This window comes from Oreochromis aureus, linkage group 7, assembly GCF_013358895.1.
Source record: "Oreochromis aureus strain Israel breed Guangdong linkage group 7, ZZ_aureus, whole genome shotgun sequence".
NCBI classification, from domain to species: Eukaryota; Metazoa; Chordata; class Actinopteri; order Cichliformes; family Cichlidae; genus Oreochromis; species Oreochromis aureus.
Window position 1 is genome coordinate 55,920,730 of NC_052948.1, and position 60,948 is coordinate 55,981,677.

The 60,948-nt window shown below is 40.2% G+C and overlaps 2 protein-coding genes across 4 annotated transcripts; one reads left to right on the top strand and one right to left on the bottom strand.

Annotated features, from left to right (window-relative positions):
* The first annotated feature begins 19,801 nt into the window (after positions 1-19,801).
* On the top strand, positions 19,802-43,786 carry aebp1a (AE binding protein 1a). Of its 3 annotated transcripts, none has more exons than XM_039615501.1 (21): positions 19,802-20,487; positions 26,481-26,729; positions 27,603-27,662; positions 28,153-28,227; positions 29,883-29,957; positions 33,395-33,454; positions 33,564-33,623; positions 34,489-34,566; positions 34,789-34,898; positions 36,245-36,384; positions 36,483-36,567; positions 36,664-36,808; positions 39,416-39,516; positions 39,666-39,789; positions 40,103-40,299; positions 41,004-41,177; positions 41,273-41,398; positions 41,491-41,737; positions 42,249-42,388; positions 42,604-42,703; positions 42,798-43,786. In XM_039615501.1, exons 1-21 carry the CDS (start codon positions 20,241-20,243, stop codon positions 43,364-43,366), a joined length of 3,162 nt encoding a protein of 1,053 aa, XP_039471435.1. In that variant the 5' UTR covers positions 19,802-20,240; the 3' UTR covers positions 43,367-43,786. The 3 variants fall into 3 exon arrangements, with proteins under 3 accessions (XP_039471435.1, XP_031588841.1, XP_039471436.1); XM_031732981.2 differs by having other exon boundaries at positions 39,437-39,516; XM_039615502.1 differs by having other exon boundaries at positions 29,886-29,957.
* A 2,666-nt stretch (positions 43,787-46,452) lies between these two features.
* Positions 46,453-59,844, bottom strand: ddx56 (DEAD (Asp-Glu-Ala-Asp) box helicase 56). Its single transcript, XM_031732980.2, has 14 exons — positions 59,732-59,844; positions 57,147-57,308; positions 56,723-56,877; positions 55,593-55,763; positions 54,999-55,089; positions 53,944-54,185; positions 52,889-53,029; positions 51,886-51,999; positions 51,711-51,805; positions 50,240-50,313; positions 49,042-49,131; positions 48,845-48,950; positions 47,416-47,516; positions 46,453-46,712 (listed from the first exon to the last, which is right to left on the bottom strand). The coding sequence occupies exons 1-14, from the start codon at positions 59,786-59,788 to the stop codon at positions 46,629-46,631; spliced, it is 1,683 nt and encodes a 560-aa protein (XP_031588840.1). The 5' UTR covers positions 59,789-59,844; the 3' UTR covers positions 46,453-46,628.
* Positions 59,845-60,948: the final 1,104 nt, after the last annotated feature.

The following is a 60,948-nucleotide window of genomic DNA, read 5'->3' on the forward strand; positions in this document are numbered from 1 at the left end:
GCAGACTGAATTTGAGGGTAATGATAAGTGTAACACCTGTCATGACATACAGGCATGGCATGAGATATTAGGTCATTGCAACTATGAAGATGTAGTAAGATTGCAAGGTGTGGTTAACGGTATGCAGATTAAGGGGAGAACTGATAGACCTGACCAGGAATGTGAAGTGTGTATCCAGGGAAAGTTTGCACAAACCCGAAACAGAGATCCTGATACAAGAGCAAAGGCTCCTTTACAAATGGTACACACAGATTTAGCAGGTCCGATAGCCACTGAATCTATTGATGGGTACAAATACGTACAGTCATTCACTGATGATTATTCAAACTCAGTGTTTGTATATTTCCTGAAGATGAAAACTGATACAGTGCAGGCAACAGAGAAATTTCTAGCGGATGTTGCACCATATGGCAATGTAAAATGCATTAGATCAGACAATGGCACAGAGTTCACATGCAGAGATTTCCAAACCCCGTTAAGAAAAAATGGCATTAAGCATGAGACATCTGCCCCGTACTCACCCCATCAGAACGGTACAGCCGAGAGGGGGTGGCGTACTCTTTTCGAGATGGGTAAGTGCATGCTAATTGAGAGTCAGCTACCGAAATACCTATGGAACTATGCCATTCAAACTGCTGCTGTAACACGGAACAGATGCTTTAATAAGCGAACAGGGAAAACACCCTACCAAATGCTGACAGGTAAAAAGCCAGACTTGTCAAAGATGCAGAAATTTGGGTCTGTGTGCTATGCATACAAACAGGACAAGGGGAAACTTGATTCAAAATGTGACCAAGGTTTCTTTGTAGGTTATGATAAGAACAGTCCCGCCTACTTAGTTTACCACCCCAAAACTGAGAAAGTTCAGAAACATAGACTTGTTAAGTTTGTGAGCAAAGTAAATGTAGAAAGACAAACACAGACAGATGAGGGAGAACTAAATGATGACTGTAGCAGAGTAAGACAGCCTATGGCTAAAAGACCTTCAGAGAAAGGTGACAAGGACAATGAGGAGGTTCCAGAACCTATTGTGACGGACAAAAGTCCACAAACTGGTATACCTGATGAGCGTGAACGAAAAGGGTCAAGTGTGACAAGTGATGGATTTGTCAACAAAAGGTATCCTATTAGGGAGAGAAGAAAACCGGGACATTTAAATGACTTTGTAGCTGCCAACAGTGGCAGCGATGAGATCCACACTACCATAGACTACTGCTACAGGGCAGTGTGTGGTGTCCCAAACACATTTAAGGAAGCTATAGAATCAGCTAACTCAAAGAACTGGATCAAAGCCATGGATGAAGAAATCCACTCGTTACGGGAAAATGACACTTTCACCCTAACCACTTTGCCAAAGGGAAAGAAAACAGTGGGGGGGAAGTGGGTTTATTCCGTTAAGAGTGACATTGAGGGAAACAACAAATACAAGGCAAGGTTCGTAGCCAAGGGTTACAGCCAACAGCTGGGGATAGATTATGGAGAGACATTCTCACCAACAGCTAACTTAACCAGCATAAGAGTTTTGTTACAGAAAGCAGCACAGGAGAACCTGTTACTCCATCAAATGGATGTGAAGACAGCGTATTTACACGCTCCCATTGATTATGAAATCTACATTGATCAGCCAGAAGGTTATGAAGAGGGAGAAGGGTTAGTGCGTAGATTTAAAAAATCCTTGTATGGGTTAAAGCAATCTGGTAGTAACTGGAATAGGATCTTGCATGAATACCTAACAGCAAACAGTTTCAGGCAAAACCCAGCAGACCACTGTGTTTATACCAAAGAGGCAAAACATGGCAAGGTGATTATGATCATCTGGGTGGACGACCTGATAATTGCAGCTGGCAATGAAAAGGTAATGAAGTATGTGAAAGAAATGTGTTATGAAGGAAGGACGGCTCAGGGTTTAAGTAATCAGCATCATGGGCTCATCCGATTAGAATGAGAATAAGCAGTCCTCTAATCATTCACAGGGTTCTCCTTTTATTCTCAAATCAATAAAGCAAAGAAGGAAAGACACACATGGACTGCCAATGCTCTGCTGTCGCCCCGTGTGGGAGTGAAGAAAGAGTGAGCCAAAAGTGAATGCAGTCCTTATATAACGTGTGACAGGTGAGTGCAATTAAGGACAAGCATCACACCCAATCAAAGGTGAGAGAACTAAACAAGGTGCATCTGCTGAAGTGAGTGGGTGTGCTGGGATGTGCTAAAAGGTGGCTCTTTACAACAGCCGCCCCCATATTTCTGATGAGAAATATGTTGATATGATCAGAATCAGTCTTCGTCAGGAAGCGGGGGCAGGGGGATCAGACAGGAGACAGGGCGGATATAGGTTTTATCCTGTGCTAAGACTTCCACGGTTCTGATGCGGTCATCTGGGCTTTTCAGGAGGCGTGTCACACTTCCTACAGGCCAGAGGGCACGTGGAAGGCGTGAATCCATGATCATTACGACAGAGTTCAGTGTGAGATCTGGGTTCTCCTTCTGCCATTTGTGTCTTCTTTGGAGGGATGGTAGATTATCTTTTATGAAGTGCCGCCAGAAGTGATCTGCCAATATTTGTGCATGTCGCCATGGTCTTCGACCTAGGAGGTCAGAATCAGAATAGGATACTAAGGGAAGTGACGAATCATGTCAGCCCAAGTTGAGAAGGTTTGGGGTTATGGGATCAATATCCACAGTGTCTGAGGATACATAGCCTAGGGGTTTTGAGTTAAGAATGCCTTCAATCTCAATTAGGACTGTTCTTAAGACCTCTTCAGTGACCATTTGTGCACCAACGGTTCTCTTCAGAGCATTCTTCACAGAACGTATCTCCCTCTCCCAGGCTCCACCGAAATGGGGTGCATGCGGGGGATTGAATTTGAAATGGATTCTTTTAGTCATCAGGACCGGCTGTAGAGTCGGAGCAAGGTTGTTAAAAGCGGCCCGTAGTTCCTTATCTCCGCCTTTGAAGTTAGTTCCTTGATCACATATAATTTCCAGGGGTGTTCCTCGTCGAAAAGTGAATCGTTGGAGGGCCATGAGGAAGGAGTCGGTATCCATGCTGTTTAGGAGGTCAAGATGTATACACCGAGTCGTGAGACATTTGAATATTATTCCCCACCTTTACTCCGATCTGCGGCCGGTCTTGACCACGTATGGTCCAAAGCAGTCTATTCCTGTGGAGTAGAAAGGTGGTTTGAATAACCTAAGACGAGCAGCAGGCAAGTCTGACATTTTTGGAATGATGGGCTGTGCTCTCCATTTCTGACATGCAGCGCAGCTATACTGATGCCTGCGTACTGCTTCCCTTCCTCTGAGAATCCAAAATTTCTAACGTAGTTCAGCAAAAAGTCTTTCTGAACCAGCATGATGCAGTTTGTCATCATAATCTTGTATGATCAGTTGGGTCACTGGATGAGCAGGATCAAGTACTATTGGGTGAATGACATTCAATTCCAAGTCTGGGCTTTGCCGTAGTCGGCCTCCTACATGGATAAGTCCAGAATTCCTGCACAACACTGGTGACAAACACAATAGACGGCTGTCGGATGAGAGGGGTTTGTCTGACTGTAAACGGGCTAAATCTTCACCGAAACTGTCCAGTTGTGCCTGACGAAGGATTTCTTGTTCTGCTGTTAGATAATCAGCTGCAGAAGGAATGTTACCCTTTTGGTTGGGGAGTGAACGAGCCGTGAAATCCAATAGCTCTTGATAGGTTCTGAAGCAGGGTGTGTATGTATGGGAGGGGGTACTGACAATACCAAAAAAGTAGGATTTCTTTAACTCAGTCTGATCATCATCAGGATGGAGATCTGTAACTGTGGGCCAGTTATTTGGAGGTTCATGCAGAAACGAGGGACCCTTGGTCCACCTGTTTGGGCTAAGGAACTCTTTCAGGGATTTACCTCTCGTAACATCATCAGCGGGATTTGTGGCTGAATTGATGTATCTCCAGTCTTGACTGTTTGTGAGGTTTTGAATTTCTGAGGCTCCTACGAATACCTTGAAACAGCAGGAATCTGACTGAAGCCAGTGAAGTACAGTTGTCAAGTCAGTCCAACTGGTGGTGGTCCTGACTGGTAAGGTGAGTTCTGTTTGTATAAGCTCACAGAGGCGTGCACCTAGTAGGGCTGCACATAGCTCCAGTCTGGGTATTGTTCAATTCCGTTTAGGAGCAACACGTGAGCGAGCTAACAAGAAACTCAGTTCCACATGACCTTCAAGATCATCTGATCTCAAATATGCGACAGCACCATATGCTCGCTCTGAAGCATCACAGAAGATATGAATGTCTCGAACTGTGGTAGAAACATCCATTTCCTTAGAAGTATAGCAACGTGGGATGGCAATTTGAGAAAGATAACAAAGTTCTTCTTCCCAGGACTTCCATGTCTCTAAGAGGTTGTGTTGTCCCAATCTCTCTCTCTTCTCCATAGCTCTTGCACCAAAGTTTTGGCGCGTGTTGTGAATGGCAGTAAGTAGCCTAATGGGTCATACAGATGAGCATGTACTGCATAGATACGACGCATTGTGGTGGGTTGTGAGGCTAGAGTTCTGTATTTATAGACAAACAAGTCAGTCTCACAATTCCACAATAATCCTAATGTGCATTCATGTGGGCCAGATGGCTTGTCTTCAGTCAGGCAAAGGTCATTACTTGCCATTCTTACCTCAGATGGTAGATGGCTAATCACAACAGGATTATTGCTGGCCCACTGGCGAAGGTCGAAGCCTCCTTCTGATAGATGGTTTCTTAATTTGTCTAGGAGTGTTCGAGCTGATTCTGCTGATGGAAAACTCTGCAAGCAGTTAGCAACATAGAAACACTGCATTACTGAAGACTGCACATCTTTGTCAGATTGATATTCCTTCACATGTTTCTGCAGTGCATAGATTGCACAACAAGGGCTGCAGGTCGTACCGAAGGGGAGTACCTGCCACTCATACACTGAAGGGGGAGCTGCTTTGTTCATGTCACGCCACAGGAATCGGAGGAGTGGTTTATCAGGAGGCAGGAGACAGACTTGGTGAAACATGCCTTTGATGTCACCACTTATTGCCACTGAATGTTGTCTAAAACGCAACAAAACACCGAGAAGTGTTGGCCCAAGGATTGGTCCTGGCAATAGGTACTTATTGAGACACTGACCTTGAAATGTGAAAGAGCAGTCAAAGACTATGCGATCTTTATTGTTGTGACTTGTCATATGATGAGGAATATACCAAGCTTCTTTGCTATTGTGCATCTCCTCTGGGCTAAGTTTAACTACATAGCCTGCTTGCTCCAATTTCAAAATCTGATCCTTGTAAGACATGGCTTTGTCAGGATCTTTAGCTAACCGAGCCTCAGTTTTGCGGAGTCTAGACATGACTACAGTTGGAGGGACATTCAAAGGAGGAAAGTTTGCCATCCGAAGAAGAGGAGTGGCGTAGCGATTAACACCATTGGTCTCAACCCTTTTTGTGGCCTGTTCAAGGAGTTCCAGTGCCAGCTTATCTTGCTTTGATCGGATCACAGATTTCTCACTGTATTCAGGTAAAGTGTCTAGTTGCCATAGCTTCTCAACATGATAACGCAGTACATCTGCAGGTGAACTGAGAGATGTGAACAAACACTGCACATGCTCTGTACTGCTCTGGGGCTGAAAGTCTGTGATCGGACCTTGAAGTGTCCATCCTAATTGGGTTTTAACTGCTGCAGGAGACCCATATGGTCCCTGTCTCAATGGAGCAGTAGGCGTGATGAGGTGAGTATGATCTGAGCCTATGAGCAGGAGTGGCGCTGCTTTATTGATAATGGGTAATGGGATACCTTGAAGATGCTTATATCTCCATTGGAGAGATGATACAGGGTAGGTGTGGTCTGAAAGTGCTAGGTGACTTGCAGTGAAGGCATTATTAATAGTGTAGGTTTTCTCTGGGTGTGTGATGGGTGAGATTTTGAAACTTACGGAAGAACCTTGAATAGTTTCAACTTCTTGACGGACAGTTCTAAGTGATAATCTCTCTGCTTCCCCAGTTAGGTTGAGATGCTGCGCAGCTGATGTTAGAAGAATGGTACGCTGGGAGCCATCGTCAAGTACTGCATAGTTTCAAGGGTTCTTTTGCCATTTCGCAGGAGCACTTTCACAACCTTTAATAGTACACTAGGACAATCACTAGGTCTATCAAAGTACAGTGTCCTCACTACAGGATTAGTTTCAGTTTTAGATCTCTTATTTAGATCACACAGGATCTGTAGATGTCATCCCATGCAGGTGGCACATGCTTTCCTCAGGTCACACTTTGCAGCCTGATGAGTCCTAGCACAACGCCAACACCATTTGTTTCCTTTTATCCAGTTTATTTTCTCATCCTTTGTCTTCTGAATGAACTCAGGACACTTACTAATGTGGTGTTCAGGTGAGCAGCAGTATGCACATGTTGCCTTAGTTTTTATGATCGGTTGTGCTGCCTGTACAGTATCATCAGATGTATTTGCCCCATGTAATATTGTTGTAAGTGGAGAGATGTGCTTACGGGCAGGTCGTGGCTGGTTGAAGGATGAAGCAGGACTGGCCTTTCTTGGTTGACACTTGCATTCCATTTGCAACCAGGATGAGAACAGAGGCAAGGTATACGTCATTTCTCCCTGTTCCCTGTGTTGTGGAAGTTTTCCACTTAAATAAAGCCTGCAGATGAGCAGTGAGCGGTAGCTAACATTCTTTAATCAAAACACAAAGAACAGACAACCAAGCTTGATGGAGAGCCTGCATGACCACGGGGCAGGTCAGCAGAGTCTCACTGAGCCTAGCATGGCTCTCAGTTAAATACCTTCTCCAGGAACAAAAGGCAGTACACAGCTGTTTCACACCTTAAGGTTCACACTCCCTTGCTACCTCCCAGAGTCCTTGAAGAGACAAAAGACTGGTCCTCTGGAGTTCCTGTTTCCCCCAACATCCTTACTACACCCCCTACCATTTGTCTTAAGTATGAGTGTCAGACATGTTAAAATCACCAAGGCATTACAATAACGTGATTAATACATAAGTGAAAGAAATTCCATTACACCTGTAAACGTGCCGTTTAAAGCGACTGAAATGCTCTGCAGGCAACTTTGCTAACAAGCGATCAACATGGGAGCCACAATCTAGTTCTGCACGTCCTTGTTCTCCCATAGTGCTAAGCAGCCCAACTAAAGCCTGTACACGAAGAGCAAAGTTATCAAGACTCTGACCATCACCTGCTCTGATAGGAGGCAGTTCCAGTATATTCTTTAGCTCTTTCAATGCTAGCTGTCTGGGTTGCCCATAACGCTCATCAAGGGCTTTGATGGCTTGAGTGTATGGGTCAGGAGCGTAGGAAAAGGCAAGAGCTAATCGTTTAGCTTGGTCTACTTTGAGGTGATCAAGAAGGACATGATATTTGAAGTGCTCTGTCTCATGAGGATCAAGAAGGTTTGTAAGGGCCATCCGTAACATCCTGTATTGCATTTCGTCTTCTCTACTAAGGTCTGGAAACGAAGGACCTTCAAGCTTATATACATGTGTTCTAATGCTAGAGGAGTGACCCAAGCTAGCAGTAACAGGTACCAAAGGTTTCTGTTCATGTAAGGCATTGGATGTAGCTGGTTGCTGCTCTAGAGAAGGGCGATGCTTGTGGTCAGATATGCAAATGAGAGGTTGAACAGGGTCTTCAGCTAAAGGAACAGCAGGTTGAACACATGAGATCTGGTGGGGATCCTGCCGTGATAAGGCCAGGAAATCAAAAGGAGTCTCATCTTGTGTAGCAAGGACTGGTCTAAGCAAACCACTTGAAGGGACTGCAGCATCTAATATTGTTGAATTAGGTAAAGGAGGGCTGGCAGCCGAAACCAAACCAGACTGACGGCTAATCTGTGGGGGCTGAAAGGGTGATTGACAGGTTGCTGTATCAATCACTGGGAACTGCTCATGTTGTTGATGTGTTTGAGGACTGGCTCGTAAACTGCATACAGAAGATTTGATTCCATCAGATGAGACAGTGCGAATTGAAGATCTGGAGCTACGAGAATGGGAAGGAGATGACTGAATCATAAATTGCCTAATGTCCCTCATCGTCGTCAGGAGTTCCCTCATGACCTCATCTTGGTTGGTGGGTAAAGGAGCAGGACGTGTCTCTGGTTGGCTTTCTGACTCTCCAACAAGATCCTGCAGCCCATGTGTGTCTGTGTCACTGTGCTGGCATTCGGTTTGACTCTCTGTATCACATCTAGCTCTTCTACTTCCAGGATACTGAACGTCATACTGCTGCAGGTGGGCAGGAGGTCGACTATCACGACTGGAACGTCTCAAACCTTCAGTCAATGGCTGCTGTGAATCCATGACGCTAACACTACTCCGGCTCGGAGGACCATGTTATGAAGGAAGGACGGCTCAGGGTTTAAGTAATCAGCATCATGGGCTCATCCGATTAGAATGAGAATAAGCAGTCCTCTAATCATTCACAGGGTTCTCCTTTTATTCTCAAATCAATAAAGCAAAGAATGAAAGACACACATGGACTGCCAATGCTCTGCTGCCGCCCCGTGTGGGAGTGAAGAAAGAGTGAGCCAAAAGTGAATGCCGTCCTTATATAATGTGTGACAGTGAGTGCAATTAAGGACAAGCACCACACCCAATCAGAGGTGAGAGAACTAAACAAGGTGCATCTGGTGAAGTGAGTGGGTGTGCTAGGATGTGCTAAAAGGTGGGTCTTTACAACAAAATGCTTTCAGTCAGATTTAAGATGAAAGACTTGGGCAGATTTAAGCATTTTCTGGGTATTGATTTCACTCAGTCTGATGGATGTGTAACAATGTCACAAGAAACATATGTCAACAAGATACTGATGAGGTTTAACATGCAGAACTGTAAACCCAGAGAAACTCTGTGTTACACAGAAGGTGCTACTATGATGAGAGATGTGAGGATGTATAGAGAGGCTGTGGGCAGTCTTATATACCTCGCATCAGGTACCCGTCCTGACCTGAGTTTTGTGGTAAGCAAGTTATCACAACATTTCCATGAGCCTACAGAAGAACAGTGGGGAACTGTGAAACGTGTTGAGATATCTCAAAGGGTCCAAAGATAAGAAGTTGTATTTTAGGAGAAACACAGATGAAAATTTGGGTCTAGTAGCCTACAGTGATGCTGACTGGGCAGGTGACACCGCCGACAGACGCAGCACTACTGGTTACTGTTCTTTAGTTTCATGGAAGACCAAGAAACAGCCCACTGTGGCGCTCTCTACCTGTGAAGCAGAGTATATGGCTCTGGCTTCCAGAATGCAAGAGTGTATATATTTAGAACAGCTTTTGAAAGGTATAGATGACTACAGATACACTCAAACAATAGTGTACGAGGACAACCAGGGAACAATTGCCCTGGCTAAAAATCCTGTGAGCCGACAGAGATGCAAACATGTGGACATTAAATATCATTTTGTAAGGTCCATTGTAAATGAAGGGAAAATGTGTCTGTTATATTGCACTACTGAAGAAATGGTTGCAGATGTTATGACCAAACCTGTTTCTAAGCTAAAACTTGGAAAGTTTGCTGACGTTATGTTTGGTGCTTAAAAGGAAAAAAAAGAGAAAAAGAAAAAAGGAAGGGTGGTAGTTATTGTACAACTTTTCTTTAGATTCCAGCAACCTGAGTACAAGAGGGGGTGTTAAGATATTTATTGTGTGTACTCATGTTGTACAGTGTGTTTAGCTGCATTATGGTTACTGTTGTTTAACAGAGAGAGAGTATTTTAGTTGTCACCACAAGGAGGCACTGTTTCATTGTAAGGGCACGTATGCTGCATCATCACGCCCCTAAGAAGAAAAACTATACCACAACAAAAATGGCATCCATGAGGAAAGTTCCCAAACTATTAAAGTCATTTTTGCCTCCGTCGTCATTTTCCTTCGAGTTGATCACTGTCGATGCTGCAATACTCAACATTTCTTAATTCTGGTTTCATTAATCACAGTGCTAATGTACTAAAACAATGCTTTAAAGGAAACTTAATATGGCTCCTTGTGCTCTGTGGTGAATGCAGCATAACGGATAGAGTACAGCAGGGAATGACCTAGTCTTCTGCTTTCTGACTGTCTGACCTCTACTCCTGGGCCCTTCACCCTTTCTACACGCATTGTGCCCTCACATCTTGAACTACAAATACAAATTACAATTCAAATTTACTGCAAGAAGAAAAGTCAACGTGATCAAATTTGATAAAAGCGATAAAAAATTTTAATTTGTGACTGAAGAGTGCACAATTGAGCAGTTGTATTCACTGATTTGAGAGGCTGTCATAACACTTGTGATGCTAACTATTAATACTCACATATTTGCCAGCCTGAGTAGTTGTGACACCAGAAGGGGCATGATTTTTGCAATGTCCCCATAGCTAGCCTGATAACAATGCAGTTAATATTGCATGTTTTCAGTCATTAAGCAAGTAAAGTTCAAGTAAATTTACATAGTGCCTTTAAAGATTAATATAATTTATATAGAACAAGCAACTAGTGTAATGGACAAATCATAGGTTTGACCATCTTAGACATTGCTAAACCGAATTCATTCTAACTAGAAGATGAATGTGTTTATCATAATTCATAGCAACAGTTGCTCAATCAAGAGCACAAATGACAACTTCACAGTAGAACCAGAGAAAAAAATAAATTTAGCACTTGCATGGCTAAAATGAGTCTACCCAGCAGTGTGGTGATCAAGTTAAACTCAGTTCCTAACTATGAACATATGAAACCAGGCCCAAATATGAATGAGAAGAATCCATCTGCTTTAATCTTTTTTCATTTTGCCTTACACACACACACACACACACACACACTTCAACACATCTGTATGCAATTTAACACATGCTCTTATACGCAGTTGTCACAGACTCCTGAATTCGCCAATAAGTTAAACCATTATGGGAAAAGAAACCATATTTAATTTAAATAAATCATATGGTTGACTTAGAAAAGCTAAAATACATAAAGGTAACTCAGTGTGAAAAAACTAATTTTGCTTGAAGCTACATATGTAAGTTATTCATAATTCTAACAGTTTTTAACACTATAACAAGAGATTTTCCAATTTCGGAAGATTAAATCAATACGTCTTAGTGCAACTTTTCAGGGAAGGACACTTGGAGTCCACTTCATCCATGAGGCACTGGAATAATGGAAGCAAATAAAAGAGATAAGAAGAGAAAGAGGAAACATTTGTTGCACATGCATGCACATGGTTCTGATTAGGGCAACGATTACACAGTTTGTAGAAATCTAATCCATGTGGTGTGCATGATATAACACAACTTGACTGTCTGAAAGGTTTTGAAATAATAAAATGTAACCATGACAATTGTCCCATTTTGCCTTCATACTAAAGGTATGTTTTGTAAATTAGTGCATTTAAAAACTGTTTTTAGCTTTTCAAAATTAACTAACGCTATCAAAATAATATAACGAAACAACCGCTTTGACTTTAGTCAAAAACATCAGTTTGGTGTTAATGAGATATCAAACAAAGTTGAACTAGGTTGTACTTTAGTGTAATATACCAATTCATACGACAAAATGGTGTCGTGATGGTGTAATGTAATGGTGTAAATTTGCTTCAACCACACAAGGCATTTAGAATAAATTCTTATTTAGACATGTGGGCTGCCATGAGCCAAAGTTTGTTTAAGGAACTGAAATAAGGCTAAAAAGAAGTTGAAAAAGTAAAATAATAGCAGTATACTGTCATAGTCTGCCACTGCTCTGTAAATGTTTTTGATTTCCTTGAGAGTTGGAGGTGCGCGGCAGAGATTCTCTGCCACTCTGGGATGGAGCTGAAGCCTTTCGATTTCCTGATCGAAGCACCTGTTATTCATCAACCTAATCAGCCACAGTACAAAGGGACTAGCCATCCAGACCTTGCCAGATTATCAGCATACTGAGTGTCTTAAACAGACCAGCTTTTATACTCTTCTTTTGCAAAATTGTCCTGTGCGTACTAACGAAATATTGCCTTGTCTTCAGTGTGTGCCCTGTCAGTCTCCAGAGCCGTTTCTTCACATGAACTCACCAATATACAAAGGGACATTTATGGTCTGGAAATTCTAAAGTACACATTTATTTTTTGTCAAAAGTGGCGCACAAGAAAAAACATAATTTGAGCAAATCATTTAATTTCAGAGGCGTGCACCGGTGCAGCAGGAATTACCTCCAAGCACAGATAGTTACCCATGAGAGTATGAAAGTGCAGAAAAATCAGGAGCACAAGAATCCAAATCAAAGCGCACAAGTCCAACACCTGCCACTCCACCTGTTTAGGTGGCCTGTTAGACAACAAGGTAAGACTTAGGGGCTTAGGCCTGCAGCAGGGACGGAGGTGATCTGGAGGTTGGCAGTAAGGTTGAAGACAAAGACAGAGCAGTTTGGAGGTCAACCGGGAGGCTGACAATGACGACTGAGCAGTTCTAGAGGTCAACCAGGAGGTCAAAAACGAAAAGCAGATCTGGAGGCCGATGGAGACCCTCAGGTGGCGTGGCAGGTTGCCAACGTCGGTGGCAACTGAGACGGAGACCTTCATTAGGCTTGGAAGAAGGCCGGAGAAGGAGGCTCTCTGGCTCGAGCGGAGCAGGACCAGATGGCGGAGCGCAGACCTCTGGCTCGGGTGGCACAGGAACAGAGGGTAGAGCACAGACTCTAGCTCTGCCTAGCAGGACTAGGTTCAAGACCAGGGGGTGCATATGATGGTTGGACACCACGTGTCCCCAACTGTCTGAGGAACTGGTATGGATGCATGGACCAGCGGTGCCCTAGATGCTCTAAGAACCAAATCAGGGAATGGCTGAGTCCTAGCCACCTTCACCTGAGGAACTGGAATGGGTGCAGGAGTGTGCTGGGTCTGATCTGACCTAGAAGCCAGACCAGGGACCAGACAGGCCCCAGCAACACTCACCGGGGGGACTGAAACAAGTGCAGGTGAAAGCTGGGTCCATTCCACCCTGGTAGCAGGAACAGTCCGAGGATGAGGCTCAGGGATGGTCCCAGGTGGAATGAACATCTTAGAACAAACAGGCTGGAGAGAAGAACAGTCTGTGGGAGAAGCCACAGACTTGACAGGTGCAGGCAAAGCGTAAATGGCAAATGGTAATTCATTTATTTCAGGCTCAAAAATTGAAAAATTTCAGAGTTGCCTGCACCATAGCACAAAACTCAGTACTGAACAGAGCAGATGCCTGGCAGCTAGATTGTGTCTTAGGTGGGACCATCTCAGGAACACAATCAGTCTTTTGAAATAGCCAACTGAACACAGTGAAGTGATCCAGAACACACACAGTTATCACCATTGGGGCAGTCTTTTGTCTGACAGCTTAACTTACGTTTTGGGAAAGTCACATTTCACAGGGGCACCAAAAGGGACTGTCCTCTCCCCTTTCCTCACCCTCTACACCACAGACTTCAGCCACTGCAAAGAGACCTACAAAGATTTGATAGTGGACCGATCAATTCTTTGGTTCAGGAGGACCAGAAAACCTGTGACCCCTGTTTCAATACAGGGCGCCGATGTGTTATCAGGTGTTATTGCAGCTGTAAGTTTATGTCAGATTCTATAATCTTAGCCATTCTAAATCTGAGGGGTCTCGATCTGTCATGGTCCTAGGTCTTTGACCCAGGTTTTTTTTTAGTTTTTTTGGACTTGTTATTCATTCTTTGGAAATTACAGGGAGTGCAGAATTATTAGGCAAATGAGTATTTTGTCCACATCATCCTCTTAATGCATGTTGTCTTACTCCAAGCTGTATAGGCTCGAAAGCCTACTACCAATTAAGCATATTAGGTGATGTGCATCTCTGTAATGAGAAGGGGTGTGGTCTAATGACATCAACACCCTATATCAGGTGTGCATAATTATTAGGCAACTTCCTTTCCTTTGGCAAAATGGGTCAAAAGGAGGACTTGACAGGCTCAGAAAAGTCAAAAATAGTGAGATATCTTGCAGAGGGATGTCTTAAAATTGCAAAGCTTCTGAAGCGTGATCATCGAACAATCAAGCGTTTCATTCAAAATAGTCAACAGGGTCGCAAGAAGCGTGTGGACAAACCAAGGCGCAAAATAACTGCCCATGAACTGAGAAAAGTCAAGCGTGCAGCTGCCAAGATGCCACTTGCCACCAGTTTGGCCATATTTCAGAGCTGCAACATCACTGGAGTGCCCAAAAGCACAAGGTGTGCAATACTCAGAGACATGGCCAAGGTAAGAAAGGCTGAAAGACGACCACCACTGAACAAGACACACAAGCTGAAACGTCAAGACTGGGCCAAGAAATATCTCAAGACTGATTTTTCTAAGGTTTTATGGACTGATGAAATGAGAGTGAGTCTTGATGGGCCAGATGGATGGGCCCGTGGCTGGATTGGTAAAGGGCAGAGAGCTCCAGTCCGACTCAGGCGCCAGCAAGGTGGAGGTGGAGTACTGGTTTGGGCTGGTATCATCAAAGATGAGCTTGTGGGGCCTTTTTCGGGTTGAGGATGGAGTCAAGCTCAACTCCCAGTCCTACTGCCAGTTTCTGGAAGACACCTTCTTCAAGCAGTGGTACAGGAAGAAGTCTGCATCCTTCAAGAAAAACATGATTTTCATGCAGGACAATGCTCCATCACACGCGTCCAAGTACTCCACAGCGTGGCTGGCAAGAAAGGGTATAAAAAGAAGAAAAACTAATGACATGGCCTCCTTGTTCACCTGATCTGAACCCCATTGAGAACCTGTGGTCCATCATCAAATGTGAGATTTACAAGGAGGGAAAACAGTACACCTCTCTGAACAGTGTCTGGGAGGCTGTGGTTGCTGCTGCACGCAATGTTGATGGTGAACAGATCAAAACACTGACAGAATCCATGGATGGCAGGCTTTTGAGTGTCCTTGCAAAGAAAGGTGGCTATATTGGTCGCTGATTTGTTTTTGTTTTGTTTTTGAATGTCAGAAATGTATATTTGTGAATGTGGAGATGTTATATTGGTTTCACTGGTAAAATAAATAATTGAAATGGGTATATATTTGTTTTTGTTAAGTTGCCTAATAATTATGCACAGTAATAGTCACCTGCACACACAGATATCCCCCTAAATAGCTAAAACTAAAACAAACTAAAAACTACTTCCAAAAACATTCAGCTTTGATATTAATGAGTTTTTGGGTTCATTGAGAACATGGTTGTTGTTCAATAATAAAATTATTCCTCAAAAATACAACTTGCCTAATAATTCTGCACTCCCTGTATGAGATAGTTATGTTCAGTTTTTGAGAGCCTCTAAGTTTTGATACTTATGTTTCAAGTTCTTGGTTCATTTTTTGCTTTCGTGTCTGTTCCCTTTCTCATATCCAGTTTGCGTAGTCCTTTTATCTCCCCAGTTCCCTGTGTCTTAGTCTATCTCAGTCTCATTGTGTGTTTTTTCCTGTGTTATTTTGCTAATCTCCCATCTTGTGTGTATTATTTCTGTTTTGCTTCCCTTTTGTCGTTAGTCAGATTCTGTTCACCTGTGTTCCCCAGGGGTGTCCACTTTGCCCATATCTCCTCTTGTGTGTATATTGTCTTTTTTCCTTCTGTTCTTTGTCATGTTGTCCCCTCTTCCTGTGTGTTCCTGTGTCTCCCATTTTTCCCTTCTAGCTTCAAAGTTTTCTAGTTCCCTATTTTTCAGTACCTAGTTTCTAGTTCCTAGTTTTTCCCTTGTGTAAATTTTGGTGTTATGTATTTCTTTGTGAGTATCTAAGTAACAGCAATACAGCTGCATCTCTTAGTTATTCTGAGTCCTACAATTGGTTCCTGCACTGCCTATCACAGCCGTACTGGACACTACCCTGACACTACTCAGATTTTTAAAAAAAAAACAAAACATGAGTAACAGACTTGGCAATAAATTTGGCTGCAAGCTTTAAAAGATAGGGATTTAGATTATAAGGTCCAGCTGACTTCTTTGGATCAATGACTTTCCAAGTTTTGCTGTAATAGAACTAGGCATGAAGAAAAATGGGCTCCTTAGAGCACAAGATGTAAAACAAGATGTTTCCAAAATTCTGGAAAAGAATTGTTGTTGTCTAAAATAGCTCTTAAGTACTATTATCACAGCCGCAGAGGCTGATCTGGGAAAGTGGACCCAAAGCAGATGCAAGTGAGGAGACAACAGGTAGATTTCTAATGAAGCTTTATTTACTAAGCCAGCAGGTAGCAGTGTGAATTTGGGAAACAAGTTATGTGAACCAAAATGTGATGTGGAGAAAGTCGTGGCTCGTGGAATGGGACTTGAGGTCACTGAAACAGAGGGAGAGAGACATCAGAGGAATACTGTGAGCGGTGTCAGGGAAGTAATACATTTTAATTTTCCAGGCTTACTTGCTTGCAGGTGGAGTGTGCCGTGAGGGAGAGGCAGAGAGGTCTGGGCTAGTTTCCAGAAGGGGAGTGCGGAGTTACACAAGTCCACCCTGAGTGATCCAGTGGTTCGAGGTAGTTGTGGCAGGAGGACAGGGAGCTGGAGCAAAACTAATTTTTAAGCAGTGTGACCAGCATCCAGTCAGGTGAGTGGGTTTACTAATGACACAAGGAGATATGTGATAAGCATAAGCAAGAATTGGCTATGGAATGCAACAACTTGGTGAAGCACTAATGTGGTTAGCAGACAATCTGGGAAAGACCGGTTGTGAGTGCTGGGCTTAAATAGTGTCGGTGGATCATCATCAGATGTGAACTGCAGGTGCACTTGATAAGAACTCCACCTGGAGGTGGAGCCACTGACACTGTGGAAAAACTGCACAACCACTCACCCAGACCATGACAACAATTGTAATTTGGGTTTTTAAGTTAACGTTGTATATTTATTTCTTAGAAGACTTTCTATAAGAAGTCTAATCAGCAGGGGAATTTGCAGACTGTAGAGAACATTATTTTGCCTGTAATATCAGTCAGCTTGAACAGATAGGTGGTGGGCCAGTGATGGTCTGGGGAGGTACAGCCATGGAGGGATGTACAGATATCTACAGACTAGGCCAGGGGTCTGCAACCTTTAACACCCAAAGAGCCACTTGGACCCGGTTTCCACGCAAAAGAAAACACTGGGAGCCGCAAATACTTCTTGAAATCTAAAATGAAGATAACACTGTATATATTGTTTTTTGTGCTTTGTACGGACAACTAAAGTAAGTAAGTAAAGTTTATTTATTAAGCACTTTTCACAGACAGGCAGTCACAAAGCGCTGTACACAAATATTAAAATAAACAATACAATCAATAGACATTATACACAATGTAAAAGATCAAATGTAAATAATGTAAAGAATATAAAATACGTAGATCAACAAAAGGCTTGTTTGAACAGAAAGGTTTTTAACTGCTTTTTAAAAGAATCTACAGAGCAACTAAGGTGTGTTGCTTATAAAATCCATGAAGTGCTACAGAGAAAATTACATTTTATTTATGTAATTAACACATTTTAAACTCTTAAAGAAATATAACAAAAGGAAAGACACCCAGCTGAACTAAAATGATCCGTGTAGCAAACAAAAACTGTTGTGAGCCGCCACCCTTATATCGCCTGTGGGCTTTTGGAGCCTTGACCTGACTTTTAAAAAGTAATTGGAAAAAAAGCACTATGCCGTTAAAAAAAAAAAGATATTTGCAAAATTCTGCCTAAATATCTGTTTTACCTTGTTAATGTGTGTGGCGGGGCGTGGTCTGCAGTGCCGCTGCATGGGAGTCGGACGCACCTGAGCGGCACCCGCAATCGCGCCTCGCCGCCTTAAAGCCTGTGCTCTCTCTGCTCTTGTGTTGTCGGGCTGTGAGCTGAAAAGCTACAGCCGGCTGTATGCATACAGCAACCGTGTATGAAAAGTGGTCAATAAAGAGATGCTGAAAAGCATGTCCATGCAAACATCGTCGGGTCTGCAGTGATATGTTTACAATGAGACTTCTGGTCCCAAACCTCGGCGCACAGCGTCTGCAAATCGGGGCTTTCATCTTTACGCAGGACTGTAAGCTGTCATCTGTGAGGCGGGAGCGGTGTTTGTTTTTTAACATAGTTCATGGTGGAGAACAGCTGCCGACATAATGTGGATCCGAAGATCCATAATCGGCCTATCTGGGGTTGAAAGTCTCGATACATGCACGGCGTTTCGGCGGGTACACCGGCTCCCGCGAGTGTGACGCTTATTTTGAGCGATGAAAAAAAATAATAAGATATCATTTTATTTTTATATTTCAAAATCACAATAATCTTCCAATTTAGAACTACAAGTTAAAAAAAAAAAGAACTAAACACAAATAAAATGCACTTCAGCTAAATACTTCTTCTATTTTCCCAAACCACCCGGAGCCGCAAAATAAGGACTAAAGAGCCGCATGCGGCTCCGGAGCCGCGGGTTGCCGACCCCTGGACTAGGCAATAGCATCCTGACCATTAGGTATCAGGAGAAAATCCTTGTACCCATGATAATGCCTGGCCTCATGTGACAAGAGTATGCAGGCAGGTCCTGGTTCACAAAGGAATTTATACCACTGGCTGGCTCCCATGCTCACCTGACCTGAATACTGTAAAACATCTCTGGGACATTATATTTTAGTCCATTTGACGTTACTAGGTTGCATCATAGACTGTCCAAAAGCTCAGTGATGGCCTGGTTCAGATCTGGAGGAGATCTCTCAAGACAGTGTAAGGAGGCTGGAAAGAAAGCGACTGGACTTCTTTCCTAGCTCCTTAGACTACCGTGACCAGGCTGACTAAAAACCTACAGACATTTCAGAGGACACCATTCGTTGTCTCATTTTTGACCTTGGGGTGGAGCAATTCTTTCAGAAACCAAATCCAGTTAGCAGTAATTGGCACCACATCCCATGCTTAAATTGGAATAACTATATTAGTAAATATGTACATTGATATCAGGACAAGTATATTTTGTCATTTATAGACAAATTTCGATTTTATATTTACTAAAATAGTGTGTTTTGCTTTGTTGCCTCAGCGAAACATTGTGCAGTTAGTCTACTTTTCTTACTGTTAAAGCAGTGCTTGTACATATTGTTCCTTGTGGCTGTTTGTTTTAGGTTTTTCCCTGCTCCAAAACATTTTATTCAAATCATGACCCTGTTATCAGATGGCTGTAGCGTTTAATACCTTGTTGATTATTTAAATAAGGTCTGTTGGAACAGAGATTAGGAGATTAGGGTTGCATCTTGATATAAGCAGGCAAAAATAATAATTACACTAACTTACAGGAAATGTGCACAAGAGTCTTTTATGGGAGGAAAGAATGTTATAGTCAGTTATAGTCATTCCTTCAGTGAGTACTGTGGACTCAATAAAAGGGACCCCAGAATCGTGTTTGAGCCAGGAGATCAGGGGTCACTTAAGCGTCTCATATAGGAGATGTGTGACAAGCAAGCAAATTTGTGTGTATTTAAATGATGACGTGTGTGCATTTCTTTGTGGGTGTGTCCCAGGAAAAAGCTTTATGAAGGAACATGTATGGTACCACGATGCAATTGTATTCCTAGTTAAAGTCAAATTTCAGAAATGTGATTTTCACCTTTGTTTCATAAAGTAAAACACATAACAGTAGTCTATAGCTTTCAGGCTTCTTTTTGTTCATAGAGGTGACAAATGAAAGTGAATTAGACTGAACTGAATTAAATTAATTGGGTTTAGTACTTTTTTATTCCCCTTGTCACTCTGAAAACAAATGCGAAGCACTTCTTTCTGACAATCCCCCCGCCTCCCAATAGGAATGTCACATGTGGCAGATGCTCCTCCCCTCTGCTCAGAAGTTGAGGGGAAAAAGGGGGTGAAGGGCCATGAAGGAGAAATGTGATTGAGTATGTGGGAGAGGAGTTAGAGGAGGAGAAAGCTGGGAGGTGTGTTGCTCTGCTGCTGCTGGTTAAATCTACTCCAAATAGATGCAGTTTCCTCAGTCCCGCACGGTCAGGAGACTGCTTTGAAACTTTCAGTATTCAACTTTTCTTCCTGTGTCCATGCTGACTCTCCATCAGGGAGGAGGAGACGCTCTAGTCCTCCCTCAGCTCATCCATTTGTTCTCTGCAGAACCGTATCCCTTTCATGTTTCCTTAAAGATCTCAAAGTCTGGTGACCCGAGATAGACGACTCCCTGCATCTGCAAGTCAGATGTTGCTCACTGTGAGTTTTCTCCACAGCTAAAAATTTGGGGCTGTTCCTGGAATACATCTGGTGTGTTTCATCCGAGTTAGCACTGTGCTGTCATTGAAAAAATGAAGGCTGAGGTGCTGATATTGTGGGTCAGCTTGACTTTGTGCTGCACCCTGATCTGCGGTCGGGAAGATGTAAAGGAGAACAAATTTGCTGGAGTTCAGGTGAGAGAACTTCAAACACTGACCAAGAATAGGAGACAAGCAGAAGAAGTGGATGCTGCAATGTTAGACAAGCTGACTGAAGTGGTGGAAGACGAAAAGACAAAACCGAAGAAGAAAAAGAAAACACCTGAGGAGATTGAAGCAGGTAAGTAAAAGCCCCTAAATACAGGCACTCAAAGAACAACATTCACATGATTTTTAACTATGACTGAATGGATACAATATACAAGATTATTCTTGACCTTTCCTTGCCTCTGTTTCCTTATCTCTATGTTTGAGTTTCCAATCATAGCTTGCAGCCAAAACACTGAGGATAAACAGACAGGAAAGGCTGCAATCAGCCTTTGAGGAAGGAACATTTAGTTTGGTTTTCCTGTACTTTCTTTATAAGCTAGGGAATCTGGATGAAAATATCTCTGTGACTAAGGAATGATGGGGCAGAAACTTGCAGTGATTCAGTTGGTGGTCTGACATTTTCTTGGCAGTGTGACCGCAATGTTGCTTACATGACCTGATTTTTCTGCCAGGATTACATAGTTAAACATAATTGTGTTTTGTTCAGCATAATGATCAGAAAATCAACCTTTATTATGAGAATGGCATCCCTGCTTAAATTATACCTATAAGAAAGGCACATCTGTGAAAAACAAAAAGCATGAGCAACTGCAGAAAAATTTCCACTATAATTTTCCACAAGTGAGCAGGCAGGATTTATGAGAGGACCCATTTTCAGTAGCATGGATGCATGTTAACTTTCTGCTGCATGAAACAAAACCACAAGCACAGCAGCAGAGTTGTTTTTTCATGTGTGGCTGATTTAGGTTAGATAAAAGGCCAACTAACCCAGAGATCCAAAGTGATTTTTCATTTCTAGAATTTTGTTTGACTTGAGACAGCTGTGCCGAGCATGCAAATCTGTATCAGCTGTGATTGACAGTAAAACCTCAACATTCACTCCCAGTTTGTAAGTGAATTGCTCAAGAGAATTTCAGATGCAACTAAGAATGGAGACACTACTACCATTTTTATTTGGGATGGTGGGGGAGGGTTGACTTTATTTCACAGTTTAGCAGTGAAGAGTAGACAGAAAGGAGGAGGGGAGAACAAAGGAAGACACACAGCAAAAGCCTGCGGGTTGGACTCAAACCTGGGCTAACGCATTTCGGCATTAAGAACAAAAACCAAACCAAATACCCAAGCACAAGAATTAGGAAGACTGAAGAATTTAAATAGGCTTCACCAGGGAACAGAAACTATACACGACATGAAGCTAAAAACACATTGGGGGCTAGGAGACACTATGACAAGGAGACCAGATCTTCTGGCAAAGACAAAGGGGAAGATGGCAACTATAAGTACACTAAGGGGTGATTGGGGCAGAGAGGATATGCTTGGGAACTGAACGTAATTAGAAAAACAAGACATATGGGAAGTAAAGGTAAACACTAAGTGCAAGAGACTAATGACTAACAAGGTAAAACATGAAGTAAAGACATAGACAACAGAATCTAACATATAAACTTGACAACAGGATCAAAGGAAAGTATGAGAGGTATCTAAACTGAAAACTCAAGGATTTAAATCTCAGCTGTAACAAAAGAATTCAAAAGCTATACTGAAAGTAAGCAGATCTAAGAATTAACTGAATTGTGAAAAGTATTTGTATATGGGTATATGGGTATTCAAATCACTGAATTCAGGTGTCCAGATCACTTCCATAACTTCGGGTGTATAAAATCAAGCACCTAGACAGGCAGGCTGCTTTTACAAACATTTCTAAAATAATCTCTGACAAGTTCTCAGGAGCTCAGTGAATTCCACAGTCAACTTTTAGTGGTAATATAACAAAAGGAAGTGATTGAGAAAGACAGCAACTCAGTCACGAAATGGTTGGCCACAAGATAAAAATCTTCTCTCACCCCAACCGGTCTCAGCAGATGGCCGCCCCTCCCTGAGCCTGGTTCTGCCGGAGGTTTCTTCCTGTTAAAAGGGAGTTTTTCCTTCCCACTGTCGCCAAAGTGCTTGCTCATAGGGGGTCATATGATTGTTGGGTTTTTCTCTGTATGTATTATTGTGCTATCTACTGTACAATATAAAGCGCCTTGAGGCGACTTTTGTTGTGATTTGGCGCTATATAAATAAAATTGAATTGAATTGAATTGAATTGAATAAAATCACAGAACAGAGTCAACAGATGCTGAGGCTTATAGTACATGGAGAACACCAACTTTCTGTAATGTCAGTCACTACAAACCTCCAAATTCCATGTAGCCTTCAGATGTGCTCAGCAACAGTGCAAATAGAGCTTCATGGGATGGATTTTCATGATTACGTAGCTGTATCTGAGCTTTGCATTACTAAGCACAATGCAAAGCATCAGATGTTTGGCCATTTGTCAATCTGACAGGCATGTTTGGGTATGGTGGTTGGCACGAGAACTATACCTGTCTGACAGCACAGTGCACAGAGGTCACCAACTTTCTGTAGTATCAATCACTACAGACCCCCAAACTCCATGGGGCCTTCAGATGAGCTCAAAAACCGTATGTAGAGAGCTTCATGGAATAGGTTTGTCATGGTCCTGGGCCACGTTGGCCCAGTATTCTTAGTTTTCATGTGTTTTGTACTTTGTTCTTTCATTATGCCGTGGTTCCTAGGTTCTGCCAAGATGTTCCTTATTTGATTACCCCCTGTGTGCCCCTCTGTGTATCTGTGAGCCCTCGTTTCCCCTCCTTGTGTTTCATTCAATGTCTTCCCCAGCCCGTTATGTCTGTCCTCTCTCTCTCCGCCTGTCTGAACCTCTGTGCACTTCCTGTTTTACTTTGACAGTCCCTCATCAGTATGCGTCATGTTGTGTTCACTCCTGCCCTGTCTCGTTATGATTATCAGTGTCACCTGTGTTCCCCGTGTGCGCCCACTCCCCTTGTTAACCCTCTGTGTATTTAGGTCCGCGTCTCCCTCAGTCCTGTGTCGCGTTCTCCCTCATGCTGTGTGTGATTCTCCCCGTGTCTCCTGGTATGCATTATGATTAGTTTTCCCAGTTTAGTTTTGTATTGTTTGTGATCTGTTTCCAGCAATAAAGCTGTGCTTTTGAGTTCAAGTTCAGTCCCCGTGAGTTTGCGTTTGGGTCCAATCCCTGCCTGCCACACAGCGAAACATGACAAGGTTACCAAAGCTGAGCAGCTGCATCCAAGCCCAAAGCAGAGCATTGGATGCAGTAGTGTAAAGCACACCACCACTGGAAACTAGAGTAGTGGACATGTGTTTTCCATCTGGCAAGCCGATGAATGAGTCTGGATTTGGTAGTTATGTAATTGTGCGGTAGTTATGTATAGTAATTACGTTTGGCCTTTTAGTTCCAGTGAAACAAACTCTTAATGTTTCACCATACACTCAAGTTCATATGTGTGTGCAGGCAGATGAGCAAATAGGCAATATAGCATATAAAGATAATTAAACAACCAGGAATAAGACCTAAAAGTAAAATAATACAAAACTCAAAATATTACAACAAAAGAATCCAAAATCCAAACAGTGAAATTAACAGCAACAACATTACTACTTTTTACTATTAGTTTAAGTAGTATGAATAGCAATGGAAGAGGTCTTTATTTTGATTAAAAGCTGGTAATACTTTAAAATACAGTTAAAAATCTAAGATGCATGTTCTCCTTCATGTTTTCCAAAGCTTTCCAGTGGGCCAGACCGGAGTTTTTGCCATGGAGATTCTGGCATCTGAGTTCAATCAACCAGGGGTGTAAGAAAAATGTCTGAAAAAAGTTGGGACTGAATCTGAACTTCCTTTGGAATTAAGGCTGTAACAGGTGACATTTTCAGAGAGACTGCAAACACAAGAAAAGATTTAAACTACAAGAGAGAACAGAGAGTTTGGACACAAGTTAATAACATGCAATAGTGGCATGCACATGTAGAAATCACTGTAGATGTAAAACAAAGGACAAACAGACAGCAACAACAGAAAAGTAGCCTGACTCTCAATATAATAGAGGCACTGATGGTGGGAAAATGTTTTTACAAGGATCAAAAAGTGGTGGCCATGTTGTCTGAGGATGAGTAATGGGTTGGCTGTTTGTAAGTACTAGTGGAACTTCAGGAAACATGTCTAGCTGCAGAAACAAGCCACCCTGTGTGTCGGTGTTGGAGTTTGATGATGCTTATGTAATGACAGAAAATTAAAAACACTCAGCCTTGATGTCTCTTTAAAACCCTGTCATCAAAGGACTTCATGTACCTCAACTTCAAAACATCCATTTTATACCTTCAAGTTTATAAGCAGTTTGTCATCAGAAACTAGAGGGTGGAACTCAACACCTCTGCATGATAGAGGTGAAGTAAAGATCAACATAGTTTGAGTCTGGTGGTTCTCACATAATCGTAGCCATCAAGTTACACAACACGTTGTCCTTAGAAGTGAACATCATTTTTTGTTTCGAATTAAATATGCACCCATCTTCCCTAAAAAATTCATTAAATTTACCCAATATTTTCATTTAAAAAACATTTATCAGAAAATATGTTGCCAGTTTGCCTTCACATAAAGACTCAGCATGAAACTCTACACAAGTTATATTCAAATAGACATCTACTAACACCTCAAACACTCACTAATTAACATGTTACTTCTACTTATAACTATTACTATTACTACTATAACTATTTGTTCTCGCCAATTTAATTTAAAACACTTCAAATTCGAATAACTTATGACTTTAGGTTAAGTTGATAAAAAATAACAACACTTTAAATAAACATTCAGAATTCATATTTAGCAAACAGGTATTTTATTGTTAGCACTGAAAATATTGTTTACCAATTATTTGTAATATAATTTATTTTGTTTTGTCTTCAGTTTGTGATGTATAAAATTATAACTTTATAAATCCCACATTGCGTTGTATGTGTTTTTATCACTAAAAGATCCAATAATGATTACATTTTGTTTAAAAAACACATACTATATTTTAGAAGCATATCACTAAATGGGTAGAAACCTCACCCGCTGCTTAAGTGTTTTTCATTGTGCAAGGTAAATATTGTGTATGGCTGTGTTTTAAACCACACCGTGTTCTCTTCCTAGCCAAGTAGTTCTGGTCTTTAAACCACTGAAACTACTACTTCATTTTTGTTTTAATGAAATAGTTCAAACAACAATAGACAGTAAGTCAAACAGGAAATGAATTGGATCTATATATTGCAAAAAGATTTTCTAATATTAGTTCCTTTGTCATTTTGTCATTTGATTCGCATACACACCTCTTCTCGTAACTAAAACCTTTTAGTGGTCCCACACACTCGTTTCAGAACTCGAGGGGACCGATCTTTCCAAGCTGTTGCATCCAGACTGTGGAATGCACTTCCTCTATTTCTACGGTGTCCGGACTCGGTGGAGACATTCAAAAAGCAGCTAAAGACATTTTTATTTCAAAAAGCTTGTAATTAGACCCGGGTTTTTATGATGCATTTATGACTGTATTGTGTTCTTCTTACCTCTCTTGTGAAGCACTTTGTGACCTCTGTCTGTGAAAAGTGCTATATAAATAAACTTTTATTTACTTACTTTACGTTTACTCTTTCTACTGTCTCTCGATCCCTCTGCAGAGTGCATTTATGTATCTGTTCTGTTATGCACACTGAACCGTGGTAACTTTCAGAGGAGACGTAGAAGACAATGTTTTTAGCCCCCAGCCAAGGCCTCAAGTCTGAGTGCTTTCTTTTTATTTAATCTGCAGCCCTAAGAAACTAATGAGCTCAACAGATTCTGTTTCCAAACTAGCCCAGGATTATGAAACAACCTACCCCTGTCCACAGATATGTAAAAGCTCTCATGTTGTGTGTGTTTGAGTTTTAGCTTGAACATGTTTTACTGTTTTACTAGGAGACGGTTAAAATAAAATGATCTGTGCTGTCGACTAGTATGAGCAGACTATAAAGACAAACTAAAGAGAATCATAAGCAAATAAAAGTTCACTTAACACTGCAATAAAATTGTGCAGAAGAAATAGCATCACTGCTTTATGTCTCTATGCTGCATGTAAAGTAGCCTACATGTAAGGCTATATATTGGTTTGAAAAATAATGTTAACTGTTGAGTAATAATGTTAACTCATCTTTCTGAAGCCAGGGCAAAGAAGGCAGCAGAGAGGGAGGCCAAAGCAAAGAAGCAGAAAGCCCCTAAACCCACCAAAAAACCCAAACCCCCCAAACCCACGAAGAAACCCAAACCACCCAAACCCACAAAGAAGCCAAAGGTGCCCAAACCCACTAAGAAACCAAAGACGACAACCACAGTGCAGCCAGACATCAAGCAGCCTTATCCAGACAAGGAAGAGGAGAAGAAACTGCTGACTGAGCTGGGCTTGGACACATGTATGTACATTTTAAATATAAAAAAAGGAAATTAAAAATGTAACATCACATGTAATGGTGTTTGGGTTTTTTTACAATTACTGTTAAATATTATACAAATATAATATAATACTGAGGCATTTCAAAGGCCAGCAGAGACATAATCTCTCTATTCAATTCAATTCAATTTTAATTATATAGCGCCAAATCACATCAAATGTCACATCAAGGCTCTAGTGTACATTGGGCTAACCCAGTAGTACATAAATGGAACACCTCATTCCAGAGGCACCCAGGAGGCATCAGATGTCCAAACCACTTTACCTAGATCTTTTCAATGTAGAGGAGTGGTAGGTCTGCTGAGTCCATCCCAAATGAATGAACTTCTCATCCTATTCCTAAATGATCCCAGCCACCCTTTGAGGAAAACTAATTTCTATTGTAATCTCATTCTTTCAGTCATTACCCAAACGTAGTGATCATAGGTGACCATACAAGGAATGTATATCAACCGGTAAATTGTCAGCTTTGCATTTGTCCTGATCTCTCTTTAACACAATAGACCAGTGGTGGCTCATCAATAGGGGATGCTAGGGCACCCCACAGCAAAAATAAAAAAATATATATGTGTAGATATTTGTGTTTTTAAAGGTCTGCAAATAATTAATTAAATTCTTCTTTAAGAATATGGCAATGGATGATGTTGCAGATCATCTTTAATAAATGCACATAACAAATTACTTATTATGTGCATTTTAGGTACCTGTTATGAATATCAGTCGTTTTAGGTCTGTAAAGTTTATATTAGAGCAAGTTCTTTACTTGGGACTTTCACTGATTGGAGATTATTTGTTAAGATTGCAGCTTTTTAACCCTTTATTTTCATGTTTTTAGCGATTCAACCTGTGACCCCAAAGGAGCGTAGGGGGGAAGAGCCTGTTGAGCCAGACCTGGGTAAGACTTTCAAAGGTTATGAACTGGTCCTGGTGCTTGCTCGCTATGTAACGTGATAGTTATACATCCAAAAGGGGGGAAAAAATAACGATTTTAAAACCTTCACCTGTTTAAGTATATGAAGTAAAAGCCAGATTTAAATGTTTACACTAATTTATATAAAATACATATATTGAGTTTTAAAGTTTCTTATACAGTAAATTGATCTCTAATTGTGGTCAGAAGTTAACATACAATCTCTTTTTGTATTGATGAGTTGCCAAAGACCTGTATTATTTGTAACATAAGTCAATTATACTAGTTAGGCACACAGTTCTAATATACTGGACATCTTGACACTAGTTTTCAACTGCCTGATCAGAAGCAACTGGAGTCATTATTAAGTTTATAGCTGGATAACTTATGTAAGCAACTCTTACATAAGCTGCCTTATTACTTGAAGTTACAATTATACTACTAATAGTCCTTCCTCTTTGTCTTTTCTATACAGATGACATGTTCAGGAAGCCAACATCTCCAACAAAAACCCACAGTGAGCTTGATGTTGACTACTGGCATCCCAGACGTATGTTCCATTAATATTATCTCATTGAGAGTTAGAACTTTCAATCAACCCTTGTATGACCAAGCTTAGAAGGTCCAGTGGGAATACAATGACTGTGAAGATGAAAGATTTTAAAAAAGGCAGCAAAGGTTTTTGTCACAAATTAATTACTCAATCAAACATGAACCTTTATCATAGATTATAAACAATGCTGTGCCTGTTAAGTTGTTTTGTTTATTTGAACTTCTGGATAGGGAACGACTGCAGACTATATACAAATATACAAAGGATGGCTGTGGCTGTAACCTTTGTGACATCACACATTCATTGACATCTCAACATTTATATTTTGGCCTGAGCCGCGTTGTTTTGCGGAACTAGAAGTGACCATATTTGGACATGAGGTAGAAGGTGCATCCATAAACAGCAATACTTCAATGCACAGACAGGTACCTGCTTATTAACCTGCTAATTAGCTAAGTAGAATAAATAGTGCATAAAATACAGGCACAGCAAGCCATATTATTTGATACTTAATGCCATTAAAATGTTCTGAAAAGTTCAATGAATCAAATTACCAGAGGAAAGGCCTAGCAGACAACTGTCAGCTATAGCTACCTGTATTTACCTGTACTTATTAAACAAAGCCCCATAACTCTAAGTTTGAGTCTCAAAAACATCCAGATGGGTGAGTTGGTTGGTTTTTTTTGTTTGTTTGTTTTTTAATTACCTGTACTACAATTGTTGTGAAGGTGGAATATAATAATTATATAATAATTATATAATATTATAATAATTAAAATGAGCACTACCCCCCATAGAGCAAGGGCTATGCTAAAATGTTGATGCTTTATGATGTTTTTATTACAATAGCCAGTTATGGCATCATTATGATGTTGCAGGGCATTGTACTGAAAAAATGAAAGGTGTGTTGTACAGCTCTATCAGGGCTGAATTAGGACAACAAAATTGGGCGCCTCGGATTTTTGGTGCAGGCAGCCCACAATGATCAGTCAAAACAGCCTAGATGGTCCTGTTATATGTGTGCATATATGTGTGCAATAATGCTGAAAGGTACTATCATCTCACCGAAAATAGATCATGGGTTTGAAGGTTAGGTTAATTTGTAATTCTAAATTGGCTATAGATGTGAATATGACAACAAATGGTTGTGGTCTATGTTTAGCCCTGCAACAGACTTGTGACATGTCTTCTTGCTCTATGAGAGCTGGGATAGGCACCAGCTGTCCAAATAAGCAGAAGAGAAAGGATGGATGGAATATAAAACACAGCTTATTTTTACGTCCAGGTGATAATGGATGAATACATGCGATTGCCCCTCTTGACTGAACGACATTTAAGATATATTTCATATTTCAAGTACAGATATAAAAAAGAATGGTTGTTTAAGAAGGGAACTTAGAGATAACCCACAAAAGTTGATTCTGTCCGTCCAGTTGAACAGAATGACACATGCTCAATCAGTCCTTTGCATGATTGAGCATGCATCAAGACAACTTAGAGTTAAGTTCAAATTCATTCTACTGGGAGTTTTTCTTCATTAATATTTCCACAGTAACATGGGCCTTTTGTTCTAATTAAGATGTTTTCATTTTGTTTTAAAGTTTTTATCGTCTTTCAGCTCAAACAATAATGTCTGATTGGTATGTTCATAGCAGATGAGGTGCCTGGCAGATATCCTGATACGAAGAAAGAAGTCACTACTCCTGAGGTCATCATGTACATACCAGGTATACAATGTCATACAGTGTAGGGCTGTGTTAATGGCAATGCGTAATTGTTTTGATTTGTTTTGGGTGGTTTTGGTAGAATTCAGACTATACAGTCAAACTCTGAGCACCAATGATATTTCTGTTTCTCATATGATTCAGATTTGATTTTGAAATTTTATTACAACTGATAAAAGCTTAAAAGGTAGTCTCACTTAAGCCCTGTCCATATGTAAAAAGATGCCCTCGTTGCTATTGGCCACTCAAGGCTCCAGATTAATCAGTTACTGTCTGATGTATTACCGAATGTCCTATTTCTATCATGTCAAGTTAAGTATTCAAGTACAGTTTTATGATGATATTTACAAAATATCGTCCTCCTGGATCAAAGGTGCAAACTGTAAAAATAAAATGAAAAGATACAAATGAAAAAATTCAAATATAGATATATACAACTTTACAGAAATAAGATAAACTAAGAATAAGTACAACAGTATTGTACTTGAATAGAAATAGAGTAAGAATAGAAAAGAATGAGAATAAATAAATACAATAGTACACAGAATAATTACAATACACAATCTCACCGACCTGCTCCTCATGCTGCAGAGTTGTCTTCTAGATGGAAGTGGAGTAAACAGTTGGTGGGAGGGGTCATGCGAGTCAGCCATGATGCTAGTGGCTTTCTGAATGCAACGTGAGGTGTAAATATCCAGTAGACTGGGTAGAGAGCTGCCAATAATGCGCTCAGTGGTCCGCACAATCCTTTGGAGGGCCCTGTGGTAGGACGTGTGGCAGTTTCCATACCAGACTGCGATGCAGCTGGTTAGGATGCTCTCTATGGTACTTCTGTAGAAGGTGTTAAGGATGGGTTTGGGGAGGCACACCTTCTTCAGTCGTCCTTATTGTCCTCGCACCAAAGCGCCAGCCAGTACACCTCCTCTCTGTATGCCGCATCATCACCCTGATGAGTCCCACCCTGATGAGTCCCACCACTGTGGTGTCATCTGCAAACTTGATATAGGACTGCTAGGAGATCAGTCAGCTGGTCAGCACAGGCTCTGAGCACACTACATATTTACTTTTTTTTTTCACCCATCTCGCCCCTGCAGGTGGTTTATCCTTCAAGCTCGGGTCCTCTACCAGAGGCCTGGGAGCTTGAGGGTCCTGCGCAGTATCTTAGCTATTCCCAGCACTGCGCTCTTCTGGACAGAGATCTCCAATGTTGTTCCTGGGATCTGCTGGAGCCACTCGCCTAGCTTGGGAGTCACCGCACCTAGTGCTCCGATTACCACTGGGACCACCGTTAACTTCACCCTCCACACCCTCTCGAGCTCTTCTCTGAGCCCTTGGTATTTCTCGAGCTTCTCGTGTTCCTTCGTTCTGATGTTGCTGTCATTCAGGACCGCTACATTGATCACTACGGCCGTCTTCTTCTGTTTGTCTACCACCACTATGTCCGGTTGGTTAGCCACCACCATTTTGTCCGTCTGTATCTGGAAGTCCCACAGGATCTTAGCTCGGTCATTCTCCACCACCCTTGAGGGCGTCTCCCATTTTGACCTCGGAACTTCCAGGCCATACTCAGCACAGATGTTTCTGTATACTATGCCGGCCACTTGGTTATGGCGTCCCATGTATGCCCTGCCTGCTAGCATCTTGCACCCTGCTGTTATGTGCTGGATTGTCTCAGGAGCATCTTTACACAGCCTGCACCTGGGGTCTTGCCTGGTGTGATAGACCCCGGCCTCTATGGATCTTGTACTCAGAGCTTGTTCCTGTGCTGCCATGATTAGTGCCTCTGTGCTGTCTTTCAGTCCAGCCACTGGTAGGATTTCTGGATATCAGCCACCTCCTCTATCTGCCGGTGGTACATACCATGCAGGGGCCTGTCCTTCCATGATGGTTCCTCGTCTCCCTCCTCTTTCTTGGGTTTCTGCTGCCTGAGGTATTCACTGAGCACTCGGTCAGTTGGGCCCATCTTCCCAATGTATTCGTGGATGTTCGTTGTCTCATCCTGGACTGTGGTGCTGACACTCACCAGTCCCTGGCCTCCTTCCTTCCGCTTAGCGTACAGCCTCAGGGTGCTGGACTTGGGGTGAAACCCTCAATGCATGGTAAGGAGCTTTCTTGTCTTTATGTCAGTGGCTTCTATCTCCTCCTTTGGCCAACTTATTATACCAGCTGGGTACCTGATCACGGGCAGATCCCCTCAGTTCTGACTACCTTCCCTCTCTTTGTTATCATCCGACTACACTTCTCCAGTCCGAATGACATCCCGATGTCATTGCTGTATATCCTGGTAGTGTGGATCAGTGAATCGATGTCGATGTACATATATATATATATATATATATATATATATATATATATATATATATATATATATATATATGTACATATATATACATATATATGTATTTATATATGTATATATATTAACTCAGTTAAGTGCATCTGGCAGAGAGGTGTCGGTAACACACATACAAACATGGGGCCTTGTAATCGGTATGGTTTGGATACCCTGCCACATTCACGAAGCATCTGTTGAACAGGCAAAGTGATTTCTTTGAATTATCGTGCTTTGCTAGTTTGATGCCCTGGGACAGATTGTTTCTTGCCAGTCTGAGCACCACCTTGTTGTTGGCTTTGAAGGCAGCATTCCACATTTTCAGCAGTTGTGAATGTCTGCTGTAAACCATGGGTTCTGGTTAGCACATGTTGTGGCAGTTTTGATGATGGTGACATCTCCAATGCATTTGTCAATGTATCCCATCACTGCCTCTGCATACTCATTTATGTCTATGTGATAGTCAGTGGTCTCCACTTCTCCGAAGATGCTCCATCCTGTCTGCTCAAAACAGTCCTGCAGGGCTTCAGTAGCTCCTTCTGGCCATATTCTGACCTTCTTTGTCACAGGCTTTGGTCTCCTCAGCAGTGGTATGTATGTTGGCATGAGCATTACTGTAATGTGGTTAGACAATCCAATATGGGGGGTGAGGGGTTGCTCTGTATGCAGACCTAGTGTTAGTGTATACCAAGTCCAGTATATTTGGCATCGCACAGCTCCTGTAGCGCCTCCTTAGAATCAGGATCAGGAGGAACGTACACTGCTGCAATAACAATGATACTGAACTCCCGCAGCAAATCATCATAACTCTCACTGGTAATTCCCTCAATTACTCATCTCAAAGTTGGGAAACTTTAAAGTGAGACCCTCCCACGCATGCTTCACTAACATTACTTCAGCTGTTGTCATTACAGCTGGCTAACTGGTTTTCTGATACATGTTCAGCAGACTTGAGGTCATGTGACTGTAAAGCTAAGTTGGCGAGAGTCACCACAAATTGGCCTCCTTTGGTCTGCGATTGTTTTGTTGTTGTTGTTTTAAAATTTTTTATTTGGTGATGCAGAAACAAAAGACTACAAATGAAATCAAATTTTTTCATCTCTTTCAGAGGAATCCACCACCATTCCATATATTGGTGCCTGGTATGAAGAATATGACTACACTGATTGTACGTCTGTTTGCCACAAATAACTAATGAAGTGTAATATATAACATACACTGCAGCTCTTCATCATGACAGTAAGACGATTTTTTACTGTTTGATTCTCCGACCACAGTGGCAGCTAAAAAACAAGAAGAAGAGGAGGAGAGAGCTCTAAAAGAAAAGGCAGAAAAAGGTTTATATTTATTGTTTTTTTTTACATTGATAAACATCAGAACTTTAACATCATCATAGTTAGTACACTGTTGTAAGCCCTTACCACAAACCCCCAGAAGAATATTAAAATTATGCATTTCTTTTTCACTCTGTTTACATGTTCAATAGTAACAAGATTTCACCATTATGTTTTTCTTTTTTAATTAAGAAATGAAAAAGTAAAAAGTATAAAACCTGCCTCATGATAAAATATGGAAATAGTATTAGAACAGCTCCATCAAAAGTGATACAAGTAACTGTCTGCTCCATTGTACAACAGAGCAAATTAAAACATTTACTCTAAACTGTTTACTTTGAAAGATTAAGCTAGAGGATATGCTATGTTTTTGAGGTGTTTTTAAATGACTTATAGCTTGCTGGTTTTGCTCTTTTTATTTGAAATCTTGGCAGAAAAAATGTAGCATGACACTATTTTTCTTACACCATCAGTGGTTTGTTTTTAATGAGAAAATAAATAATGAACTAGACTTCCAACAGCTGGCACAGTATCCTGTTGTGCATAGTTATGTAAAGCTCTGGGACCATTTAGGAGATATTATGGTGATATCAAAAGATGCAGAAGTGGGTGACTGAAAGGATCAGTTTGATAACAGAGTTTTACAGAACAATTTCCTGTAAAATCCAATGAAATGTAAAGGAAATTTACTCCAGATTACAAACTTGAATGCCCTGTATTTTAAAGTAAAAACAAATAATGGAACACAAGTGGAAATGAAGGTGCATATTACAAGCACATGTGGAAATAGTTTGTATGGTGGCGGTGGTGGGCTTGAGAGCAAGTCCCTTTTTCTGACATTTACTATTTTTTCATTATGCTCTGAAAGCCGAAAGACTGAGGAAGAAGTGGGAGGAGGAGGAAGAGGAGAGACGTAAGCAGATTTCAGTGCCAGCTGAACCAAAAAGTAAGAGAGTCTCTCTGTTTTGTTCACTTGTTTTTTAGTTTTAAACATTCACAGTAAAGACAGAGATTAATATAATATTAATAATAAGAAGAAGATCTGTAAAAAACAATAAGCCTTATATTGAACTACAACATTTCTTTTACACTATGTATCTTTTATAGTGTCTCTCAGCAAAATTTGTTACACAGAGTTTCTTGGTGTGTGCTCTGATTTCCCTCCCAGAATGTCCTCCTCTGGGCTTGGAGTCTCACCGGGTAGAAGATGACCAGCTGTTAGCTTCCTCTCAGTCTCATCATGGGTTCTCAGCTCAGAGGGGGCGCCTTAACATGCAGGTATACTCTAAATTCAGAACTTCCTTATCTGTATTAGCCCACAACTGATTTTCAGAAAAATCAACACAGAGTGCACTGGCCTTCACAGAAAGGACCAAGAACCTTTCAGATGTAAATATAAAACCAAGTCACCTGAAAATTGGTAGAAAATTACAAGTTACAGTGATTTTAGTTACCGTCCTACCGTCATAAATAGACATGATATGTAGCTACTGTGTTTATGGCAGCTGTATTGAAGCACAAGAGTCAACCACTGACTAAAGCACTGTGGGGAATTTTTCATTACTTGGGAGTGGGGAATGACATGCTTTTGGAGTTAGCCTTAAGCTGCCTTTAGAGGAACTTAATTTTCCGGCCCTGGAGATTTCCGCTTGTGTATCCCTGATGCCTCAACAGTGCAACACAAAGCATAATTTCATTTTGGTGTCATTTCCTTTAGGCAGCATGGTGGTGCAGTGGTAAGGATGGTTGCCTTACAGCAAAAAGGTTAGGCGTTGACTGGAGATGACTCCACCATCTGACCGGAGTTTTTCTGTGTGGAGTGTGCATGTTCTCCTGTGGTTGTGTGTGTTCTCTCCGGGTACTCCAGCTTCCTCCCACAGTTGTAAAACACACAGTTAGTTGGGTTAGGTTAACTGAGGATTCTATAATGCCCATAGGTGTGAGTGGTTGTCTGTCACTCTGTGTTAGCTCTCCGAAAGACTGGCGACCTCTCCAGGGTGTACCCTGCTTCTTGCTCTCTGGTGGCTAGGATAATCTCCAGCATCCCCCGTGACCCTGATAAGGACAATGGCTGGATGTTAATTTCATTTAATGAAACTATCTGTGTCATCCTAACTCTCCACTCTTCACTTCTGTGGTAGAGATTCGGGGAAACAAAAGGTGCACAAAACTGCATGATGCTTTCAATTAAAACAAAACAACCAAAAAAACATTCTTTTGTGAATCATCATGTTTTTATTCTCAGGACTAACAGAAAAAGCAAGCAAAATAATACATAAAAGGTGCACACTGGGACTAATTTAACTCTGTCCCCCATAAAGACGGTATTTGATGACCTCACCCTTAATTAAGAATTTTTGCACCTCAGTATAAGTCAAAAAAGACAACCATTAGAATAGTTTCCAGGTTTTTCCAAAGGTAGCTGCATGGACAGAGACAACCCTCACAAACTTCTGATGTGCACTGAACCATTTTGTCCTATGAGCAGGCCTGAAATATGACAGAAGCCTCTCAGTTGAGAAAAGAGCTTCAATGATTACTCCTCGCAGGCTTTCAAGAGTTATTCCATCATTTCATCAGGAAAACAACAATGTGTTTTCAGCTCTCTGTGTGGTTGTGTACAGGGCTCTGATAATGATGAAGACCTGTATGGTGGTGCATGGTGCGCAGAGTCAGAGGAGCGAGACCACTGGTTTCAAGTTGATGCCCGCCGAGAGGTGGAGTTTACTGGGGTCATCACCCAGGGAAGAAACTCTGAGCTACAGTGAGTCCTACTCCATCTCCACATAATAAAACCTTGCACAAGTGCTGCTGTGTTTCATTAAAGTCAGTACTCAGGAATTTCTTTTGTTTCAATCCTAGTGAGGATTTTGTGTCGTCCTACTTTGTGGCCTTCAGCAACGACAGCAGCGACTGGACTTTACTACACGATGGCTACGCTGAATGGGTGATTGAGCCACAACGAATTATGAAAATGTTTTCGTAACAGTGAATTACACCTTTACACCTTCTCATTTCCTTCCCCTGTGATCCTGTCCTGCAGTTGTTCTATGGCAATGTGGATAAGGAAACACCAGTGATGAGTCAGTTTGCTACACCAGTGGTGGCGCGTTACATCCGTATTCTGCCTCAGAGCTGGAATGGCAGCCTATGTCTCAGAGCCGAGATCCTAGCTTGTCAGCTACCCAGTTAGTATTTTTTTTTAAATAGTAATATTTTAAATTAAAATGTCAGACAAAACAAAGATTTAGTATGCATTAACTTGGATTCTATTATTGTCGAGTCAAAGTGCTGTGTGGCAGGCAGGAGGAAGGACCCAAATGCAGGACTCACAGACTGAATGATAAACTTAAAGCTCAGCTTTATTTGCTAGAAAATTTTTTTTCTAGAAAGTAAAACTAAGAAACATGAACTAGGAGAACTAAACCAGAAACAAGGAACATGAGGGAGAAACACAGCACGAAGGGATTGTGTACGACCCAACAACAAGCAGGGGAAGACTGAGGATTAAAATACTCATTGGAGTAATCAGGGAACAGGAGACAGGAGAACCACACAGCTGGAACTAATTCAGTAGGATGAGACAAGAGAAGCAAAACTAAACATACTAACAAAGCACACAAGACTACAAAAGTAAAACAGAAAATAAGATGCACACGCACATACACGGAGTCAGAGACACAAGCTTAACACTAGAACATAGAGACGAGGGACCAGGACAGGCACAGAGGCACCGACTAGACACTGAACAGAGGGAGCATGAAATCTGAACCTAAGAACTAAACTATTAACAAGAATTTAACTGAAACATAGGATAATAACAATCAAAATAGCACAACTAGTGAATCAGAACATAAACTATAATACAGAATAATACCAAAACACAAAAAACTCGAAATGCTGGGTCAAAATCACCCAGAACCGTTACAATTATGGCTTGTTTTTACTGCTAATCCTCAAGGGTCAAATGCTTTTTCCCCTGTCACAAGATGTAATATCTCAATAAATAAATAACTAAATCTTTGATTCTTTAAAGACCTTTTAAACTTTTTATCTACTTTTAGCAGCTGTGTGAAAATTAATGTTATAGGGTATATTTATGCAGAAATACATCAATCTTAACATGTTCACAGACTTTTCACATTTGTAGAAACTTGAAGTTTTCCAACCTTATGAGTCATGTTTTTTTCATTCCATAATGCAGTATATCACCTCATACTGGAAGGGGGAAAAAAAGAAAAAAACTGTTCTTTTGCCAAAGCAAGAATGGTTTCACCCAAGAGTGGAAATACACAAAAGTCTGTTTCATAGCATGAACCTCCTAATCGTGGTCCTTAAGTGTATTACATAAGTGCAATACAAGATAAGTGCTTGTATTGTCACTAGCTTTAGGAAAGACACAACAATACCATCTACTCAGCAGCTGAAAGTTTTGACTGCAAAATCTTGGTACTTACTCATAAGCTTGTATTGTAAATAGAAATATTAGGGTTTTTACTTTATTATCTATCTGACAACCGGGGATTAGGTTACTTTGAAGATCAAAATTTGAACATGTAGGTAAGTCAAAATAAGATGGTTTGCTGTGGATTACCTCATGGGGTATGAACTTAAAACCATCGACAGCTTCATAATGTAACAAAATACCTCAGCCATTATGAGTGTTTTTATCAAGATGCGCTGTACAGCAGGCAGGTTTTGGACCTAGTATCCAGGATTCGAGAGGCAAAATGGGCAAAACTAAAACCCTAAAAAACTTATATATGAGCATACCGAAAGTAAAAAAAACTCAAAACCCTGGGTCCTAAAACCAGGGGTCCTAACTGTGATGAGATTTTCTGCTAATAAAGTCTGCAACGCGATCAGCTGTGGCCAAGTTATTTTAATTACTGCATGCAGGAGAGCTAACACACATCAAACATCACAGCTCCACAGTCATGAGAGCTCTGTCATTGGGACGTCTCAGCTCCTCTATTACACCTTCACACACAACTCCTGCATCGCTACAGTTATAACAGCTTCTTGTCTCAACCCCCGCTGTTGCTAGGCAGGGAGCGACTTTTACTATCTTTCTCTAGGAAGCACCTGGCGCCGGCCTCCCTGGGAATTTTCATACAGTCAGCAGATAACATAGTTAAGCAGGCTACACCAGGTCATATTGACCCATACGTCCTTCACCTAAGAAATAAAAGGCTATCCAAAATTCTACAGTGAATTTCTAACCACCTAAATCTTAATGTGAGAATAAACTAGAATTTTGCCATCACATAACAGTCTTATTCCATCACCTAGGAGTACTTAATTCTTAAAGGCTGACTTTAAAATGGATCTGTCCTCCCCATTTCTACCTCCATAATTTGTATTCTGTTTTATATGATTCTAAATTTAAAATCGTATACTAGGATTGGTACAACAAAGGAGCCACACCCCCATTAAGCCAAATTTCCTCTGATAGGCTGTCCTTCCCAAACAGAAAATGTAAACTTCAAGTGGGTGGACAGGGTTTCCATGCTCACAACCAGAGCTGTGTGCCTCAAAATGACTGTATTAGGATATATGTGCTCACTGATAGCATACAGAGGATAGAAAAAATATCTAAAACAGAGTGTTTTAATTCCCAACGATTACTTGTGCCTACACCGGACCTGTTAAACATTTTTGTTTATAAGCATATTAGTTACCCTTAAATAAATTTTAAAAATTACAAATGCTAATACTTAAAGTGGAGTAGTGTACTTGAAATACTGAAATTAAAAACTTCTTCTTAGTAAAATATCTCCTTCCCACTCTGCTAGTCTCTGTGTCAACTCTTTCAGGAAGCCACCACAGTGAGAATGAGGTCAACCCATCTGATGACCTGGACTTCAGACACCACAACTACAAGGAGATGAGACAGGTCTGTTTCTCACTTGGAACACTATCAGTCTACTGCACAATGCAATCCATTTCGATCTTGCCTCTCTAGCAGTATGCCAAAACCTACAAAAGCAATAATGCTGCAGCAACCATCCATAAATGTGTTTTCCTTCACTCTTTCTCTTCTAGATGATGAAGGTAATAAATGAGGAATGTCCCAACATCACCAGGATCTATAACATTGGAAAAAGCTACCAGGGCCTGAAAATGTATGCCATGGAAATCTCTGATAACCCCGGGGAGCATGAGCCTGGTAGAGAGATCTATAATATTTCTACTTAAGTGTACTTCTCTCAGCTTGAAGATTCATCTTAGAATTGCAGAATTTACACAGATCATGCTTCACCGTGAGACACAGATCTGAGTGTCATTACACTTTTTGCTGGCAAAGTAACGTTTTGGTTTTTTTTTACCTGGAGACATTGCATGATGTCTGTCATTTAATGTACATGCATAACGATTTGCATTTTTACAGAGCAATGTAAACAGTTTTTACCGCATTCAAGTGGCTCTTAGTCCAGAAAATAGAATTGTTAGTTGTGTTAATATGTTGTCTTTTTGTTTAGGTGAACCAGAATTTCGTTACACAGCTGGCCTCCATGGTAACGAGGCACTTGGACGAGAGCTCCTCCTCCTGCTTATGCAATTTCTATGTAAAGAATACAATGATGACAACCCAAGAGTGCGTCGCCTGGTGGACGGTGTTAGAATACACTTAGTGCCCTCACTGAACCCGGATGCTTACGAGCTGGCCTACGAGATGGTACAATCAAAGGCTTCAAACTTTGTTTAGTGGCACATATCGCAGACAACATGGAGAAAAGTGAAGCAATTGTAGAAGTGCCTTAAACCTACAAACTTTAATGTTCAACGAGGTTGAGAAAAAAAGGTCGAGCAGTCTGTGGAGAACAACCCTTGGTTCCATCAACTCATAGTTTATAGATACCATTTTTAGTGCAGAAGGACAATAAAATAGGTAACACTGTAAGTCAGGCCTTACTTCTCACTGACAAGTCGCTACCATATGAATATCTAATATCTGCCAGTTTCATTGCTAAAAAACATGCTAAAGGCTTAAAAATCCTTAGCTCCAGGTTTCATCAACAAGATTTCCCAAACTAGTATGATACATCACGATGCCTGTGTCAGCATTTTAAAGTAACAGTGGCTGTATAAACATCTTTTTGTTTACAGAGCCATAATCAGTATGAAATTGTTTGACCCAAATTTAGTACATCATACCAGAATTTCTAATTTCTTACATTAGTTTAGAATACAGTATTTAATGTTTTTTAATTAAGGTGTTTTCTACAAATCCTGCATTTATAAAAGGAATTTTGTTGCTTCATCTCATGTCTGAGCCTACTTGTCTTCACCACAACTGACAGATTTTTCAAAACTCTGTAGAAAAATTATTTAGAGATCCCAGAGAGCATGAATGACCTAACACCATCCTCACTCCTGCAGGGATCAGAGATGGGAAACTGGGCCCTGGGCCACTGGACTGAAGAAGGTTATGACATCTTCCAAAATTTTCCAGATCTAAACAGCATCTTGTGGGGAGCTGAAGACAGAGGCTGGGTGCCTCGTATAGTGCCTAATCATCACATCCCCCTTCCAGAAAACTTTTTCAATGGCTCTGTGAGTTTGTTTACTGTTCTTTGGGATGATTTATATATATAAATATATGTGTTTTCATTTACTACAAATGTATTAGCAATCTATATCTCTTTTAGCTTGCAGTTGAGACAAAAGCTGTAATTTCCTGGATGGACCGCAACCCTTTTGTTCTGGGAGCTAATTTGCAAGGAGGCGAAAAACTGGTCACATATCCTTTTGACATGCAGCGCCCACCAGTTTCTGTATGGCTATTTTACTAAGAACACCTAAAAAAAAAGCACTCTTCCGCAGCTGTACTCTTATATAGTAACTCTATGCTGTCTCAATGTTTAAGCTAACTGACAACCGTCGTTGGAGAAATAATGCAGAAATGAACGACGACACCTGGGCTCGCATTCAGCGCCAGAATGAGGGTGCTCTGAGGGAGACTCCCGACGACGCCATGTTTCGGTGGTTGGCAATGTCATATGCCCACAGCCATCTAACCATGACAGAAACCTATCGAGGCTCCTGCCATGGAGATGATATCACTGGAGGACAGGGGATCACTAACAGAGCCAGCTGGAAGCCAGTGGTGGGAAGTAAGTGTTAACATGACATGGCAAAAAGGTCATAAATGAAAAATATTTCAGTCAAGACCACTAAGGGGTCTTTCTGTCTCAAATCATCACATTAGAACATCTCCCGATCGACCATCTCCTGTTTGCATGAAAAGTTTATGGTCCAAAGTTTGAACATTTATAATTTTATAATATTGCTGGAAAATGTACATTTTTTATGGGTCTTTCCTAATTTCTTACCATCATTGTGATGGTAAGAAGAAACTGTGAAAATGTCATGTCAAATGTCAAATGTCTTTATTAATCTGACAATCATTATAAATGTTTAGAGTTTCTGTCATAAAAATTTTTTATGCAAATCAAAAACAGTGGACCAGAATTCTATCACAAGATTTATCCATAAATATTGAGGTTGTCAAAAGGCCATTTTTCTATTTCTCCAAAAATGGACAAATAAAATCATCTAAATAGCCAGATGATATTACAACTGAAGGAGAAAAGCATTTCCTCTAAAACACAATCTCCTCCACAGGTATGAATGACTTCAGCTACCTGCACACAAACTGCTTCGAGCTCTCCATCTTCTTGGGCTGTGATAAGTTTCCCCATGAGAGTGAATTGCCTCTTGAGTGGGAGAACAACCGTGAGGCTTTGTTGTCCTTTATTGAACAAGTGAGAATTTTATTTCATTATAATTGTTAAAAATTATATTTTCATGTCAGTTGCTTAACTGCTTTAGTGTTAGCTGAACGCAAGCTTTTGTCATGAAAAGTCCTGCACATAGCAGCTTTGATATGTCATTGACAAACGTGGAAATTAATATGTCTGCAGTTTTCTACATGTGAAATTTCCTTAAGATTCACTGGGATGTGCTTTTTCTTGTGCAGGTACATCGCGGAATAAAGGGTATTGTAAGGGATGTAGATGGAAATCCACTTCCCAATGCCACAATATCTGTTGAAGGGATACGGCACGATGTTAAAACTGGTAAACTATTTATATAGTGTTTCAAATCATGAAGATCCAGTCATTAGTTTACAGCATTTTTTAACATGAGCTTTTTAATGTAACCATTGTATAGCTGTGGGCGGGGATTACTGGCGACTGCTAAATCCTGGGGAGTACAAGGTAACAGCCAAAGCTGATGGCTACACCCCTCAGACACGGCTCTGCATGGTGGGCTATGACTCTGGAGCAACACCCTGCAGTTTCACCTTAACCAAGTCCAACTGGGACCGCATCAAGCAAATCATGGCACTCCACGGCAAAAGGCCCATTCGACTCATCACCAAAGTGAATGTAGTGAAAACAACTGCAGCCAGCACTGTGGCAGCCCCCAGCATTGATACAGAGCCTGAAAATCCCGCCAACACTCACAACATTGCGCGACGTAGAAGGCTCCGGCTGATGCGTTTACGCAGGCTGCGTTTGCAGAGGTTACGAGCCGGCCTTAGAACCACTCCTGCAACTACAGTGACAACAACCACCACCACAGCATCCACCACTCTACCACCTGAAACCAAGAGAACAACCTCATGGTATGACTCTTGGTTTCCTGTGGATGAATGGTCCACTGAAAACCCATTCGATAGTGTTGTCTTTGAGTCAGTGCCCACACAGGACTATCCTTTTGAATACACTATAGATTGATTACTGCACACATGAACCCAGATCTATCTTATAGAAAGTCCTTACTAACCAAATCTGCTGCAAGATCACAGCTTTAAAACAAAACAAAAAAACCCACAAAAAAAACACCTTTAATAATTTAGCTTGGACAAAATGAGACTTGTTGGCAGCATTGTGTATTGAGGGTTACATTCTTAGAAACAAATATTTCTTGGAGAGAGATAAAGAAGAAATTGAAGTCTCTGCTGAGCAAAGACTACACAGCACACATTTAATTAGCTCTATGTTAAATTAAACATACAGTATGTTCAATAAGACAGGATTAGGTCTGTCTTCATTTTTTTAATGGCTTCATAGAATCATTTCTGGCTTCAATTAAACTGATTTATTGTACTGCTGAATGCATTGCATTAAAATGACGTTATTTTCTAAATTACTATAGTCTGTGTATTTATTTATAGTTCAAAGAAGGTCAGTAACAGTTCATTCATGGGGAAATGTGGCACAGCCCTAGATTTAGTTATTTATGTAAACATTGCTTGTTTCCATTCATCTTGTAAACTCTGTCTTTTGGCGGCAGTTTGACTGCTGTCCGGAAGCTAGTTTGACTCCAAGGCCCGAGAATCTATGGGTTTCTGTCATTTTCATGGGCATGTCCATTTCCCATTAACAAAAGTTGGAGCTTGCCAGCGTTGAGGGCAGCGGACTTTTTGCTTGTTCTTTATAAATAAACCTTGTGTCTTTGATGGGAGATCAGAGTGCTAGACAAGCTACCTCTGACTTGGCTTTCACTGCTCCAAGATCAGTTAGCATTACTACATACATATGCAAAAATAGATAGGACATAGGAAATAGAGCTAACATTAGCAAAATACTCTATGATATGAACAGGTTTTCTCTTATTAATTACCTTGAGCAACAATTATGATGTAGAGGAGTGGAAAACATAGAAACCTCACTACTGTTACTGAAGTTACCAGCAAGCTTCATTTGTGTGCTGCATTGTAAAAGGAATTGGTGAGGGAGATTTCGAGAGAAATTTGCCTCAAAAGTGTTACAAATGTGTATAACATGATTGATGACAAGCCTAAAGTAAGATTTGCAAATGTGTGTGGTGATTTGTGTGTAACTTTTGAGGTCTCACAATGCTCCAATCTACACACAATACTAAACAAACTGACTAATCATAAAACAGTTGTACAAACACATACATCCAAACCTGAATAAATAGTGATCATCTTTACCTTCCAAATAGCTTCCTGTGCATATAGATGTCTAAAAATACATTCTCACTCTCTGATAACAGCAGGCAAACATTAACGTTAGCTTAATGGCGGATCTTGAAGGCAGCTTATATTTGTGGATCTGCGCGAAGATGGCAGCATGAAATTTGTCTTAAACCCCCAACATGATCTGTGCGCATCACCACTGTAGGATGTGATAGGAAAGAGGATTTGGGCCACTGGAGAAAAAACAAAAGTGGGGACTTTTTTTCCACAGAATTCTGAGGTTAAAGTCATAATTCTGACTTTTTTGACTTTCTTGTCAAAGTAACAATAGAATTATTAACCCCCTTATGATTTTTAAATGCATTTTCCAAGAGCTGTTAAACAGAGCATGGCATTTTTCCATAGTCGTGTCATTTTGGATGCTTACACTATTTTACCTTACACACAGAAAGAAAATTATTTCATTAAACGGTCAAACTTATGACCTCCCTAATGCAAATATTCAATTGTGTATCCTTTTTTGGCAAATCACTGAAACTCCTTCAGATTTAATAGTCTTCTGGCGTGGACCTTGGTCTTCAGTTTTACAGAATATATGGGATTCAATACAGGGCTTTGTGCAGGGCAGTCATTTACTTTGGCTCTTCTGGATGTAGTTCTACATCAAGAGTGATCATTTTGGCAGATGAAGCGACCACCCAGACCCAATTTTGCAGCTGACTGCTTGAAGTTTTCTTTCAAAATCTTCACATATCCATTTTCTTCATGCTTCCTTACACCTTCACAGTATTATAAGTTCTAGATGCACTGAAGTATCCCCACAGCATAATACTCCCATCACCTTGTTTCACTGTGAGGACAGGTTTTTTGGGGTTGTAAAGCTCTCCCTTCTTTCTCCAAACAAGCAGAGCCTCTGTGGCCAGAGAGCTCTGATTTTGTTTCATCTGACCAAAGAGCACACTTCTAGGATACATAATCTTTCTCCAGGTCCTTCACATACTTAAGTCTGGCGTCTCTACTACGTGGAGTTTTTCTTGGTCTGCAACATTGCAATGCATTCTTGTGCAAGGTTGTCGTTTTGTCTTGCAGGTAGCTATGGGTGGACCCAGGGCAGCAGGCATCTTGTGACTTTTTGCGGTCGAGGATGCTGCTATGTGTCTGTGTGTCTGCCCTGGTTGTTGTTGGTGGGGGACTGGGTGAAAGCTGTCTTAAGGTCTTGGGGTGTGGTGCCTGGGGTGCTTGTGAACTGGGCTGGGTGCCTGGCCCCTTGTGTGGTGTAGGGCCTGAGGCCCGAGGCCCTGAATGGCATGATTAAAATATAAAATCTAGTTTGTATAGTGTATTTAAATTAAATTATTTTTTTTAAATATCAATTTTCTATTAGTGAAGCTGATTGATCATTTGTTTGCAACAGGCCCAAATATCAGATTCTCGTGTCAAACTCCCAAATTTTCTAAAATAGCACCATTACTGGTTTACAAGTTACTTATAATCCTATGGAATATTAAACTGACCCATTCAAGATCCTTACCCTCCATGAACGTTAGAGTTTAAATAAACCATATTTTAACCTAAAAGCATTTTCAGATCAAAATTAACAACTACTAAGGACTTAGATTCTAGGTCTAAAAGGTTAAAAACCTCAGTTTAGCCTCTGGGTTTATGAGGCAAATACACAGAGAAAAGAGAGAAGTCAAAGATACAGACCAAATTATTGCCAAGTAACAATGTACTAGAATTTCACTCAGTGAAAGTTTTCTAAACTTTACCAAAATTGCTTTGTTTTAGGTGTCAGTTTCCAAACATCAGCATGCTAATGCTCATCGAATTACACGTAAACAACTTTGCAAACTTAAGCCCCAAGAAGCACAACACAGACACTGTTTGACAGAAAATTTATTCCAACATTTGTAATTATACAGAACAAATGCACTGTGTATACAGTTAATTATTCAATGAATCAAATAAAACAGATATTGCTAGTGATATATAATAGACTGGTGTATGGTGTAATAACATTTCCAACTCAAACGCATTCAGGTGTGTTCCAACGGCTATGACTGGCTCGCTTTGCCTTTTCTGTTTTTGCCTCCAGTGTACTGGAAACTCTTCAGTGGGTTCTTCCCCTGGATGTTCTTCTACCAAAACCAAAAGGAAACACATTAGCTCAGATCGAGGGGATGATTTCATCAAACTAACTGGAAATTTCTGTTTTAATATACATTTTATATTGTGAGCTTTGTAAAAGACATAAAATGGCATCTCACTAATATCAATATCAATAAAATTGATAAAATATGCCATCTCAGAGTGATGCTCAAAACTAGTTCATGCATTTATTACATCTAGGCTAGACTATTATAATTAATTATTATAATTTCTCTCATAATTCATTTCTTTTATCCTGTCAGCTGCAGTAGATGTCTCCTCCCCCGTTTCGGTTAGAGGTTTCTTCCTATTAAAAGGAAGTTCCTTCTTCCCAATGTCACCAAGTGTTTGCACATAGGGGGTCGTTCGACTGTTGGGGTTTTCTTCTGTACTATTATAGGGTGTTTGCCTTACAATATGAAATACCTTGAAGCAACTGTTCTCATTTGGTACATTATAAGTAAAAGTGAACTGAAATTTAGAAGTAAGAAAATTGTACAAACGCTCACAACTCAAATTGCCTGATTTTGTTTAACTAAAATCTAATAGATATACAGTTTGTTTTCACAGTGAAACAGAAAATACATGACAAAAAAAAATATGACAAGAAGGTGAAACCTGGAACAGATATCAAACTATTACACAGATCTGTAGCACATCAAAGATCTGGTGTCCCTTCCAACCAAATCTCACCTTAAAACTGCTCTTGATGACTCCTCCTGGTCTCTGTATCTCTTTTCTCCGCCTTCTTCTGCTTGTCAGTGGATGTACCACACCCTTCAGTGCCTCAGGAACTGCAGGAAAGTAAAATGAAAATGAAAAAAAAAAAAATTGCATACTCAAATATACATTGATACATTGTAATTAGATCTTCCAGCAAATTGATGCATCCTTATAAAATAAATTAATCCATTAAACATACTTAGGAGTGGAAAGCCACCATGTTTGCCCTGCCATCATGAACACAGTGGCTGAGAAGGACATTGCCATTTTGCGTTAACTGCATTTTATGTATGTGGACAGAGAAGGATCCACATGTGTAGTACACCAAAGGCAGATGAGAACAAACACGTAGGCATTTGCGTGCCAATGAGACAAATTTTAATTTGTCTGTGGACTTTCACACTCAACATATGAAGGATCATTCGTATATTTTTTTGAGAAGCTGTCTCCACTAAAGAAGAAAAAATGCAAAGGGAAGAGACAACACAACAGGTATCATTATAAGACGCCATCTTCTTTTTCACCCCATTCCTCATCTGAAGTCTTTAGTCAGGGCTCTAACATACAAAAACATATGTAAACATTCTTATTTATTCCCGATATTGTTGCAATTGCTTATGGTCAAGCAAATTAGACATGTGACCATCCCACCTCCGGACAGCTGACAATAAGCCAGTTAACAACAGCCAATTATATGCCAGCAATATACCAGCTAATGTTAGGTTCGAATTTCCTAAAAAATTTACTTTCTGCTCTGATGAATAGTTTGCTCATTCACATTGTATGAGAATTTATTCCCCAAGTGTCGCACAGTCAGCGTAAATAGATGTAAACGCATATTGACAGCTGACTGACAATTTTTTTTCCCTACAGCAACCATTATGGCTAGGATTATTGAACTGAATTGGGAGGTGTGAGAAAACAGAACTCAACTTGACTGAAATTTGCAATCTACTGGTGAGATTTTACACACTGTAACTTTAAGCTCTGCAAGTTCTGAAAATATGCTACTGTAACTTAACTCCAACTTTCAGTTATCTCGCCCAATTGCATTTTTCACAATTAAAAAAAAACAAAAAACACATTCTGTTAGTGTTAATTTACTTCAAAAACTTCAATGAACTAACAGAATTTTAGAAGTAATTATCAAAATTTGAGCTAACACTATCTAAATGTAATTGACCTATGTGATGTGCCCATGGGTAAAAATTTCTTTCAGTATTTCGGTATTTCAGTAAATTATTTCACACAAATCACTCCTTACTAGCCAAGACCTACATGTCATCATTGAAGTAGAAGATCAATATTTTTAGCATAAATAATATACATTATAAAGAGGAAAAATATCTTAATGGAAAATTTTGGTTAGGGTAACGTTCATATAGAATCCGACACTTACTGAGATACTCAGGTACATTCTTAAGGTGAGGTTTGACAACAGCAGGATGGAGGTCTTTGTCATGCCGGAGTAGCTGCAGATCTCTGGGGTTGTCCTCAAAGTATGTCTGAGTGATAGCACAAGCATACAATCAGAACATGTTCAAACACTTCTGCCTTCCTCTGTCTTTAGAAAAAAAAAAAAAAATCATCTCTCACCTTAAGTTTTTCTGAATTGAGCAGCTCCTGTTTGATCTCTTTTAGTCTGGCCTCCTTCACTGCCTGCTTTGTCACTGAGCGCATTGCGTCCTAAAGAAAAACTAAAAATAATCAATTCGACTTATATTACACTTAAAAAAGAAAAAAAAAGGACTAGGACTGGGCGATAAAACAATAAACAGTTATCTTTCCTCATCTTTCCATCAAAAGAAATATGAAAAATGGTCAACATAAAGTAGAACTTGAAATTTGTGTATGCTTTGACAGACAACACAAAAGGCACAATGAGAATCGCACTGGACCATATCAATCATGTGCTTCTGTCATGCTTCTACTGACTTTGGTTCTTCTTCTCTGTATACTTCACTCACTTAACATCACAATGTCATCTGCAAACATAGGGACTCCTGCCAACCTCATCTGGTAACCTAGATTCACAAGTACACAGTGCAACTGCTTCTGAGCTTCTCTGACCTACTCCATCAACACTCTCAAAGGAAACATTGTATCTGTAGTGCTCTTTCTCAGCATGAAGCAATACTGCTGCTCACTAACTGTCACCTCTCTTCTTAGCCTAACTTCAACAACTGGTTCCCATACCTTCGTGATATGTCTCATCCCTACCAGTACACTTTTTCTCCATTCTTTAGGCAACATCTCACTCTCCAAGACTGTTTTAAAACAGTTTGGTCAGAAGGTCCACTGCTGTCTCTCCCACACACCTCCCTCCTTCAACTGAACAAAAACAACTTTCCACTCTTCATCCTCTGCCTCCTTGTCCTGCCTTTCCTTCTCTCTTGTTGCCTCCTAACATGTCTTCCCCCTTTCCCATTTCTTTTTTCAGCCAACACTAGCACCCTGTTGGCCCAGAGAGGTGGTTATTGTTAAGTCAGAACCTGACCAATCAGTAGGGAAAGCTTTTTTTTTTTTTTTTTTAAATGATCAGTATGTTTGATTTATCCAAGATTTTACACCAAATGCCCTTCCTGAGAGAACTTTCCCCATTTACATGGGCGTAGGGACTGGCACAGAGTACATTGGCTTGTGCTGATATGAAAAAATGATTATAATTTTTTTTTTTTTTTTTCCTCATTTGTTGTCCAGCCATAGACTCAACTAATGCCAACAATCAGCAAATGTAGAGGAATTTGCCATTTTTGGAATTAAACTGAGCTTCCAAAAGGAGGAGGATACTCACCCGGCATCTGTACCTGAAGCCTTCAATCTGCTCCATTTTAAATTCATAAGGTTTGAGGGGAGAATTGGTCTCATCTAAACACAAACAGAATAAAAACAACTTAGAAGATTATCTCACTCCACTTAAATATCATGCTACACTCTAAATATTTTAGATAATGCTGTGATAAAGTATTTGCACCCATCCTGATTTCTTAGTTATTTTGTACATTTGTCTTCACTTTACTTGTTGATAGGCAGCAGAATTCATACTTCCACCAGGTTTCCAACAAAGGAGCAGACAATCACACTACCAAGCACATTCGATTTTTGGTATGAAATGCTATTTTATTTTTATGCCCGATGTAATGAGACTCAAACCTTCCAACAAGTTCAACTTTTGTCTCGTTAATAGGCAGAATATTTTTCCATGAGCCTTGCAGATCAAGATATTTCTTGGCTAATGTGAGATAAGGCTTTTCTTTTGTTTGTTTGTTTGTCAGGAATGTTTTTCACCTTGCAACTCTCCAATTTTTTCCCAGTTTCTTTTTTCATGAATACTGACTTCAACTGAGGCAAGTGAGGCCTGCAGTTCTTTAGATGTTGTTCTGGGTTCTTTTGTGAACTTTTCGATGAGCCATTGTTGGGCTTTTGGAGTTTTTGGCAGGCCATCTCGTTTTGTGGATAATGGCTCTCCTCATGGTTCACTGGAGTTCCAAAGCTTGAGAAAGGCTTTGGAACTATTTCCAAATCAGACAAATGTCACTGACTTTGTATTTTATCTGTTCTTGAGTTTCTTCAGATCGCAGCATGATGTGTTGCTCTCTGAGATCTTTCAGCCTATTTCATTTTGTCCAACTGGTTCTATTTAAAGGATTTCTCTCTGGAAGTAATCAGCCATGAGGTGAGTGTAGCTAGTGAATTTGAACTCAGCGTTCCAAAGAAGAAGAAAAAGAAAAGTCACAGCTAATTCCTGATTCAACAAAAGGGGATTTCCACATTGGTAGGTTTGGATGAAAAACAAAACATTTAAAAACTGCAGTTTGTTAGTCTGGTTATCAATTTCTTTGATACTGTGAAAAATGCAAGTGTGACAAATATACAAAAAGATATAGGGTGCAGGTACTTGTTCACAGCACTGTATACTACTCCCAGAGGTTCAACATTTTAGCACTGAGACACAGCAAACTCCGATGCAGCTGTAGAAGGTGAAGCTGACTAACTAAAGAAACGGTTTACCATTTCACCTATTCAGCAAAAAACTAGATATGGCCTTTTCCACATGTGAATTGAACATAGTCTGTGTTGAAAGTAAAATGAAAAACAACATGTTACAGTCATCAGCACAGAAACAGTCCCCTAAAAGCTCATAATGATAATGCTGATATTAATGCAAGTGGATCTCTGTGCAACTCCATGTTTATTTAATTTTCACATTAAAAAGCCAGTAAAAGGTGTAGGGCTGAAACTAGATCAAAACACATCTTCATTACCCCCAGTGAGAGCTTCCTCCACCTCTGACAGCAAACCGAGCTCGGTGTGAGATACGAATGACAGAGCGGTGCCCGGGTTGTCTGCTCTTGCCGTTCTGCAAGAATAAAAGTGGCCATCAGAGTTTGATTTTTAGTAAAGATTATCATGTCATTTTCTAAAAGAAACTGTACATACCTTCCAACTCGATGAATATACGATTCCACAGTTTTTGGGAAATCAAAGTTGATTACATTGGCAACATTTTGGAAATCCACGCCTCTTGACACTCCATACTCTTTATCTTTAGCTCTAAAGAGACAACAAAACAGTCAATACAGTGTCCAAATGCTATTTTTAATAGTCTGGTTCTATTATCCAATATCTGAGGACATGGGTTGCGCCACATAATGTGCATTTTTCAATGTGGCTGCAAACACAGCTTGTTTAGAAGTTTTAAGTGTGTTTATTGAAATGGTAAAATCTCAACTTCAGCAGTCCAGCTGAACATCAAACTCTTTTTCCACTGATACAGACCAACAACCTGAAAGCTTCTATTTATCCATCCATCCTCTTACGCTAAGCCTTATCAGGGTCATGGAGAGACTGGAGCCTTTTGTTTGACTACATTACTGTCTGTAATATTGTTAAAGTCCTAAATTATCACCTTTAACGTGTTTGCACTCAACATCATGTACAGTAAGACAGGCATGGAGAACAGTGGCAAGGCAGCCCAGGCGGAGAAATTTTCCTTTTAGACTTTGTGACTCATTTTATTTCTATATCTGACAAAAAAAACAAGAACTATCCAAATGTCTATTTAATAATAACTATCAGATAGTTATTTGTGGTGAATGAAATACAGTTACAGTTTCAAGCAGTTTTAAGCACCACATCCAAAATTCAAGCACTTTTCAACCACAAAAGGGCAATATTAAAATTTAAGCAATTTCAAGGATTTCAAGCACCCGTACGAACCCTGGGCACCATTTCTGGTAACCAGCACCAAAAAACTTTACTGTTGTCTGTACTAAAGAATACAAACTGTAGTTTTACACTGTTGAGAAAGTCCAACTGGTTACTGAAACATCACATAAAATGTATTCTACTAAAATTAGTTTTCCCCCTCATGGCATCTTGTGCTGCTTCAGAATATTATCTCTCTAATATTTTTTGAGTGTTAATCAATAGTCTGACTTACTTTCCTCCCTTCTTTTGGGTCTTTTTCTTCTCTTTCCCTGCAGTTGTCTGTGGTTCAGCGGCTGTTTCAGTCAGACTCTGTTCATCTGTGGCGATGATGTAGTCATAAAACCCCTGATTAAACTGGGCAATGATGTGACACCTGCAACAGAGTGATACAAAACACAAGCACAGAGAGAAGAGAAAGGAATCAATAATGGACCATACATACTGGATGACTGCCTGCTACAGCATACTTTTACTACTGTGGGTGTCATGTGCCGTATGGGTCCAAATTAAGGAGACACTTACAAAAACAAACAAATGAACAAAAATCTTAAAACAGATGTATTATTAGTTCAAAACTATGATACTTATATTTGTGGACAGACTGTTTTGTGTAACACTACATAAGCCTCTCTAATAATGCCTTGAAACGTGATCCTTTGTTGTTACTTTGCAGTCTAGACTGATTATTGATTAGTTTTTGTTCTTTAAGTCATCCAGCTATTTATCAACAGAGGTTCCAACCCTAACCCACAGGTAAATTTACCTTAATTTCACTATCTTAGACTGCAGTAGTAGCTTTTCTTCAAAAGATGCAGGGCATCTTTTGAAGAATGCCCTGCATCCAGGGCACAAAACTGGATTTGTGTTGCTACACAGAGCTCCCCAAGGCTACGGTGCAGAACAATAACCATCAGCTGCAGTCTAATCTTCAAAGCGCATGTTTCATGTAGGTTCTGATGTTAATCATTTAAAGAAATATTACAGAATCATCTCTGCACTGTTACATTGCCTAGAAATCAATGAAATTCACTGTCCCTCTTCACAGGAGTCATTGACCAATAAAGTTTACTGCAACAGTCTAGACGGTCACAAAGAAACTCTGGCCTTCTTAACACTAATGTTTATGTTCATCAGTCCAACATCAGGAGAAAACTCAACGATTACACTGTATATAGCCCAATATTGTATTCTGAATAAGGTGACTGTACACCTTCATATTTCCACACAAAACCAAGTTGAAAAAACCTGAAAATGAATATAACAGTGTCCTGTGAATTCTCCACCTACCTGGACTGGACCGGCAGCTCAGAATTGAGGACGCAGGCAGGAATGCCAAACTGTTCGAGAAACAGTTTGAGTCTATAGCATCTGTCCACAGTTCCCACAAACAATAGGGTCTTCCCCTTAACCAGGCACAGCTTGAGCAGTGTGTACACAAGTAGAAACTTGTCCTCCTCCTCACATTTGATGCTGTACTGCTGCAGCTGGCTGCTGTCTGGGAGCTGGGATCCTTGAAGCTTCAGTATCACCTAACAAAACACCATATCCCAAATTTATGTGTGGGTCAAGACAAAACCAGAAACATCAACACATCCTGCATATCACCTCTGACTGCAGCTTAAACTTCACTCTTATTCTTCACTAAGGTTTTCGCAAGAGAATAATGTTTTTTTGTACTCATTTACTTTGCGGAAGTCTTTAACTGCACACTGAAGAAGAGAACACTGGTAATGATAATAAAACAATGATCATTTCATACTGTGTGAAATTAACTCTTGTTCTCAGTCAGTACAGTATTAATTAGAAACACAGCAGGCTAAGAGTGTTTTCACAACTATAGTTCTTTTACTCTGGTCCGAATCAGGTGGCTAGTTGCTAACTTGTACTGACCTTCGCTTCTATGATACCCTGCCACATCTCAGGTGGGAAGGTGTGTATCTTAAACTTACTAGTATTTGGGTTGAATCACGTTCACACCATGAATTTGTCAGAAACAAGAACGAGACCGCCTCTTACAAAGGGGTCTCAGTACAGTTGTTTTGTTCTCAACCCAAGTGCAATTACTGTGTTCTGTTAAATTTATACAGTGGCCATTTGCTGTGACTGGTTGGGGGTTAAGGGAGGAAAAAATTAATAATAAATGTAATAATAAATACAGAATAAATATATTCAGTAAGTGGGAATCTCTGGGAGAAAATGCTGTGTTGATACCTGAAGCTGAAGGCTGATTTGAGCTGACAGGAAGGCAACAGTAACTCAAATGTTATTAATAATGTGTCTAAACATTCAACTGTATAGAAAACAGTAAACCTTTGATCAAGTGAGTGTTAAAGGGATATTACCGGGTTGTGGAGCAACAGCTCCTTTAGGGTCTGGACATCCTCATTAAATGTAGCAGACATCAGGAAAGACTGGTAGATATTTGGTAAATGGCTGTTTAAAAAAAGAAAAGAAAGAAAGATAAAAAAAAAAACTATTAAATTTGACATTGAGGCTACAATAACTAACCTAAACCCAACTGAAGCCAAACTAAATGTAAACACAGGCAACTTGTGATGAAGGCTGCAGGGAGGAAAGTATGTTTGGTGGTCTGTGAAAAAGAGCGATGCTCCAATCTAAAACAGACATGGAATTTTCTTTCTTTCTTTCTTCTTTGCCTCTCACATTTAAATTAGTTTGGAAAATGGATGAGTTGAAAAAATTATTAGCTCATGTCATATTCATAAGAAGGCTATAACCTATAACACTATTACACATGCAGGCTTAATGCAACTTTCACCTAAAAAAGGCTGGGAATCTCTCATTTAAATCCTGGATGTTAAAAACAAACAAACAAACAAAAACACCACCTTTCTAATGCAAATTTTAAAACAAACAGCAGCAGGAGATGCTTGCATGAAGCGAGTTCCTTCTGGTGAAAATCTGTACACTCTCACCACAACAAGTTCTTCAGGTCAGACTCAAAGCCAAAAGAGAAGATTAGGTCGGCTTCGTCTACCACCAGCATCTCAAGAGAAGAACGCAGGACCAGGTTCTGTGCATTGAGATGGGCAAGCACACGGGATGGCGTCCCCACAACCACATCTGGCTTCTCCATTAAAATGGGCCTGTTCACACATAAAGGTGATTATTTAAAATACATCTTCTCGTTTGACAACACGGTCTGTCTATTAATCTATGAAGTCCACAATTACACTTTGCAGATTTAAAAATATTATATAACTGCAATACTGTGGAAAAATGCAGGCACTTGAGGTCTTTAGATTCTTATCACACAATCAGGGACTTTTGAGCTTCCTAAATGTACAACAGAACAACAAACCCAGGCAAAGCACAAAACAGGAAGGGGTAAGAGCAATTAAAATCAAAAGAACAAGGAGGACTGTTCACTAGCAAAATGATTGCAGATTTACAAAAAAAGAAATAAATTAATAAATAAAATGCTAAAAGCATGACTGTACCATGAAATCAAATACATGTTACAGTACCAGTGTACCATGATGGATCAAATTCTACTTTACTGCATTCATAATTCCCATCAGTATTGATATGATCCCAAACACCAGTGGCTGAAATGCAGCTCTAAAACATGGCGGGCCCTCCACAATGTCTTAGAGATTACTGTAGCCACTCACTGCTGCACCGTCTTCTGACGTGTTCCATACATGTTGGCACTGATCAGAACCAAAATTTTAACATTTGGAAAGAAACCCTTTTAAAAGACCTTCTTAAAGCCTGGGCAACTATTGCTCAAAACCACTTAAAATCAAATACAAGAAGGTCTGACTCCTTGGAACCAAAATATAAAGAAATAAGAGGTGGGCCAAGAGTTTTGCTCAGTATGCGCATGTGTAAAAAGTGTGCATCAGGTTACTTTTGTTCGAGTGAGAACAAAAGTTACCTGATGACAGCAAATATTGAGGTCACTATGTTTGTTTTCTGTGGATTACCCGTTCCAAGTTAAACAATAAATAGAAACTATTCAGACCACGTGAACCATTGTCTCCCACACAGACTTTTTTTGAACAGACCACTTCAGCTTTCTGACTGAAAGAAATGGGCTGACCTCTGTGTTGACAGATCAACCTTGCTAGAGATGTCGGCCACTCGGATGTCCCTGGAGCAGTACGCCGTTAACTGTCTCATCATAATCTGAACTTGGTGACCCAGTTCTTTGGTTGGCACCACAATCAGAGCCCTGACATCTTGCTCACGCACATTCTAACAGGAGAAACAACAAACAGTGAATAAACAGTCAGGAGTAAAACAAATTATCTGGAGAACAGAAAACATCATCCCAAGCAATGGGAACACCATTTTGTTATTTAAATTTTATACACTAAACAATAAAAAAAAAAAAAAAAATACAAAACCTGGAGAGTCACATTCTCTAAGGTGCAGAGATCATCTAAGATCAAAGTAATATCAACCTACAGTATGTAAACTCAGCATTTGAATCTGCTTCCAAAAAAGTTATTTCTGTTTCTCACCTGTTTGGAAGCCAGGATGCGCTGTATGACAGGTATACCATATGACGCAGTCTTCCCAGACCCAGTCCGGGCTCGAGCCAGAAGGTCTTTTCCATCTAAAGCCAAAGGGATTACCTTCTCTTGGATCAGAGTAGGCTTTGACCATCCCAGATCTGCGACCGCCTGAGTCAAGAATAAAAAAAAAAAAAAAAAGAAAAAAAAAAAGAGGTGAAACAAATTATTCTAGTGATACAGACAAATGTCAGATAAATATCAGTTTAATATTTAGTGCAGAGCTTTCCCTAGGTTTACTGTTCTGTGTATAAAACCAAGTAAACACGAGTGCTTCACCCACATTTGTGACTACATACAGACCTATAGTAAAAATGTATTTAGGAGCCGGTATGAATACAACATTACGCCCACGCAGCCCCCAATTTTTCAACAAAAAGACTAACAACACAGAAGCAGCAGTTTAACGTGGAGCTGGAGTCCATTTACAGAGACACAGAGCAAAAAGTTTGAGCCGTTACAGAGTCGCACCTCAGGTAGAGTAAAAGAAAAGTGTTTCTACTGTCCAAAACAGTAGCGCTGCTCCTGTGATCACCATTAAATCCTTTAATGGGAAAAAACTAGTGAGAGTCCTTCATCAAAGCACCTGATCAACAAACTTAAATGTTGGAGCATTGCAGCATTTTAGTTGTCAAAAACAATGTGTCAAGACACTGCTGTGTTTAAAAAACAAACAAAAACAACAACAACAATCAAAGAAAAGTGCTTTTAAAGTCAAACTATTCATCACGTTCATTTCCTGGTTTGTAGGTACTCTCTCCTGAAAAGCAAGTCTACAGCACATCGGGGTTACCATCACCAGCTAATCTGTAACACCGGCAACAGTGTTGGCCATCAAAGGGAATAATTCAGAGGGTATACTAACACTACAAAAACTGATCACAGATGTCTAAATCCATAGACATTAGCACACTACACATGGAGTGCTGAATTGTACATCACATTTGCCATAATGGATGTGGCAAGCATGACATTCTGAGTTAGAGATACTTCACTCTTGTGCTTCAGCAGGTCAGTTCCTGGTTATCTTCTGCTGTCTAATGGTACAGTGGGGTGTGCTACCAAGCACATTGGGGAAATATGGCTCCACAGGATGAGACCATCTCTATGGCCATGTCCAAATTCAGGGGCTACATCCTTTAAAAGGCTGTCCAAATTCAACGGCTCCTCTAAATGCAGCCCCCTTCATGGCCCACCCTATCCCAAGATGCTTTGCATATTGGTGAAGAAATCTTTTGAACAAAAATGGCAGACAGTCGAAGTGAAGTGGTTCAGGAATAAACTTGTTACATATAAAATTTTCACATATTGCCCAACCTTATTTATTTTATCTTGTGTGTGTGTGTTTTTGTTCTTTATTTTGTCATTGTTCTACTATGTGTTTTATTCTATTGTTTAATGTCCTTGAGCGTCTTGAAAGGTGCTTTTAAAAACCTGTCAGGTCAATATAAGTTATTATTATTATTTCTGTAGGATTTTATGTCCCATTTCCCCTTTCTTAGTTTTTCTTTTTGATTAAAATATATAAAATATGTCCATGGGATTCAAAGTCAAAATTGTGTTTTCATCTTGCAAGTTAACAAAAATAGCAACATTTTATAAAATATCTGTCAACTGCCATGGTTGAAGTGTCCAGAGTCAAGAGAGACTAAGAAACCCACACTGCAAAGTGAGAGATGACAGGACAGAGACTTTCCACCCTTGATGATAGGCCAAGACAAATTCACCGGTGTGTGTGGAAGATTAGAAGGAAGAGAAGCCAGAAGCAGCCAAGAGCTGGAGAGGAGAACAGGGGGAGAACAGACAGCTGTTCTCTGTAGCTGAGGGACTGGTGAACACTATTAACAACAACAATAATAAACACGTTTAATTTGCAGTGCACCTTACATTTGCAAGACAAAAATTGGAACTAGCACCTTTTTTGTTTTACATTCTAATCATAAAATTTTATTGCATACAATGAAACAAGGATCTATAATTTTAGTAGTAGATTTGTAGTTTCACTGCTAAAAAAAGAAAGGCACATTCAATATGGCGCACGCGCTGACGGGTCGCAGCAACGGGTCAGCCCCCTCCCTCAATGTGGCGTCTGTGTATGCATGTTTATGTCGAAATCAGTTTATGGGTTAACTGAATGCCCATTTAAGTAAATATCGTTATAACCGGATTTTGGCATACATGATAAACTAGACACTAGAAAGGCAGTTACAACCAGGAGAAAGTAAAAAACAATGTGGGGTAATCAAACTGTTATTAGCTTTTGCTAAAAGTGCGAAACGGCGCCTCTCCTAGAAAACAGCTGACATGATTTGTATTACTTCTGTAATCCAACATTTTTCCGTGTCTAGTAATTTCACCTACGCACAATTTCATGTTTGCATAAAAACTAAACTCTGCCACCGAGCGAGCAGTTCCGACTCCCGAAGTAACTGTCTGATTTTCAAACTTCTCGGAGGTTTTTATTCTCCACCTGAACATTGACAACTCCCCCGACAGCTCGTCTAATATTTACTGACAGCCTCGAAGTTTGTTACCTTTAGCAGGCGGTCGTCTAAGCCCATTTCATGGAATTGTAGCCTCTCATGAGCCATCGCTCTTCTCTCACCAAGCTCACACGTGCGTCGCACGTTTATGACGTCATGTCGCTTTTAAGCGCCTTCGAAATAAAAGAAAGAATACTTCGTGCTAAACCTCTACTTTATATCTAAAAAGTGTACTTTTTAAGTATTAAACATAATTTTCTTGCTTTTAAAAAAGAAACTGAAGCATATTTCAAATACATAACCAAGGTTATATATATTTTTTAAAAAGTGTAGTAACACTATATGATTATCCCACCATTCCAATTTTTAAAAAAAATGTTTTTCCTTTTTTGCTTCTCCCTGGTGTTTTTTTTTTCCGTTTACCCACGTTTTCAACATTTCTAATTCATCCTGTGGCCAGTGGCCCCTGTATCATGCAAATCCTCTTTGAGAACAATAACCGGGAATTGCTTTGAATTTAAAATAATAAATATGTTATTACCTTATGTTTTTAAACATAAAGTTAGTAAAGTACAATATAATATATTTCTTTAATCTAAGAAATAACTTTCTGAAACAATTCTACTTTTTTTTTTATAGATTTTGTCTCTGGAGTTTAAACACCTGGGGATCAACAATCTAAAACAACAGTCAGGGTGACGCCTGAGTATCAGGGTTGATTTGTCAGAGAAGGACAGCAGCAAGAGTGAAAGGAAAAGTTTATGACATGGAAGTGGCGTCTATGTGTGGTTTGAAGATGGTGACGCTAAAAAAGACAGGAGGGCGAGCTATGAAAACCTTAAGGATGTTTAGATTTTTTATGGGAGTGAGGAGGGACAGGAATGGAAATCAGTATATCAGAGTGACAGGTTGAGTCACATGGACATAAAGTTAGGGAAACAAGACTTAGATGGTTTGAGCATGTGCAGCGAAAAGACAGCGTTCTGGACAACAGATGCTCAGGCAGGAGGAAAAAAGTAAAACCATAAAGGATTTCATGAAGGACCTTTAGTTGGTTGGTGTTGCAGAAGACGATGCTACAGATTGGATGAAATAGGTATATGATCTGAATATATTAATTTCTTTATGTAAAATTTTTCAACTCAATATTGTTTATGACTAGTAATACTATTTTCAGGTTTATATACTTTTCTATATACTCTACCGTAAGTTACCATAGTGATGTACCTGGCAAGCAACAACCTTAATAATGAAAACTAACCTCACTA

Bases quoted from the DNA above. Each gene is read 5' to 3' on its own strand.
- ddx56 (XM_031732980.2), bottom strand. From the start codon at position 59,788: ATGGCTCATGAGAGGCTACAATTCCATGAAATGGGCTTAGACGACCGC. The intron at 50,314-51,710 runs GTAATGAAGATG...GTTTGTGTTTAG, and splicing joins GGAGGAAGCTCTCACTGGGG to ATGAGACCAATTCTCCCCTC. The intron at 48,951-49,041 runs GTGAGAGATGAT...GCTATCACTCAG, and splicing joins TCAATTCAGAAAAACTTAAG to ACATACTTTGAGGACAACCC.
- aebp1a (XM_039615501.1), top strand. From the start codon at position 20,241: ATGAAGGCTGAGGTGCTGATATTGTGGGTCAGCTTGACTTTGTGCTGC. The intron at 34,899-36,244 runs GTATACTCTAAA...GGTTGTGTACAG, and splicing joins GGGGGCGCCTTAACATGCAG to GGCTCTGATAATGATGAAGA. The intron at 42,704-42,797 runs GTAAACTATTTA...ACCATTGTATAG, and splicing joins ACGGCACGATGTTAAAACTG to CTGTGGGCGGGGATTACTGG.